Genomic DNA, 72089 nt, shown 5'->3' on the forward strand with positions numbered 1-72089 from the left:
AGAATTTCTATATGAAGAAGAGGGGAATATCTACCTTTTTTTCTCATACTACTCCATCCAGTCTTAAGGAAATTTATGCAGAAAGATGTCTTCTTTTTCCCTCCTTGGAAAGTCAAGTGATGATTTTAATGATTTGATTATTTGACTTTGGATGGTGGGCACACAATGCAATATACAGATTCTATATCATAGAAATGTACACTTGAAACTTATATGACCCTATTAACTAATGTCACCCCAACAAATTTAATAAAAAAGAAAGTCAGATGACAAAAACGTTGCAATTAAGGCTTTTAATTCCTTGTTCAAAAGCAATAATTAATTTCAAAAGATCAAATATGACCCTTGTATCAAACTTCTCAGTGGCATAATAATACATCACTTTTATCTCTCAGGACTATCACACTTCTTCTGACAGAATCTCTTACTCCTTTAAAAAAAAGTACTTTGGGACATCAAAGTACTGGTTAGTTAATTATCATTAGTTAATTATCATTTTGACTATTTTTCTCTTTTAGTCCCACCTCCATTCACTTATAAAATATCATTTGGTTAACATCCAAAATGTCTCTCATTCATCTCCCAGTGACTCTCCTTCCTTGCAGAAACTCTGGGGGGCCACAGTAGCCTCCCTCTCACTGTCCTCTCTATCTCCAATTTTTCCTGTTCTGTGTTCCCAGAGCTGGCTGCCAGATTAATTTCCTGAAGAGCACGACTTATTATACCACTTTCTTGTTCGAAAATATTTAATGTCTCCCCATTGCCTATAGAATGATGCCCATATATATTAGTCATTCTTGTGTGCTGTACTCTGAACCCCAAAACCCATTTAAATGGTTTTCTCATTATTTGCACTTCTACAGCACAGACACTGGTCCTACTGGACTATAAGCTATTTAGAATTGAAAGTAAAATTTTCCTGTCTGTGTGCTTTTACTCCTGCTGTTCTTTTTGTCTGGGGTATCTGTTTTTCTTTTTCTTAAACTGTAATGCAAACTCTTCCTTCTCTCTAGCTCAAATGTCACATTAAACATGAACTTTAATTTACATTTCTAAACTGAAAATACAGTCTCCTCCTTTGCATTCCCCTGTGCCGCAATCCTGACTCTCTCTAGTGCATAGATCTAGCATTATAAGTAGTCTCTATTTCTGTATACATTATTCAGACGTGTATTGTAATTTCTTTTGTTCATATATTATAACCTGAGAGCTTGAAGAAAATGCCATTTACATATCTTCTTTATTCCTTAGAATCCCAAGCAACATTTCTTGTGCATGTAATCAGTTAGTGTTTGGTGAGAAAGTGGATTAATCAAGCAGGTGAATACGCTTTCTTGTAACTACACAGTATACCAAATAGTTTAATTGATGCAAAGAAAACCAGTTTGCACCAGTTTTTATACAAAAGACAAAACCAAAAAGTCTACATTTCCATTATCACTCTACTAGGTTTTCTTTCTTTCTTTTTTTTTTTTTTTTTGTCTTCACTTGAGGATATGTTTTTATTTTTTTAAATTTTTTATTCTTTTAGAGAGAGGAAGGGAGAGACAGAGACACACAGACAGAGAAAGAGCGAAATCAGATATGAGAGAGAATCATCAATTGGTTGCCTCCTGAATGTTCCTTGACTGGGGATCGAACCCACAACTCTTCGATGTACAGGACAGGAAGATGCTCCAACCAACTGAGCCACCGGCCAGGGCTTTACTAGTTTTTCTGATCATTGGTCCTGGGAGAAAATCACATCAAACTGGACCTAAGAGCTCTTACCTCAGCCCTTTGCTTCCACAGCTGATTGGATGAAGTCCCAGACCACATTCTGGGGTGACTGAAATCACTGCTAACAGAACGGCCACCCCACACTGGTGGCTCTCACGAGTGTGACATTTGATGTTCTTGAGTCCAGTCCATTATTTCATTATGGCTTAATCAAATTTGTGTCTTACACACATACCACATTCCTGCCTTGGTTTGGAATCTGTAGGCCTGATTTCTATTTCTGTTTTTGCTTTTAGTTTGATTTTTTTAAAAATAGGAATAGAAGTGATTATCATTGAGCGAGGACATTTCCCTCATTTGGAACTAGAGAGCTGGGTGAGAATTTGCTTTGGAATTTACTTTACTCCTTTGCACCATCACTTCTCTGAATCTAGGGTCCTGGTGAGGAGAGAAATAAATGTAAATAAAGGAGATAGAGAGTTGGAAGATGAGTTTGAAGAATAGGGAGCTGCAGGTATATGTGGGGCTGGATCCTGGCAGAACCATTTTTTTACTAAATAGCTTAGTTTCTTTTTTCAGTCAATGGGGGTGCTTACTGGCCCTGATCTTTGTCTTCTGCGTCATGGGAGACTGAAGAAAATTCTGGAATTATTGGAAACATCCCAGGTATTGTTATTCTTCCTCAAGGTTGGCTTTTATCCTAGTCCAGCAATTACTGAACATTTCTCTCGTGTACCTCAGACAAGAGCAAAAGATCTCCTGAAGCCTTCTGTCCTGCATCTATCTTTCCCTCCTTTCTCTCTCCCTCCCTTTTTCTACCCATTTAAATTTGTGTACCCAGTACTTTTGCTGCTCACATGGCACATAAAATGAAAGCGATACCCTTTGATTTTAAAAATTACAGCCTGGAAGGGAAAAATAACCTGCCAGCTCATTACCTGGTAAAAATAAGTTACAGTTAGGCCATGGCATCTCAGTTGAAGGTGTTGTCTAAGAAACAATCCCGAGAGGCTTGAGCTCATTTACCAATTGAGAACAATGGGAGAATGTAAGAGCCCATGGTTTCTCCCCAGCTGAGATTACAGCAAGATCACTTGGGATATATATATATATATATATATATATATATATATATATATATGATATTTATATTTATATATATGATATTTGTATATATATTGGGAATATATACTAGTGGCCTGGTGCATGAAATTCATGCAGGGGGTCGGGGGGCGTCCCTCAGCCCGGTCTGCACCCTCTCCAATCTGGGACCCCTGGGGGATGTCCGATTATAGGTAAACTGGCAGTTGACATCCCTCCTGCAATCTGGGACTGCTAGCTCCTAACTGCTCACCTGCCTGCCTGCCTGATTGCCCCTAACCACTCTGCCTGCCAGCCTGCTTGCCCCAAACTGCCCCTCCTGCTGGCCTGCTTGCCCCCAACTGCCCCCCTTGCCAGCCTGCTTGGCCCCAACTGACATGCCCCTGGTGGCCTGCTCACCCCCAACTGTCCCCCCTGGCCAGCCTGATTACCCCCAACTGCCCCCCCCCACTGGCCTGCTCACCCCCAACTGCCCTCCCCTCCTGTCCTGATCACCCGTAACTGCCTCTGCCTCGGCCCTGCCACTATGGCTTTGTCTAGGTGGTGGCCACAGAGCCGCCTGGGGCGACCAAGGAAGCCAAGCCTCCTGCGCCCGCTCTCCACCAGCTTGGCTCCGTGGCTCTGGCCAGCGCCGCCATCTTTGCCACATCCATTTGCATATTCCCTCCTTATTGGCTTTGGGCATCACCATCTTTATTGCGAAGTGATGGTTAATTTGCATATTAATCTTTTATTAGATAGGATATGGATAGATGTGGAATCATATACTTTTATATGTACATGCACTTTCATATGTATGTGTGTGTGTGTGTACAAGATAAGTAGCAGATCTGGGCCAATAATACCATCAGACAAGAGTTGCATTTGCAATTGATACTCTCATAGTAAACCATTTTAAAATGTCATATTTGTGCAAAGTCTGTTATTATAACAAATCAGCTGTGGTGATAAGTGTTTAAAAAGGTGAGTTGCCATTGAAGATAGAAATTCCCTTGCTCTGTTTCAAATTACAGAGGATCCTGGGAGGAAATGTGCCATTAAAAATGTATGCTAGAACCCTGTGTTTTGATTTCCAAAAATAGATACTGACACTGTTATTGAGTTAGGAGAAATTTTATACTACAATGAATAAGACTTCTAAACAGAGACTTCTTTGTTAGTTTCATTTATTTTTTATAGTTTGATTAATTATGTGATGACTCTTAATCTTTCTGTACATAATGAAATATATTTTCTTCCTCCTATTTTAATTCAACTTTCTTTTTTTGTCCTTGGTGAAAAATACTCCCAGAACTCACACTTCAGAGGGACTTGAGACTATGCTGCCTGCATCTTTTGTCACCCGCTTATTGTTAGCAATGATTAGACCACAGGGATAGGTCTTTCTTCATTGTCACCCACAGGCTCCTTACAAGCTGGGATATATATGAAATAAAATGACCTCAATCAGAGAAGGACTGCTGTTTAATATATGTCATATCACTGCATTATCCATATTCAATTTGATTTTTTACCTCATTCTTATTTATATGTAATTCATAAATTTATGACCTCCTACAATGAGTGATACTTTACCATGTTATTCATATTAATACATTTTCTTATATTTTCTTTAAGCTTTGTACTATTCTTATAAAATACCAATTACACTGAAGTTCTTAATTTAGTTAATTTCCATTCCCAATCCTTTTCTAGTTCTGCATAGCATAAGCAAGGAGATTCTGAACCCAACGTATGTAACCAAAACATGCTATGACTTGCCAAAATGAATACATAATCAGGCTGGAATTCAGCTGCTGTGGCCAAGATCTGTACTCTGTTTATATGACATAATTTCCTTTTGTGATTTCATATTCACTCTTCTGTTTTTTTTCTTAAATCATGCAAGTAGGTTGTTTTTTATTAATTTTCAGGAAAAGGAATTTAATTCTTCTTCTAATTGAGTTTAGGGTTTGACATATTGCTTTCCAAATAGACATCTGCTTAATTAATTCAGCTTACATTTTGTATTTTATAGGACAGGTGTTCCGTGACTATTGAAAGAGAGAAGAAAATCTCTACCAAAAAGGTAAATTATTTAATTTGTTTTCATATTTCTTAGTGGAATCTTAGCAAAATTTTGTTTCATGAAGCCCAACATATATTTACTTATCTCACTATAAAATGTTGCTAACATTTTTGAATACAAAGAACTTATGACATTTATATTGTCTAAGTTGAACTATTACTATACATTTATTTTTTTAAGTATATACACACATTTTACAATAAATTTTATATTTGAAACAATTTTTCTCTTGGTATAACATAATGATTGTTAAAGTAATTATTATACTTAAAAATGTTATCAAAACCAAAATAGTGGTCTTTTGAACATAAGCCCCTTTTTTAAATATAATAATGAATATGAGTGTGGCTTTAAAGCCAGTTAAATTTGAAACATGCTTCTCCCATATTAATCTCTCTGATTAGTTTTCCTCATTATTCATTGTGGGGCAAAAGTAGGTTTTACAGTCATTCATATGGAAAATAATGCAATGATGAATAAATAATAATACAAGAATAAACTCTGTGTTTAGCATACCCACAACTATAAATGTACTTTTCCTCCACCCTGTATTTTTATTGTAATCATTTTGCAATAATACTGAAATTTTGCAAATACTCAGAGAAAAATCATAATTTGTTTGACCTAGATAACTTTTCAAAAGTATTTGACCAAGAATCATGTAACTACTATTTGTTTTAATCCCCAAGTGGAATTAAATATCACTAAAATCATGTTACTGTGTTCCTTAGGGTGTTAAAAACTGTACTCATTTTTGTATATATGTGCATATATGTATATCCTATATAATAAAGAGGTAATATGCAAATTGATTGCCACACCCTCGCACAAGATGGCCGCCCCCATGTGGTCAAAGATGGCCACCCCCATGTGGCCACAAGATGGCCGGCAGGGGAGGGCAGTTGGGGACAATCAAGCCTGCAGGGGAGGGCAGTTGGGGGGCACCAGGCCTTCAGGGGAGGGCAGTTGGGGGCAACTGGGCCAGCAGGGGAGCAGTTAGGCATCGATCCCGCTGGCAGGGGAGTGGTTAGGGGGTGATCAGGCTGGCAGGCAGAAGTGGTTAGGGGCAATCAGGCAGGCAGGCAGGCGAGCGTTTGGGAGGCAGCAATCCCAGATTGTGAGAGGGAAGTCCGACTGCCGGGATAGGGCCTAAACCGGCAGTCGGACATCCCCTGAGGGGTCCCAGGCTTCGAGAGGGTGCAGGCTGGGCTGAGGGACACCCCCCCCCCAGTGCACAAATTTCATGCACCGGGCCTCTAGAAAATCTATACTAATAAAAGAGAAAAATGGTAATTGGTGTACGACGATACCCTTTTCATTGGCTAATCAGGGCTATATGCAAATTAACTGCCAACAAGATGGTGGTTAATTTGCATATGTAGGCACAATGCAGGGAGGCGAAAGGGAAAGCAGGAAGAAGCCCCCTGCCACTGACAGTGATCGGAAACCCAGGGGGGAGCTAAGAGCTGGGGGGCAGGGCAAAGGCGGCCCTGGGGCCGCCTTTGCCCTGACCCCCAGCCATGATCGGAGAATCAGGTGCCTTTTCCGCCCTGGCCAGTGATAGCAGGAAGTAGGGGTGGATCCAGCGATGGGAGCTGAGCACGGTCGAAGCTGGCAGTCCCAGGAGCTAGGGGTCCCTTGCCTGGGCCTAAAGCGGAGCCCACGATCGCAAGGCCGCTGCAGCTGTGGGTCCCCGCTGCCCGGGCCGGACACCTCAGCCAGAGGCTTCCTGCAGGGGCAGGGGCGGAGCCCGTGCGATCGCAGCACCCCCCGCTGCCACTGCAGGTCCCCACTGCCTGGGCCGGATGCCTAGGCCAGAGGCGTCAGGCCTGGGCAAGGGGCCGATCCTGTGATTGGAGGGTGATGGGGGTCAACGCCTGAGGGCTTCCCAGTATGTGAGAGGGGGCAGGCTAGGCTGAGAGACACCCCCCCCCCCACACACACACACCCAGTGCACGAATTTCGTGCACCGGGCCCCTAGTGTATATATATTTACTTATTTTACTGTTTAAATTAATATATGTGATAGGATAAGCAACAAAACATTAAAAATAGATTACCATGATTTCAATTAGATTCTTTGAGATATGCCAGATATTCAAATTACTTAGTTCCTTATTGAGGACAAATCCAAATGCTCTATTTAGGACTGTGTATTGTAAAATCTAAATTTTTAAGTGCTGCTGTGACAACTTTGAGCCTCACAGAGCCCAAAAGACTTAGCCAAGATTCCCCTGCTCTCACCTGATCTGCTCCCCACTCAGCAGGAAGGTCTCTCCATCAGTTAGTTACCCAGCAGCTGGACCACCTGCATCCCACCCAGTCCTCAACCAAATGGGTTTCACTCCCCTTTTTTCTCACAAGATTATTTAAACCAACCAATTTTATCCTCCAGAGGGAACCAAAGGCCACCACCTTTTCTTGTTACTACAAAGCCTGACTCCCCAGCCTATGCTGATTCATTTTACTCCCAAGTATAACCCCCCGTGGCCTTGGATAGCAGGTGGTGCCCTCCTCTCCTGGGCTGTGAGGCTGTGTGATGAATAAGCCACTACCAATCCCATCTGTCCAAAGTCAAATGTTGTATGTTTGTCTACCTCATGTTATTTAGGTTCAGGATCACTCCTTCACCGATGGGGTGGATAGAAGATGATCAGAACAGACTGGTAATTAAGCCTCTGCATATTTTTGAAAACTTACGCCTGAATAGAGGGCCACCTTACCTGTACAAGGAAGTGAAGCAAAGGCTCACAGATAATCCTAAGATTGCCCCCGCCCCACCCCCCGCATCTGGCATGACTACCCATACAATACAGTCTCAGTACAGACTGGATGGGTCAAAGTCTTGAATTCCTATACTTTGAAACATAAACACAAAATATTTTATTCGAAAAAGTGTAACGTAGGTTGATATTAATTACCTGTCATCACCATAAAAGTGATCTCATTGAAGTACTCATTGACTATTTAAATTAGAGCCAATCAGATAGTCTGAGAACTCTCTCAAGGCAGTCCAGGCGCACAGACAAGCTCTCTGTGATTAAATATGATCACTTGATTTACAGGGTTGCTGGCTATGCCAGCTAAATTTTGGAAGATGTACAAAATGATGATTTATTCATTTTGGAATAATTGATCAGGAGCCATTTTCATTTCCTACAACAATTTTTATTATGGGTGTTGGGGAACATAAATAAAAAGAAACCTGCCAACCCAGTGAATCCTGTCTACAAAGGTAAAAATTAATTAAGCCATTTTATTATTGAATAACCGTTAAACTAGACTGTGATGCACACAACAGGAACTCTGATAAAGTGATTGCAAAGACAGAAAGTAATTTCATCCTTTTATATAGCCAGACAGGTACAACCCATTACAAACCTGTTCTCAAGATAAATGATGTTATCATCAAGTATGATGAATGGACAACATCACTAGGTAGTTAATTCTGGATTCACCTGGCAATTGGGGTTGCTACCCGTGTTACCTACTTGTTTTTACCCAAAGCAAAAAATGAAATGTCTCCCATATCTATGTAAAGCAAGTCCTTGGGACTTGGAACCAGGTGCCTAGTTGAATCCCCACAGAGACAGGCAGAACAGGGCTATGTCTTCCTTGATGTTTACATTTCAAAGAGATGGCTCTAAGGCCCATAAAGAAAAGCATTCCTGGGTTATAAAACAAGCAAGAGGCTTATTTTGCTTTCTGAAAAAGGTGACATGCACCTTCAAGGGATGGAGAAAGAATTTACAATTACACATTTTTCTAAAGAAAATTCTCTGAGCGAATGGAGAGGGTTGGAAAGTCCCTTTCCCTTTTGTCACCAGGGAAAATTCTATGCTTTAAAAATGTATTAACCTTTGTACAGGGCAAAACAATGAAATGGTTTCTTTTTACCATGTCTTGAGTATAATAGAGGGGAGTGCTTTATCTTTTTTATAGTAGATGGCAGAGGGGGGTCACACAATTAAAGTGCTATCCAATCAGATAAGATAGGTGACAGATCCCCCTTGCCATCTGGGAATTGTTATCTGCTTTCCCAAGATATTATTTCTTCCAACTCTGAACTTGGTAAAAGCCTTTAGGTATAGTTTCAGTCTAATTATAAATATCACCAGATAATCCTGATCCCATACAATTCACTGTGTAACTGAACTTTGGCTGTTGTTAGGAAGGTTGGTCTAGTAGATCATACCAGTGCTGAAATCCCAGTAGCTGAAAACCACTTAGTTTCTTCTAGTTCATGTTCCATTTCCATTGCAGGTCAGCTCCGGGGATCAGTTCTACATGGGCACTGGGGAACTCAAGATCACGGGGACCGCACAATACTGTAAGTGCTCTGTTTGGAATACATGGTCTCCTTATTTGTGGGTCAGAAGAGATAGGGAAAGGATCACCTGTCTGCTCTGAAACTATCTGGATTAGATGTGAGCACATGATTCTGGCCACAGGCCATTGGCCGGCACTTGCTCTGGGGCCTCACCTGATGCCTGGCCGGGCAGTGGGGTAGCCTGGATGTTGGATCTGCTCAGCCCCCTCTCTGTTGCCTTTCTAAGAGCTGCTTAGCCTTGTCCAGCATCCAGCATCCTTCCCTACAGCAGCCTGTATACAGTGACTGCTTGATGAGGGTGAGGGGAAAAGGTCCCAGCTGTTTGATCATTCCAATTCTGCCATCTCTGAAGAACCATCACAGCTCCAGAGCCTCACAGGGTGGCTGAGGCCTTGAGCATGTTCTCTGTGGACCCTCTCACCCTTTCACTACAGGAACCGATCCTGAGATACATTTCCCAACAAATTTTGTGCCAGCCAATCTTTGAGGCAGAGTCTGCTCCCCAGGGAGCTCGACCCCATCTATATTACAATCATCAGAGTGCTTCTTAAAAATGCAAATGACTGGCCTTGATCCCAGGCCTGCAGAATTAATATCGAGGGGCGGAGGCTGGAATCCGCATTATTAAAAATCACCCCAGAAAATTATTTTCCTCATTCAAGTGACACTAGCAATGACAGTTGTAATTACTTTGATTATATACAAAATTGAAGAGTTGAAGGGGGTAGGGAGGTGCTCAGAGAATTAAAAAAACCTCTTGCAGGCTCTTCTGTCAAAATCATTTATGTTAAAATAGAAAATGTCTACAAGTGAACTCAGTGAATAATAAACAAGCTACTTGCAGAAATAAAGATTTAAAATCTACAGACATGAAATGCAGGGCTGTTATCAATTCTATAAGCCAAATTAGCATATGTGAAAAGTTTTATATCTCACACCCCTAGTGCCTGAATGTCTCCCGGTAGCCACTTCCCTTCCTCAGTGAGCTTCGGAAACTGTGAACCTGAATGGCCAAATGGCCACTGCTGAGCTGAGTCAAATCAGCTTTTGAAGCCATTACTTGACCCTGAGACTGACATTATCAAAGTGGATATGTAACTAAACTCTTTCTTTCACATTAGAGATAAATTAGTTTTTTCAGCTTTCTTCTTGTTCAGATCTCAATGGGAACTCCAACTGTTCTTTCTTCTTTTATCAAGAATGAACCCCTTGCCCTAGCCAGTTTGGCTCAATGGATAGAGCATTGGCCTGCAGACTGAAGAGTCCCGGATTCGATTCTAGTCAAGGGCATGTGCCTCAGTTGCTGGCTCCTCCCCAGTCCGGGCCCTGGCAAGGGCTCGTGCAGGAGGCAAACAATTTATGTGTTTCTCTCACATGGATGTTTCTCCCTGTCTTTCCCTCTCTCTTCCACTCTCTCTAAAAATCAATGAGAAAAAAACATATTCTTGGGTGAAGATTTTTAATGAAAGAACCTCTTAATATAGTCAATAATACTGCCATAACTATATATGGGGCCAGGTGGGTACTGGAAATATCAGGGGGAACACTTTGTAAAATGTATGATTGTCGAAACGCTATACTGTACACCTGAAACCAAAACAAAATAATTCTGAAAGTAAACGGTAATTGAAAAAATAAAAATAGAAAGAATTTTTTTTAAATATATTTTATTGATTTTTTTACAGAGAGGAAGGGAGAGGGATAGAGAGTTAGAAACATCGATGAGAGAGAAACATCGATCAGCTGCCTCCTGCACACTCCCCACTGGGGATGTGCCCGCAACCAAGGTACATGCCCTTGACCGGAATCGAACCTGGGACCCTTGAGTCCGCAAGCCGATGCTCTATCCACTGAGCCAAACCGGTCAGGGCAAGAATTTTTTTAATTAACCTCTTATTGACACACACAAGAAAATTAGAAAATGATAGAACAGAGAATTAAAGATGTGGAGGGAAGAAGGATTAACCCCTTAGGCGCTGCCTTGCTAAGACGTGTAATATGAAGCAAAAGGAAAAAATGTATGTCTCCTAAGCATTTATCAATCCTCCCATATTTTAAAGTTAGTAAAAAAAGATCACATGACGCCTGCAATTAACAGACACACCTACATAAAGACCCACAGTGCTTGTGCAATCTGTTTGCACCCCATTGGTGATGCTATAACCCTGCCTGGCCTGCTCCAGGGACCATGGCAGATTTGAACTGTTCCCCTTGAACACTTGCACAAGCTCAAGTGACTTCCATTGCACCATCACTCTAGTTCAATGGTTCTCAACCTTCTGGCTCTTTAAATACAGCTCCACATGTTGTGACCTAACCATACAATTATTTTCGTTGCTACTTCATAACTGTAATGTTGCTACTGTTATGAATCATAATGTAAATATCTGATATGCAGGATGGTCTTAGGCGACCCCTGTGAAAGGGTCGTTCAACCGCCAAAGGGGTCGCGACCCACAGGTTGAGAACCGCTGCTCTAGTTATTGAAAACCAACAAATGACCCATTTTAATTCAAAATTGGTATATTTTCTCATTGATTTTTGCATTAATTTTGAGTTTAAATGTTATATGACATTATTATTTTCTGATTACTGTGTTTTCTGGCAGCCCCTAAAAGTATGTGTCTGGGAGGAGTGACTCTCCCCCTCTTCTCATCCTGATCTCAGCTTTTCCACAAGGGATCATTGCTTTTATACACCGGTACTCTCTGAGTTCTACATGTGAGCACCCTCTAATTTCTGGTGTTTGCCTTATTTACAAACCACAGTGAAGTCGTAGAAAGGACACTGAACTAGGAGTGAGAAAACCTGGGTAATGTGTTAGCTCTGGAACTTTTTCTCTGTGTGAACTTAGAAAGCCATACACTCATTTACATTTAGTTTTTTTAAAAATTTATAGAATGGGAATAATTATAGTTCATTTATTACACTCAGAGTATTGTTGGAGAATTAGGTTAGTTAAAGTGTAAAAGCATTCACAATAATGACATTGATGTGTGCTTGTTAGATTTATATTTGTTGGGAACATGTTTGAGGAAGGTGTACATGGAAGAAATGCATCCCTATTACATGGCCAGTGGTTGCTAACTGAAATGTCTTTCTCCTCATCTTCATTATTTCTTCCTCCTTTAAATCCATATGTTCCTAATTCTTGTGTCCGCGGACCAATAAAAGCTAAGATTTGTGTGTCAGTACTGGAGGCAAGTTTCTGAGAGCACGCTTTCCTAACCAAATATGTCGCCACCTGGAAACTTGTTAGAAATGCAGACTCCCAGACAGCATGGCTTGGGCCAGCAATGTGCGTTTCAGAAGCGCTCCCGTGATTCAGATGTGTCCCTGTGTTTGGGAACCACTGGGCTCGAAAGGAAGGAGGAGACTCCCACTGCCACTCTGTCTTCAGAGCTAGAACTTGGATTTCGTTGTTCAGAAGTCTCACAAAATTATTCTCTGCCTTTACATTTAATCATTCACTTCCAGGCCACATCTTGCTTCTTTTATTTTTTTCCAGCTTTATTGAGATATAATTAACAATTAAAATTGTATGATAGTGAAGATGTGCAACATAATGATTTGATGGATGGATGTGTTATAAAAGGATTCCCCTTGTTTTATTTTTACTATCCTGTCATTTAATGGTCTTCTTTTTTCCTGTGAAAATGAGTGTTACACAGCAATCACCCAGAGCACTTGGGGAAAAGTAATGACTCCTGGCTTCTGCCTGGAAATAGGACCCTTTGGCAGGAACACCTAAACTGGTTTCAATGAAGTCATTTCCGCACTGCCATTTGAATCATGCAGTTAATAGAGTGAGATTTTAAAAAGTACACAACTACAGCTGTACACAGCTACAACTTAATTAGCTGTTACTCATCAATGCTTAATCAATGCCTGGTTTTGCTTAATGTGCTTATTCCATAAGAATTTAAATTCTCAGTTGACAGGATTAGCAGGTTAAACATGGGAGATTAAACACAAGCTATTATGTTTCCTTCCTCCCCACAAATCCACTGAAACTAAATAAGTGAACAACAGAGACATAATCCCATAGAAAAAGGGAAATGAAGACGTGGAAACTTTGGATTTTGGAGTATCGATGATAAGCTTTTCTTCATAACTGCAGTTCAGAATCATGAGAGTCAGTAATAGGATGGGGATCAGCTTTTTAATGGAGATAAAAAGAAAAAAGTTGTGTTGGAAAAGAGGTGTTAGGAGTGCAATGAAAACAGCTAGCTCAGTGTCCTTTGAGCAGATGCAGCTCTGGGACCCTCACCAGGTCCCCCAGCCAGCAAACAGAAGTGGGTCCTCTCTACGGTCAGGAAGAAGGGCTGGGCCAAGCACTCCCATCAGATAAGTCACATCCTCTTCCGAGGGAGAAGTGAGGTGGTCCACAAGGGAACTGTTGTAGCGCTAATGGGGAGGGCCCACTGAGGAAACACTTACCCCAGTGATATGTTGTCTTGGCTCTAAACCATTGGGTTTAACTTTGATCTGATGTCTTCAGAAGGTGACTTTGTCCCTCATGATAGGAAATGGGTGGTGGGTCAAAACAGTTCTGCTTCTACCTTTCACGAGGTGGGTCCATCCAAACTGATCTTCCTGAGATAATGGGTGAATGACTAGATTTTGCTCACAAAAGGCTCAGAAATAGGTGGGGAGAGCACGTTAAATACACAAAATGCACATGAATTCCAAGGCCACTTCATCTTCAGGCTGAAATTTCACTCACTGTTCTGTTTCCAAATGACATCCACCCATATGGCCAATAGCGTCAGAGTAGTGAAGGTGTTTCTAGAATAAAAAGCCAACAGCATAAAAATGTCCCATGTTTGAACATAAACTCCCTCTGTGATCAGATTCTAAAGTTGTGGTTTAAGTCCAAAAATCAAATTCCCATGTATGAACCATTTTTTTCCTGACAGGCCATGGTCCTGAATTGCACTGCAGAAGATAAAGAAATTGGGATTTTCATCTTTTACATATTGTTAAAACCAGTGGGATGTTAGTGTGGGCTTCTAGCACATTCTATGTTCAATGACATCACATCGATGAAATCTTCCAAAGTGGGAATGTTGACTGGATGGAAATCATCAAATGTTATAAATTAGACATTTTTGTTTGTTTTTCCTCTACAACAGCAAGTTGACCGGCACACAATTAATTAATACAACTATGTTATTATCCACACATAAATTTCCTTGCTGGAAAGGGGGTGGACTGCATGGTAGTCTATTCATTGTAAAAGCAATAGACAGATGCAAGGTTTTAAAAAGACATTTTTATAGCTGTTTCCTGTTGTTACTAGCTACAAGTGAGGAAAGAGATGAAATTCTCTTCCACAGTGGGGTAGCGGAATGTCTTTCTCAAGCAATAGTTGTAGGCCAGGAAAAGGGCAGCTGGCAGGGATCCCCACAGACATTGCAGGAGAATGAAGGCAGGAACAGGAGAGTGGCCAAAGTGAGTGTCTTATTCCCAGTAGCCTGACATTTTTACAAGCTACTAGAGTTCAACTCATCTCCTCCCCTGAATTGGTCCTTCATCTCTTTCATTTCCCACATGCTGAAACATTTCAGACTATGGGAAAGTCACAATAATAGGGATTTCTTATGCTGCCTTAAGAAATGTGTCCTGAACCCAGCAGGCTCCAGCATGTGCACTGGTGGCCTCCTTGAGAGCTTTACCCAACTGTAATATTGCCTCTTATGAGAAAAGATTTTCAAATCAAATCTGACAATTAGGAGATTAAAATATTGGGAACTTTTAGGACCCTGTGAAAAAATACCAAGTACAATCCTCACGGGCTATGGCCCACAGAGTATTAGTTTTGAGAAGCATTGAAAGGAAGAGGGAGGTGCTGAGTGAAACTATGTTAATTCTTCTAGCGGGTGTTACACAGGGTGGGACAAAAGTTGCCTTACAGTTGTGAATATGTGAAACGCAGTGCTTATTCTTGAATTATCATTTATTAATTATTTTCCATATAAACAACAGTAAACCTACTTTTGCCCCACCTTGTATATTGTAAAAAACCCACAACAAATAAAACTTGGCAACATAAGTTAAAGTTGAGGACTTCACGAACTGCACCACCCTTCTGTATATTATGTAAATAAGAGTTGTATTTTATCAGGATCTGGGAAAACAATGTTTCCCCATCACTCAGCTGCCGCCACTGTGCAGAATGTTACGTTGCTTTTAGTGTAGTGGGAAAAGATGTGTTTAAAACACCCTGTAGACAGAAAGCAGCTCCTATGGATCTGCGCCCAATTTTTAGATTAATGGTGGGCACACCCTGGTGTATGTGGGCATGTGCATTTGTCGATTTACAGGTTGGGAATAGGTAGGTATTATGTAACTACTGCTTTCATACTACATATATGATTGGAAATGGTCCATGCCTTCATGGGTTGTGTATGACCATAGTACACACATATGGGGCTATCTCTATAAAGAAGAAAGTACTAATTATCCTTATTAGTTCTTTGATTTTTTTTATCTTTGAATGTTCTGAAATCTAAGGTAGTTTGGAGACTTCTAGTGGGTCCTACTTCGAAGACATGAAATATTATTTATCTAGTGATTATCACACTTTATCTTGTAAGAAAATCCTCTTCCCTATTTTTACTTCTTAAGCAGAAGTTCATTTTGTGCAACTGATAAACAGAACTTTCCTCCGTGAAGCAAAACGAGGACTCTGTGGATTTAGCCACCCACCACCCAGCTTCCCTAGGAATCCTGGGCAGCTCCTTTTCCTTCCACTCCTCATGACCCTCTCTGGGGTCTCAAGATTTGTGACTTCCAATCTATAGATCTAGGAAAATCTGTTTAAGAATGGAGAAACTGAAACTTAATGAAGCAAGGGGATAAATAGGGAATTTAAAAATATTTTTTCTTTGCTCACTGCTTTTTCTGGTATTGATTCTCATATATTTTGAGGGTACAGGATACAGGGGACAAAGTTATTTGACTCAGATCACTGCCTAGTGTAGCCTTACCAATCCCCTCAGCTGCACTAAACTTTATACAGACTTCTTTCTGACTAAAACTTATCATTGCAAATTCTTTCTCTGCCCCCCCTAGAGATGTAAATCTGTTTAAAAGCCTCCTCCTGCCAGTTTTCAATTCAGAAATATCTTTCCTAAAGACCGGGAGAGCCATCCCTTTGAAGAGCTGAACTTCAGAGGGCTTCTTGCTCTTAAGTTGTAAAAGGACCTCTTGTCATAAAGATATTTAAAAAGTTGACTTTCTCTTTGGGAAAAGCCAGTTAGCAAACACACTGGCCTAGGATAACCCTCCAGCCCATCTGTTTTAGTGGAATTGAATTTGGACTCAGCATTGACCTCTCCCCTCTATTGCAATAGCCTTGAATAGTTTACTTGTTCAACTTTGGTGCAAATTTAAAGCTTGATTCTGCTATTTTACTTAAAATTCTTTTATCTATTTATCTATCTGTTTATTATTTACTTATATTTATTATGTATTGGTCTTGGGTGTACAGCTTAGTGGTTAGATAATCATATACTTTGCAGTGTTCCCCTGATATTTCCAGTACCCTCATCTGGCACCATACATATTTATCACCATATTATTGACTATATTGCCTATACTTTACTTATTTCCCTGTGACTATTTTGTAACCACTAATTTGTGATTCTTAGTCCCTTCACCAATGCCCCAACCCCTCTCCCCTCTGGCAATCACCATTCTCTCTCTGTATCTATGAATCTGCATCAATTTTTGTCCTTTAGATTCTAATCTTACAGCTATATAAAATTAGGTCTATAAAATGGGGGTTCTAATAGTGTCTAATTTCAGAGGTGTTGTGATAACCAAATGAAATAACACATGAAATGTCTTTAGCACAGTGCCTGGCTCATAGAAAGTACTAGCAATTATCATAAGATAGTGTCCCAAAATAATTGGATTATCAGAATTCTTTCTCTTTTCATTGCTGTGCTAACATCTCAGGTTCATTATGCAATTAAGCACATTCTTCACTATTTAGGGACATTTAGCTACATTGTGAATTAATCTTTTCACCTCTCATGTTAGACTTTGCCCACACATGGCTCTTTCACGGACAATTAGCGCTTCTGTTTGGGTTGCCGTTGCCAGCTTATTAACACCTCCCCAAAGGAGACCAAGGGATGAGAAAGAGATAAAACCCTAAAATAAGATTGCCTGCATGGCTCTTGAGAAAAATGATTCTGAGAAATGTAATGTTGAGGATTCTGTCTCTTGATACATTTCTAGCTTCTTGCCCTGATAGCTCCTGACTAGTTTAGTGGTTTGTTGGCTCTAGATCAGAGGTTCTCAACCTGTGGGTCGCGACCCCTTTGGGGGTCAAATGACCCTTTCACAGGGGTTGCCTAAGACCATCGGAAAACACATATATAATTACATATTGTTTTTGTGATTAATCACTATGCTTTAATTATGTTCAATTTGTAACAATGAAAATACATCCTGCATATCAGATATTTACATGACGATTCATAACAGTAGCAAAATTACAGTTATGAAGTAGCAATGAAAATAATTTTATGGTTGGGAGTCACCACAACATGAGGAACTGTATTAAAGGGTCGCAGCATTAGGAAGGTTGAAACCACTGCTCTAGATAGATAACAGATAAGTTATTACTTTTTTTTTTTTACTTTCTTTTAGTTGGGAGGTGAGAGTTTTGTTTTGTTTTGGACTCCCACTCACTTGAGAAATTTAATTCAATACTGAAACCTTTTCCGAATTGTAGAATTCATCTCTAAAATAAACCAAGAAGTTGAATAAATAAATATGTCTGTTTAATGAGTTCATTTCAACTGGGCCTAATGGAACACAAATAGAGAGCTATTTTTTTTTTTTAACATTGCCGAAGTTCAAATTCTTTGCTTGCAGGTTTGAAAAGCCATAGTAATCCACAGATAGACTTTATGAGGTTTTATTAAAACTGCATTTTAGTGATAACATTTTATATTTGTTGACATTTTCAAAAATAGTAGCTTAAAAATCCATTTACACTTTGATGTTTTTTATTGTTTCAAGACCTGCTAGAAATACTGTTACCCAACACCTATTGAGTATAGGCTAATTAGGTCTTCTGGCATCAATAGGGAGATTAAGATACTGCAAATTATCAAAATGCTCTCTGCATCCCATCTTTAACTCCTTTTTTGAGTTCTAATGGAAAAGACTGCCTGTCAGAGATTTGAACTGAAGAATAAGTAGTCTGTTTTACCTTCACTATTTTTTTTTTTTTTTTTTTGCTTTCAGAAATATAAAAAATACATCAAAGAAATGTTTTTTGGTCACTGTTTTGCCTTTTGATCCTTTCTAGTCAAAGATTTATATTAAAGTACATTTCAGTGGTTATGATGGTAAGATTTAAAAAAAAAACACATGATATACAGGATAAAGGGGGAAGGGGGAATGGCATTGAAAAATAATATATTTCCTGACACATTAAATACCGTTTAGAAGAGCAGCTGATTCTTCAGTCTACCTGGTGGGCCCTCAGATGGTGTCTCAGTGATGAGATTTAGACCCTCCAGGAGCTTGGATAGGAGTGTAGAAGTGTCCCCTCCATTTCTGGGAGTTCTTAAAACTGATCCTTCAGTTCTTGAAGCCAAATAGGACTTAATCATGTTTGTTAGGCCATGTCTTTTCTGGAGACCCTTAATGTCCTTAGGTTGTCTTAGGAAAACGCTGTGATGACTAAATTCCAGTTGTTTATTAGCATGGGAATAATACAGTGGGAAAATATGGGTATAGTGAGCCAAAGACTCTTTTGCTTAAAAATAAACCAAAAATGTGCCTATTACAACATGGTTCACAAAAGCCTCATTGGTCTCTGTGAAGCCTAAGCAAGTCTTTGTGGGAGGAAAGAATGTATTCTTCTTGAGCTGTGGTTATAAAACCACTCAGGCTTGGAGGGTATAATGAAAGGTTTTTCCTCTCACTGGTGTCAGTCAGAGCTGGGCTCCTAATGGAACATAGGCTTGAATTCTCTATGGAGGTAGAATAGTGACTGGCTAAAATGTGTAACATGATCAACTTATTTTACATGAAAAAATGCTCAACATCAGTAATCATCAGAGAGATGCAACTGAAAACCATAATGAGATATTACTTCGCACCTGTCAGAATGACTCCTGTCAATAAAACTACAAACAAGTGTTGTCAAAGATGTGGAGGAAAAGGAACCCTCATGAACTGTCTGGGGAAGGCAGATTGGTACAGCCACTGTGGGAAGCAGTATGGAATCCTATCTAATAACAGACAAACATGGTAATTGACCGTACCTTCGCTATGCTTCCCACTGGCTAATCAGCATGATATGCAAATTAACCATCAACAAAGATGGCGGCTAATTTGCATACTGCAGGCAGGGTGGGACAGCGCAGCCGCCAGCGTGAGAGCCACCATCCAGGCCCCCGTGTGTGACCCCAGAAGCCACCTGCCTGCCACCCATGATCAGATATGATAACGGGCTGAAGGCCGGCCCCAGAAGCCCCAGAAGCCGCCCAGAAGCTGGTGATAGGGGAGAGATGGGGGTCCCCTGCCCAGGCCTGACACCTCTGGCAGAAGCGTTAGGCCTGGGCAAGGGGCTGATCCGGCGATTGGAGGGTGATGGGTGTGGACGCCTCTGGCTGAGGCATCAGGCCTGGGCTAGGGCAGAGACGGCGATGGGAGGGAGATGGGGATCAAGCCTCTGGCTGAGGCAACAGGCCTGGGCAAGTGCGGAGCCGGTGATCGGGGGGAGATGGGGGTCCCCTGCCCAGGGGATTGGTGTGAACTACAGAGGAAACACCTTTTCTGACCACTCATTGGCTAAGCTCCCTCTATGCCACTGGTAATATTCTTAGTAACTTGGGTAATAAGAATCCAAAAAGGTGATCTAGGGTTTTTCACCACATCCTGGTGAAAAAAACGAAGGTCCGCTGCTGGAGGGCTAAGAAATGTCATATCCTGCCCTAGCCAGTTTGGCTCAGTGGATAATGCCTTGGCCTGCCGATGGCAGGGTCTGGGTTCAGTTCTGATCAAGGGCATGTACCTAGGTTGCAGGCTCCTCCCTGGCCAGGGCCCAGGTCAGGGCTCATGCAGGAGGCAACCAATCAAAGCTTTCCTCTCACATTGAGGTTTCTCTCTATCTTTCCCTTTCTCTTCTACATTCTCTAAAAATCAATGGAAACATATCCTCAGGTGAGGATAAAAAAAAATAATAAAGAAATTATTATATGAAAGGCATATCTTGAAAATGCCTGAAGAAAGTTGTCTTTTTTTCCATGGTGAAGGGACTGGAGTCCGTGTTAATGAAAAAAACCTTGCTGGTTGGGATGACTGGAAGTGGCTGCAGCAGCGGGAAGATGGGGCTGGTGCCTTCCCCTGATCAGCCCCGTCACCTTCCACAAAGGGAGGCCACACTGCAGCATAGGCCCACTCCCCAAGGGGAGCAGGGAGGGGGCTTAAGCCATCACTAGGACATCCCCTGAGGGCTCCCAGTATGTGAGAGGGGGCAGGCTGGGCTGAGGGACACCCCCCAGTGCACAAATTTCATGCACTGGGCCCCTAGTTATTTTAGAAAATTAAAAAGGGAACTGCCTTATAACCCAGTGATTCCACTTCTGGATGTGGAAAGACTAAATTGAAAGAATATATGCACCCTTATGTTCATTGCAGCAGTATTTACAATAGCCATGATTTGGAAGCAGCCAAAGTGCCCATCAGTAAATGAGTGAATAAAAAAGCTGTGGTACATTTACACAATGAAATACTACTCGGCTCTAAAATAAGAAGGAAATCTTACCTTTTGTAACAGCATGGATGAACCTGGAGAATATTATGCTAAGTGAAATAAGCCAGTCAGAGAAAGACACATACCATATGATCTCACTCATATATGGACTATAATGAACAAAATGAACTAACAAGCAAAATAGAGACAGACTCATAGATAGACATCTATTGGAGTGGGGGAGGGGGAAGCAGGGCTGGGTTTGGGGGTGGTGGTAGAGAGATTGAACAACAACAACAACAAAAACAGAAAAAACTCATATGGCATGAAGAGCAGTGTGGTGATTGCTGGGAGGGAGGAGGTTGGGAATGGAGGTGGGTGGAAGAAGGTATAGTGGGGATAAATGGTGATAGAGAGAGACTTGACTTGGGGTGGTGAACACACAATGCAATCTACAGATGATGTGTTGTAGAATTGTGCACATGAAACCTGTATAATTTTGTTAACCAGTGTCACCCCAATAAGTTCAATAAAAAGAAAAAGACTGAAGTTGCTAAAGGAAAATGACATCCTAATTAATTAAATTTGATTGAGCTTCAACAATTAAAAAAAAGACTTGTTAGAGGTTACCATAATGAAAAACCATGATTGGTCACTTCTGATCTGACAATCAGCTGATGTTTTTAGGTCACAGACACATATTTTTAATATAACTATAAATATCAATGCATTATGTGATATACAGGAGTGTCATAATATCCCTTTGCAATCTCATTTTTGTGATTGCATATATTACTTATAAATAACAATATCTAGTATTCTGTTTACAAATTTGATAGCATAATTTCTGTATTACTGAACGTATTTAAAATCACATCCATTGATACATTTATTTAAAATAATCTATATACTTTCTCCAACATTTTTAATTGTTTATTTTGTTCCTAGAATTATACTTATAATAAATTATCTAATAGTCCAAAGATACAGAAGTGAATGAAATAAAGAAAAAGGTAGATGACCAGTCTTATTAAAAATATCATTTGTCTTTCTAAAAACACTATTAAAAATGTCTTCATTCTGTTATAGTTATATTTCCCTATTTTATTATCTCATTTGTTCAGCAAATGTCTTGAAAAACAAGACTCTACAGCCCTCTTTCTTCTGCTATGTTCTTACTACATGGATGTATTCACTGTTTGTTTTATTTGATCAACATTTATTGTTTGCCAAACTTTATAGTAGATATTATCTAACTGAAGTATGGAACTTCCTCAGGGTTTTTTATTTTACCTGATACTATAACTTCTCCTTTGTCAAAAAAGTAATTCATGTTCAGGCTTTCAGAAATCATTTTTATGAGCCTAATTCTTAAGTGTATAGGTTGTCCCCAAAAAAATGTATACACATACATTTTTTCATAGCTCAATTAATGGTTTCTTTATTTTCAGATTTAACCCATTGGAATTAATAATTATTCAAAGTGTCCATACATTGTTTTGGGACACCCTGTATATTCTTCATCTTAATCTCTATCAAATTCCAAAATATATATTTATAAGAATTAACACAAAGTTCTACAAATGTGAAGGGTACTACAAAGTAAGTTTTATTCAAATTTAATTTGTAATCTCACCCAGGACTTTTCTTCTATTATTTTAAACTAGAGGCCCGGTGCACAAAAATTTGTGCACTCGAGGGTAGGGGGTCCCTCAGCCCTGCCTGTGCCCTCTCACAGTCTGGGACCCCTCGGGGGTGACCACTTACTGGCTTAGGCCCGCTCCCTGGGGTATTGGGCCTAAGATGGCAATCAGACATCCCTCTGGCAACCCAGGAGCCCTCGGGGGATGTCCACTTGCCAGCGGGGAGCAGACCTAAGCTGCAGTCAGACATCTTTAGTGCTGCTGAGGAGGCAGGAGAGGCTCCCACCACCACGGCTGTACTGGCAGCCATCAGCCTGGCTTGTGGTTGAGCAGAGCTCCCCCCTGTGAGAGCGCCCTGACCACCAGAGGGCAGCTCCTGCATTGAGCATCTGCTCCCTGGTGGTCAGTGTGTGTCATAGTGACCAGTCATTCCAAGTCTTTCTGCTGTTAGGGTCAGTTTGCATATTACCCTTTTACTATATAGGATAGAGGCCTGGTGCATGGGAGGGGGCCAGCTGGTTTGCTCTGAAGGTTGTCCCGGATCAGGGTGGGGGTCCTGCTTGTGTGCCTGGTCAGCCTGGGTGAGGGGCTGATGGCTGTTTGCAGCCGGTCACACCCCCTTCAGGGTGGGGGTCCCCACTGGGATGCCTGGCCAGCATGGATGATGGGCTGATGGCTGTTTGCAGCTGGTCACACCCCCTTCAGGGTGGGGGTCCCCACTGGGGTGCCTGGCCAGACTGGATGTCGGGCTGATGGCTGTTTGCAGCTGGTCACACCCCCTTCAGGGTGGGGGTCCCCACTGGGGTGCCTGGCCAGTCTGGGTGAGGGGCTGAGGGCCGTTTTCAGAATGGCTGGTGACTGAAGCTCCCAGCCTCATTTTTTTTCTTCTTTTTTTTTTTATTCTGGGATTTATTTACCTTCTATAGCTGTCACTGGAGCTGAGAGCCGGCTCCAGCTCTGAGGCCATGCTGGCTGAAAGCAGGTACCAGGGGTTTGTTTAGCTTCTATAATTGAAACATTGTTTCTTAGAGTGTAGCTTAGAGCCGGGCTGCGGCAGGTGGGGAACCTTGGCTTCCTCCATCACTGGAGTAAGCAAGCCTCATGTTCGCTTCAGCTGCGTGGCTGCCGGCCACCATCTTTGTTGGCAGTTAATTTGCATATCCTGCTGATTAGCCAATGGGAAGCATAGTGGTGGTATGGTTAATTACCATGTTTGTCTATTATTAGATAGGATAAAGGGTCCACCATTCTTTTATCACAGACAGCCTTGGAGGGATCTTCGTTTCCCCTTCTCCATCATCCTCAAAATCAACTTTGTAAGTGATTAGATTCCTTGCTACATTATTAACTCTTTTGTCTCATTTGTTATTTGACCTGAGCTATGGTGACAATCCTCTGTGTAATTCATAGTCTGGACCATACTGGCCCTTAGTGCTGACTGCCAATGCACCACTATTTCCTATCCCCTTCACATTTACTATCTTCTAGATACTGAATCACTTCTCCTTTCCTCTTACATCCCCAAACCATTTACCCCATCCTCACTTCTAAGTCCTGAGTGGGTTTCCTGTTTCAGCTAATAAATTTTCTCTGCCTTCTCTCTCTTTGCTAAAGGTCAGTAGTGCTTCTGGATAAGGCTAACACCAGATCCTTTCTCCACCAAAAGACAGTGCTCCAGAGTTATCTCTTATTTCTGCCATGCAATCAGATTTTCCTTTATGAACATATCTGTCCATAAAACACTTCAGTAAATTCTACCTCCGTAAGAAAACAAATAAAAGATTCCCTCTTGACACAAGTCCTCTCTAGCTAGTTCCTTACTCTCCTCTGCAAAACTTTAAGTTTGTGTTTGCTGTCTCCAAAATATTTCCTTCCACCTTTATTTAAGGTGATGACTTAATTCATTGGGTAATCATTATATTAGTGAGAATAAAAATAACAGGAAATACAATTAATAATTATTGAAGTTTTGTGTAAACTTGGACTTTCTCATGAAAATGAATCTTCTTTAAAATCTACTTTAATGATGCTTAATCCCCATTATTCTCCCAAACTGCTCTTGTCCAAGTCAACAGAAACCTCTATTTTGCTAAGTTCAATGATTCATTCTCAGTTGTCTTCTCACTCGACCCTCAGCAGAATTTGACACACTGGATCACTCTTTTCTCCTGGAAGCATTTTCTTCACTGTGCTCCCAGGACACCAGCTCACTTGGGTGGTCATTGCTTCACCGCTCTGCCTGTTCTTTACCTCCCTGACCACATTAGGAGTACTCCTAGACACCGTTCTTCAGCCTTCTCTCATTTCTGTCTACCTTCACTCCCCTGGTGAGCTCTTCTGGTCCCATGGCTTTAATCGACATATTTAGGTTAATTAATCCTAAATTTAAATCTCTAGCTTGTCCTTCTTCTCTGAAGTCCAGACGCCTTAAACTACTTACCCAACATCTCATCTTGGATTTTTGGTAAACATATAAAACAAATGGCCCAAATCAGTTTCTGATCTTTGTATCCCAAATCTGCTCTCACTGTAGACTTCCCAACTTTAGTTCCTGACAATTCCATCCTTCCAATTTTTCAGGCCAAATCATAGATTTGTCTCTGGCATCACTCTTTCTTATATACCCTGTATCTGCCCACTCCATCCCAAAACTCAATTTTTTTCCTTAATTTACTCTTTTAACCATTGTGCTTATAACATTCTAATGTATCTCTTTTATTATGATTATTTTATTAATTTTGTTATACTTACATATTATATGTTCTTATGTTATTATTATATAAGTTACTATTGTATAATTGATCAGTTAGTATTATTATACTGACTATCTAGCTCCACCAATATATGAGATCTCTGAGGATATTTTAGATTTGTTCATTGCCCTATTTTTTAGGGTTAGAACACTCCCTGACATATAGTTGCCACTCAATAAATAATTGTTCAAAATGTGTAGATGGATTAATAAAATTATTCCCATCACTATTATTCATAAAACTTAATTTATCCTTTTCCTCATATAATACATGTGTTTAAATAAAAAATCTGATCAAATTTTTCTCCTACTAGCAGCTAAAAATAAGGCACACTCTTCAGCCTACAAAAAGAATTAGTTTTTAAATATGTAAGCACCCATTTACAATTCTGATCTTACCTCTGTTTCTCTATTCAGCACACACACATTTCTATACATCTGACCACAAATATATCTGGCCTTTTTTTGGCTTTTGCTCATGTTGTGTTCTTTGTTCTTCTATATAATGACTTACCTCTATTTTTTCTTATTGTCGGACCATCTCCAAATTTCCTAATATTTTCTCTAACCAAGTGTTCTTTAGACATAGACTCACCTTCCCTTTTATTTCCATAGTAAGGCTTTTGCATCCATTATATAACACATGTGACAGCACCCTTTGAATTAGAATCATTTTTATACATGCTCGTCTCTGCATTAGATTGCCTAGATCTATCATTGAATTTAATTGTCTCTACCTTTATTCTAAATCTCCCACTTTGCCTACTGCACTGTTTCACACAAAATGCTCCAGAAACATTTGTGACATGTAAATATATCATGATCTGACGGATTTAATTAATATCTATTCAAAGCTCTTTTTTTTTTTTTTTGAGTCCCAGTGACAGTGAATTACAGGTTGTGAGGCATAAAACTGGAATAGTCTTACATTTTTAATCTCAGAAGAATGTGTTTCCCATAAATAATTTTAAAAGTATAGTATTTTCAAATCCAAGTTACATAAAAAGGACCTTGCTTTTTTTTTAAAGAGTTAGATGCCCTAGCCAGTTTGGCTCAGTGGATAGAGCATCGGCCTGTGGACCAAAGGGCCCCGGGTTCAATTCCAGTCCAGAGCACATAACTCAGTTGCAGACTCTTCCCCTGCCTGGGCCCTGGAAGGGGCTCCTGCAGGAGGCAACCAGTCAATGTGTTTTTCTCTCATGGATGTTTCCTCTTTCTTCCACTCCCTCTAAAAATCAAACGAAAAATATCCTCCGACAAGGATTTTTAAAAAAAGTATTAGATACTTGGGTCCACAAAATTATTTTGAAAATATTTTCTTACGAAAGGGCACAAAATAGATGGTGTTATGGAGTGTCATTTGCCACTTCTCAGGACAGAAATGTAGTGGTGCTCCAAAGCTTTGCAGCATTCACCAGGAAATAGTGCCACACCAAGCACAAATGCTTTCAGGTAGCGATTTTAAACTTTTTTTATTTATTTCCTGGCACACATGTACTAATTGATATCCTAGGTTCTAAGTTTGGTTCTAATGCTTCTCTCTCTGCTGTATAAAGCAAGTCATTCCCCTTCTTGACCTCCACTTCTTTACATGTAGAGTAATGGCATAGGGTAGATGAACCTATGACTTCTGCTAGACTCTAAAATACCAACATTTTCTGATAAAGATAACCTTCCTTATTTTATTGAAATAAAACCCCTGGATCAGTCTGTAATTAGAAACTGGACGGTCTTATAATTCATTGCTTTGACATTGAAAATCTTTGTGCAAGGTATCTATAAAACAAATGTTCAATTCTCCTCTGGTACAAATTTAGCAGAGAGCAAATCTTTTATTAGTTTGCCTCATAAATTTTCTTTGTGAATTTCACCCCTTTTTATTCTGGGTATTTAGTGAAAGTCAGATTTCAGCAGATAAGCTCATGGCCCCCTCAGCGGTTTCTCATTTGTGGATCTGTGATGGAATAAGCACCTGACCTATGTTTCTCTCTGTAGGTAGCTCAGCTTCCATATGGGCTACACAATCATTCCCGACTCCCAGATCTCCCATGTCTAACTACTGGCACGTCTTCCAACTGGTAGGGAAACTTGCCTGAGCGCCTTCATCAGGAGCATGGTTCAGATGTCCTCAGGTGTCTGGCTCATGGAGCACAGTCCCCATTACACTTTGATGTGAGATGAATGGACATTACTTTCTGAAAACTTTGCAATGAAAAAAAAATCTGTACATTCTGCAACTTGCCAGAATGTCTAACATTTATAAAAGATAACACAGTTAATTTATTATTTATAACAGAAAGTGAATGGTGTCATAAAGTAATAATCCAAATTACACAGCACCATCATAGCCACACATTTTTATGAAACAAGTGTGAGTTGGGATTCCCCCTTTCCAATGCTATAGTCTGTGCATGTTGAGGAGGGGCACTGGGTTACCAGCTACCACATCAATCTTGCTTCTATCTGACCAGAGTATTAAGTGCTGAGCGTCCGTAAACTTGCTGAGGAATGCCCAAAATGTCTTATCTTCCATTTCCGAATTAAACGGTTTGTACTACAAGGCATTAAAATATGTAAAAAGCAGTAATAAGCTTTTGACTGTTGTATTTTATACATTTAGGATAAAAAAATTTTTGATGTCTTTAGCCACCAGACCAACCAGATATATAGATATGTCTGATGTCTTTAGCCACCAGACCACAGCGATATGTAGAGGAAGGCTGAATGCGATCATTTGAGATTTGAAAACCTTAGAGAAGTGCAGTTGGGACATGAACATCACAGGGTTCTTTTTATCTCAGTGACAGCATCGGGTGGAAGAGGGTGGCAGTATAGTGTGACGGGGCACAGACGACCCTTTTTCCCACCTCTCCTCACTCCAAAACACAAGTGACCTACCTCCTGACTCAAGAGCCAAATATGGGTATTAGTCAGGCATGTCTGGTTATGTGAGGTATGTTAGTTGTAATTTCCTTGGCAGAGAAGGGATTTATTTCTACACTCCTCTCCTTAAAAGTTATTAATTAATTAAATGTTAGAGTCCTTAAGGCCAAATTCAAAGAGCAATTCTAAGACTTACTGCAAACAGCATGAAATTTAGCTCATGGCCTTCTCAAACAGCTTACATGAAAGCCTCTTTTCCTTTTGACACTGTTTTCCATTAAAATTCATGTGTGGAGAAAGGCATTAAAATGTTTGTGGTTTTTCTAAATGGAAATACGACTAGGGAATGATCTCAGTTCTGGAAGAAACGACTCTAAAATTCTGGAAAAGTCATAAAAGCTAATTCTCCTTGCTTCTTTCCTCTAGTAAAGAAAGGAGGGGCAGACAAAATTTTCAAAAGCAGTAACAAAAAGCCTTTTCATTCTTAGTGAATTTTAAAATTATCCTTTTCTTCTGTAAAAATATTTCTATAAAGGTGGCTCAACCATATACCTCTAAAGTTTAAAAAAATCCCAAGATATTTTTTTAAGCCTCTGGTGAAATCCCCACTATTTAACCATGCTCACATCACTTTCAAAGCTCTTCCATAAACAATTCTTGATGAGTAATAATTCCCAAGAAAAGTGAATGTGTTTCTTAGTGATTCCTCAGTGTAAAAATATCATTCACTTTGTTGGCATATCAGTTCACTCCATGTCTCTGATTATCTATGTATAGCATTTACTAGTGAACTTACAGGCTAGCTGTGTGTGTGTGTGTGTGTGTGTGTGTGTGTGTGTGTGTGTGTGTTTTGTGTGTTTATGCTCCCCGATGTTTACAGATGATAGTAAACAATTTTACATAAATTAGTGGCTGGGGGCCAGGTGGAATGTAATAATGGATCGCTAAAGGAACCACTCCAGAAGAGGCAACTGGAGGTTTGCTGAAAGATAAATACCTATTAATGCACCCTTCAAAGTATCTTACTCCGGGAGCATTCACAAAACTGTTTTCTGCTACAGCGGTTTGATGGTGCTGTGACTTGTAGCTAACTGCACAGTCACTTAGTGCTGAGGACAGCTGTTCTTTCTTTGTGAAAATGTTTGGATCCCCAGGAGAAGCTCAAATTGAAAAGTTTATTTACATTACTGAGATAAACCCTTTATAAAGTAAACAGAAAAGAATCCACAATCTACGGAATTATTGCATTTACTACCAGGCCTTATTTATTTTAACATGGGGATTCCCTGCAATTATTATTGTTTGCCATTCTCAAATAATGCCCGTTTTTCTTTAATTGGGAAGCACATGTCATATTGATTTATTACAGGGAAATGTCTGCCTGGAATCTTAAAGTGCCTTAATAGTTATGTTTTTAGTAGAAAACAGAGCTTCTACATATCTATCTGCTAACGATTCCCAGAAACTTGGAAAATTAGTAAGAGAAAGTCTAAGTTAGAAATGAATATTTTATAGACTGGCAGCCAAGTTAAGAGTAATGACAAATGAGATAATTTTGCTATTTTTCTTCCTTCTTTGGAAATCATTGAACTCAAAATGTACTAACACTAAAGACTTCTGCTCTAATTTTATTTTAGCTTTCAATCACATTATCTTAGCTTATATTTCACTTCAATACATTTTTATCAGAGTGCAACATTTTGGTTAGATATATAACCTTGCATTTTAAGAATTACAGACAAAATGGAGAAGGGAAAATGCCTCTAAGCTACACAGTCTTTGCTTTTGTTGGATGTAACACAATTTGCAAGCAATCCAAATGACTCATATTTAGACTGCTGAAACACTAAAAATCTCTCTCTCAACACACACACATTCTCTCTCATTATCTTCCCATCTTTCCTTTTCTTTTCCTTCTTTATAAGTACTTTCATACTCATAAATTATTTTCACCCCCAAAATACACACAGATATGTGACAAGAGAGTCAAGGAGTCAATCAGAGAGAATAAGAAGCACTATAAATCTTAGAAGAGTTACACTTATAAGATTATTACATTATCCTTTAAAACTATTTTTGTCAGACTGTTTTTATGAAGTCTTAATTTTTTTATTTTGTTTCTAATTCTTTTGGAAACAATTCTTCAATTTCTATATATGAACTTCAGCTTCCCAAGTTATTTTTTTTAAAATATATTTTATTGATATTTTACAGAGAGGAAGGGAGAGAGCTAGAGAGTTAGAAACATCGATGAGAGAGAAACATCGATCAGCTGCCTCCTGCACATCTCCCACTGGGGATATGCCCGCAACCCAAGTACATGCCCTTGACCGGAATCGAACCTGGGACCTTTCAGTCCGCAGGCCAACGCTCTATCCACTGAGCCAAACCGGTTTCGGCCCCAAGTTATTTTTGTATAAAGTTGAAGACAGTTGTTAAAATTCAAATAAGTTTTGATAAAATATTATGCTTAAAATTTTATTCTTTCCTTAATTGATCTGCTAATTCCACTACATTTAATTACTATTATGTCCACTCCAGGCCTGGGATGGCCAACTCTGCTAAACCTACTTATAGTCAATTCAGCTATAGCCAATCCCCCTCCTCCTCCTCCCCCTCTTCCCCCTCCTCCCCCTTCTCCTCCTCCTCCTCCTCCTCCTCCTCCTCCTCCTCCTCCTCCTCCTCCTCCTCCTCCTCCTCCTCCTCCTCTTCTTCTTCTTCTTCTTCTTCTTCTTCTTCTTCTTCTTCTTCTTCTTCTTCTTCTTCTTCTTCTTCTCTCCATATAAATCCCACATTGGCTCCTTGTCACAAAATACTAATTACAACTGTGGTTACAGAAAATCTTTCACAGGCCATTTTGAGTCTGGTAAAATTTATTTTTGGAATCCTAAGACTGCCTATAAAACCAATTAAGTGCTTATTTTCACCTGTTACTTTTATAATGTACTAAGTCCAGAAGTTTTAAACTAAAATTTTAAGCATTTGTCTTTAGATTGGCAGTACTAGTCAACTTTTCTAGGTGAGGAGCAAAGTAAGAAGAATATGAAATGGTTTAGAACCGTAATTAAGAATTTGGTAAAATGGGAAATTCCTTAACCTTCTCAATAGTAACAATTTTAGACTCAGATTAATAAAATATGGGATCAACCAAAAGATATTTTGATTTTACTTTCTACATTTAATTAAACAAACAGAGATCTTGTGTTCTAGGATCTCTGCTAAAAATAAGGGACCTTATTTAAAGGGACCTTATTTAAAAGGACCTTATTTAAAGACCTTTGATAGATTAAAAAAACATGCATACAAGCATTACTGGTGGAATAAGCATCCTGGAGAAACTCTAAGTTAAAATGTGTTCCTAAAGACAGAAAGAATGAGAGTATAAAAGAATAGAAGGGATCTCATGGCCAGGGAATATTAATGAAAGATGAATAATGGAGCACACTTTCATAAACATGGTCTGGAAGGGAAAGCTTGCCAGGCAGAAGAAATCAGTATAAATTTGGAGCGATGTGATATTAATGTGATTTTATATTCTTTTCTTTTTTAGTATCTATAAAAAAAATCTGAACTACTAACAGTAGGTACCATTGATGATGGGATAATTAGAGTAGCATTATCAGTAATTGTGGTCATTATTATATCCAGAAAAAAAACCACTATTATCTTTCCATGGCTGCTTTAAATTATTTTTTTAAACTTTTTTAGTAATAGCTAAGTGAGTCTGGGAGCTTTTTATAAGCCAAATTATAGTAAAAATAACAGTTGTGTCTATTGGGTCAAAATAGCACTTATGTCAAAATAGAGTTTGATGTTCATGGAAACCAAATAGAAAACTATGATCTTTTGACTTGCTGAGAGACAGGTAGTTCTCTTTACCTGGAAAAATACTTGACTGTAAGCTTTGAACTCAGGCTCTACTCTCCTCATTTGAAAAACAAATGTGTGTCATTTTATTTTTTATTCTTTTTAACTAATCCAGCATTATTCAAAAAGAAGAGAAGAAACTCTGTAGAACAGTGGTTCTCAACCTTCCTAATGCCACGACCCTTTAATACAGTTTCTCATGTTGTGGTGACCCCCAACCATAAAATTATTTTCATTGCTACTTCATAACTGTAATTTTGCTACTGTTATGAATCATAATGTAAATATCTGATATGCAGGATGTATTTTCATTGTTACAAATTGAACATAATTAAAGCATAGTGATTAATCACAAAAACAATATGTAATTATATATGTGTTTTCCGATGGTCTTAGGCGACCCCTGTGAAAGGGTCGTTCAACCCTAAAGGGGTCGCGACCCACAGGTTGAGAACCGCTGCTGTAGAAGGTGCTGGTAGGCAAAGACTCCCCTCCCCTGCAAAGATGTCCACATTCTAACGCCCAAAGAGAATGAAGGCTGTAGATGGAATTAAGATCGCTAATCAGCTGACAGTGAGATGGGAACTTTATCCTGGATGATCCCTGCAGGCCCAATTTTATCATGAATCCTTAAAGTTCAAGAGGAGGCAACAGCGTGGATGAGAGATGGAGTGTGAGCAGCAGAGGGGCCGAACAAGGGGATGTGTCAGCATTTCAAGCTAGTCCTGTTTGTACAGGTTTTTCGTGTTGTGATTACACCATCTGTGTTCACTAATTGTGCCCATTGACAGGATCCTGCCTTCCCACAGAGACTAGGAAAAAGGGGCTGTCTTCCTTGATGGTCACATTTAATGAGATAATCCCGGGTCCTTCAGGAAGACATTTCTAGGGTATAAAGGGGTCAAGAGCCATTAAAAATAGGAACAAAGAAAATGTATAATATTTGTAAAGTAAATGCTTAGATTTAGGATCCCCTAATAGTCTGGTCAACCTGAGACAAACATAGTGGCCTTCTGATCCACTGTCAGTAGATTCTCCAGATTCTGTGCAGCACATGAAATGCAAGCAATGTCCACTAATAGGTCCTCATGTAGAATCCAATGCCTTTCTTTACCCACAATATTTATCTTCACATCTTAAGCTTGAAGGTAAAATGAAAAAGAAAGTGAGAGTTCTGGGTTTCTATATTGTTCAAGATATTTCAAAATAGTAGAAGTGCTGGCGATCTCACAGACAGAAACTGCACACAGTCTATGCTTCATATGAAATGAAGTTTAAATTCATCTGTGAAACAATGTGCTGAGGTAAGAAAAATAGATGAGACAAAATGCAGAGCAATCACCAACCTCTGACTGCCCACAGTGATCACAAATAGTGGAGTTATTGTTCTTTCTGATTTTGAAATATGTCATATGACTCGTACAAGAGAAGGCATTACTTAAAAAGATGCCTATGTTGGTGGAATTCTATGATATTTTATTTGGCATGTGGAGAAGAGAATAAAGACTCCAATTCTTGAATTATGTGGAAATCATAGAGCAAAGCACTAAAGAAATTGAATTTCAGTGTTATAAATCCAAGGTCTGAGTCCCACCTGTATCTGATACAATTCTGTGAAATTGGGCAAATGAATTAAACCCACTGTTTCTCATTTTTTATCTGTAAAATGTAGATAATTTTGATTCCATCTGGTCACTTTGATTTATTCCCAGTGAACTCCTTGCAGCAATGCAAAAAATTCTGACTTGCATATTAGGGCCTTTGCATTTGCTATTCTCTGTCTAATCTCTCTTACCCGACACCCACGTGTTCACTCCCTAAGTTCCTAAATGCCTTTATTAAAATGTTGTTGCTCAGAGACACCTCTTCTTATGGCATAAAATGTAAACCATACTCCTCAACTTCCTGTTCTCTTTGGCCGATTTGTTTGTTTTTGCCAGGTAAGGGAGAAAAAAATAATTTTCACTCTACCCTTTTAGGTTCCTGGCTGAAATCCCTCCTGTAATAAAAGACAAATCAACAGGAGAAAAGCAATCAGAAATTTAATAACATGTATACTTTCTGTATACATGGGGCATAACCAGGAAAACTGAGTAAATGCCCCAAATGACCCAATCTACCACCTTAAATACCATCCCTAGATAAAGACACACACACAAAATGATGTTGGTGGTGGAGGGAGACAGTTATGGGAGGTGATCAGAGAAAGCACAGTAAACCAAAATAAGGTTGCCATGTAGCTTGAGGTCAATGCCTTCTCCATTGATATCAGTTTCTGGATTTGATGCCTTCTCCATTGATATCAGTTTCTAGAGTTGTCTTCCTACTCTACCTTATATTGAGAAAGAGTCACCCTTACAAATTAGGATTTCTCTAATAAATGTAAACATCTCTTTCAGAAGGGTAATTCCTACTCAGTTTTCAGAGCTTCTCCTCCGTCTGCTCTTTCTTAAAATAACCATCTCAAGATAATCCTCGTGCCAAAGAGGCATATTTTGGGGTGGTATAATCTGCTTCCCTTCAACCATCTAACATACAATGTGTTTTATATATTTATTCTGTTAATTGTCTGTTTCTTCCCACTAGAACATAAATTTCCTGTTGAAAGGATTTTTGTTAATTTGTTCTCTGTAGTGTCCTCAGCATTTGGAACAGTGCCTGATAATTATAGGTGATAATCCAATAATTGCTAAATGAATACATCCTTCAAGAGTTATACTTGTCATTAATTGCTCTCTCAGTAACCAGACATCCAGGGCTTGTTAATGTTGTCCTGTCTGAGTATTTTATTTTTCTGTTGCAAGATCAGTTGGAATAAATTGATAGTTTAACTTGAAAGGTGATTTGTCTGAAAGCTAACGGAAAATCACTATAGTTCTTGCAAAACATGCCTTGCCCACTTGGCTGAGTCTTCATTATTATCATGATATCCATCACCTCATACTTCTTATACTGTTTTTATTACCTGTCTGACCCTAAGAGACAGTTAAGTGTCAGACACTGGAGCCTATCTATTACCATGTGTCAATAAAATTCCTGAAATCCTTCTATTTCAAACTGATGGCAATTCCATCAACATACTCATAGATAATGGGACTCTATAAAATACCACTATGACCTACAGCAACAATAACACAAAAAGATGAAGTATTAATCATTATATTCAATTGCATTATTTGTTGGACATCAATACCAACAGGAAACCAGTAGATCTAACACCATATTGGAGCTAACTTAAGCCCGCATTCCAGTTAAATTGCTCAAGGAATACCCATTCCTGTCTTCATCCTATATACATACAGGTCGTCTTACCCTCATGTCTTCTCATTTTATTCTCCTCACTTCTGCTCCATTTTAAATTTATCCAATGTGGACAGAAGGAGAGACAGTGAATAGTAATTTCAGCTCTTGGCTTTTTATCTTCTATATTTCTCTTGAATCCATTTGCATAGTCTGGCCCATGATAGAAACTTGAATATTTCTCAGGCACTGCTCCAACTTAATTTTATTTTCATTCCAATCAGGATTTTTAAAGGTGTGTAGCAGACACGGACATTTAATTCTGCAGCAAGAGACAAAGTTTGCCAACTTGCTGATCAAGGGAAGACTAAGGAAGTTAACCAGGTAGAAGAGAAAGTTGGTTTCTTCTTATGGAACGGGTCTGAAATAAACAAGGGCTCCAGGACCTCTGAACGAAGGTTAGAGAAGAATCTGACTACAGCTAGGATCATTTTTTTTTTGCCAGAATATAACACTATGTTCACATGAACAAAAGAAAAAAGTGAATAATCAAGTTCTTACATAACCTCACCATAAAATATGGCAATGTAGGGGAGGCAGATTTTACCTCTACCTTCTTAGGATATTTTGTTTGTGCCTGAAAATGAAAAGAACATAAGACAGATCAATAGGAGGAAAGCATAAAAATTTATGTAAGTTTTACCTGACACAGGAGGCCTTATAAGGAAATGAAGACCCAAAGAAGTGACAAGCCCTAAATGTTTATACTAGGTTGAACAGAGACAATTATGGGAAAGACAATTTTTGTCTCTTATCTGGAGAGCTATTTAATATAAATATACCAGGAAGCTAAAGGGAGATAAAAATTAACAAGGTTTGTTTGTACAAAATTCTTTTGGCTTAGACTCTCTGTAGAAGAATGTTTTGTTTTGTTTTCCTGATGCAGGAGGGTATCTTCACATGAGAGTGTTTATCTCCTGTTTCAGGAAGAAAAGGTGAGATTAGAGCACTCTTCTTGCATCTGCTGTTTTTTAAGTGCCTTTAGCTCAGTCATCCTTATGCCAAATTGGCACATTTTGGGGGTGGTATATTCTACTACCCTTCATCAACAATAATATTCATATATAAAACTTTTAAATCAAGAGTTATCAAGTGCCTCCTACATCCATATAAAATCTTGTTGATGTGTACTCTTGAAATCTTTTATTTGAAATCTGTAGATTCTACATGCCCTAACCAAAAACAAAACAATACAAAAATAGTTTTTAAATACCTTGAGTGAATTTTACTATTGATTAAACCTCAATTAATTTAATTTTAAAGCAAAGTTAATGAAATAACAATCTTACAGTAGGGTGAGATAAATGAAAATAAAATATACCTGTTTTCAAGTACATCATGAGGTTGGAAGAAAGCCAGATTATATTTTTTAAAAGTCTGTAGAATAGTTGATTCTAAAGCAGTGGTTTTCAAATGAAGAAAAGCTAGATTCCCTCCCTGATTAAATCCTACATTAGCCCTAATCTAAGAAACATGAAAGCCTAGCAGCTCTGAGAGAAACATCTCCCCCAGTAAACACATGTACTCATCAGAAACATTGATATATAAATTTGAATTCCAAGGGCTTGATAGAACACCTGTTGAAAGCCATGGTTCTAAGCCAGTCTTCTTTTTTACTTGATGAAAAGAACTAATATTCTTTTGAAGCCACCACAAGATGGTGAGAATACCAAACAGTCTTCAGGAATATGTGCATAAGGAGTTGTAGAAGGTCAGTAGCCTTTTTCCATTTGCTTTGAGTGTGAGAGTCATACACCTGCTACAAAGAGCCCTTCTCAAGTGTCAGGTGTCAAGTTAAGAGGGCCAAGTTCTTCCTATAAACACATTCCAAAGCAACTGATTAGATGCCTGCCTGATCCTTGGGGCATAGTCTCTAAAAGTTGTACTTCTGAAGTTTGTCCTCTTTTTTGTTGGTATTATCACATTTCTGGTCCCTTAAAATTATGACATTTTAAGTCAAAGTGTGTACTAGTCATCTAAAGCTAGATATGCCATAAAAAAACTTGGCATCTCTCTAAGTTAACTGTAAACAATGAGCAGAGAATAGTGAAGGGAGTGGATGATGCCAACCCAAAATACACATCTTTGGCATAAAGATTTTTTTAGATGGTTATTTTTAAGAAATAGCAGACATAGCAAAAGCTCTGAAAACTGATTTGAAGTTACCCTTTTGGAAGAGACACTTACGTTTCTAAGGGAAATCTCCATTTGTAAGGGCATCGGAATTCAAAATAGTGTTCCCGTAATGGTAAAATGTGCAGAAGGTCCCTCAAACAGAACTGGAACACTTTGTTTTTTAATGTCAAATCTGAAATGACATTAATTGAAATATAGAGTGAACCCTGTAAAGTATACAAATGCCTTATCTCTGCAAACAAATTTTAATATTGATGTTTGTCTAAAATATAAATTTTTCTTTCTAATAGCACATAGCAGGGAGGGGGGCATGCAAATTCTGTACATGTACAGTGATTTAGTGTGCTGTCCAGTCCTCTATTGTGATCTTGGGAATTTTAAGAATTATTGACATTTTTTTATATCAAATTAAAATGACTCTCAGAAAAAATAAATCCATCAGAGCTCATTTCCTCCAAGATCCTTTTCCACCCTTGGTCCTGGTCTTGTGCTTTCAATCTTCCTGAGACAGGACCACAACACCCTAGAGCGGTTCTCAACCTGTGGGTCGTGACCCCTGAAAATACATCCTGCATATCAGATATTTACCTTACGATTCACAACAGTAGCAAAATTACAGTTATGAAGTAGCAACGAAAATAATTTTATGGTTGGGGGTCACCACAACATGAGGAACTGTATTAAAGGGTCGCGGCATTAGGAAGGTTGAGAACCACGCAGGTAATAGATAACTTTGATTATTTGTTTTTTATTTTTATTGATTTCAGAGAGGAAGGGAGAGGGAGAGGAAGAAGGGAAAGGAGAGAGAGGGAGACAAAGAGAGAGAGGGAAGGGGAGAGGGAGAGGGTGAAGGAGAGGGAGAGGGAAAGGGAGATGGAGAGGGAGAAGGAGAGGGAGAGGGAGAGAGAGAGGGAGAGGGAGAGGGAGAGGGAGAGGGAGAGGGAGAGGGAGAGGGAGAGGGAGAGGGGGAGGGAGAGGGAGAGGGAGAGGGAGAGGGAGAGGGAGAGGGAGAGGGAGAGGGAGAGGGAGAGGGAGAGGGAGAGGGAGAGGGAGAGGGAGAGGGAGAGGGAAATAGAAACATCAATGATGAGAAAAAATCATTTATCAGCTGCCTCCTACACACCTTTCACTGGGGATCTAGACCTCAACCCGGGCATGGGGCCTGACCAGGAATCAAACTGTGACCTCCTGATTCATAGGTCGACACTCAACCACTGAGCTACACCAGCTGGGCTGATTATTTGTGTATTTTGTTTTGTTTAATATTATTCCCCTCTTGAGTCAGAAATTTACCATAGTTATTCTTCTTTAGCAAGAAAAAATAAAACAAAATTCCCTTACCATGGTAGCCCTTCAGATATTCAGATAAGCATTCAGATATCTACCAATGTTTCAGCTATCACTCCGTGAAATACATCACCCTTTCTGCTTTGCTTCAGTATTTTAACGTTTTCTTTAATTCTGAGGTTCAAGTTTCAATATTGTGGATGACAGAATGTGCCACTTTGGCAGGTGGAGAGCTCTGAGCTGACGACCATGAAGGAAGACCCAGCAGACTCAAGGAAAGCTTCTTGTGTATGTAATATACATGACAGGGGGCCTTACCAGGAAGAGCTGGTGCCACTGGATGCTTTTTTTTTTAATCAGAAAGAGTCCTCTGCAAGGCCTGGCAAACATTTGTTCACCAAACATCTGCTCTTCTCATCTTCCTATGAATGGTCTTCCTCCCTTTGAAGCTCTAGGCCCCACCCCCAGTCTCAGCTCCACATGGCCTTGCTGGACAGCCTTGGAGTCTCAGATTTTATGGGGCTCACACACATTCCAAATTAGTTTTTCTCCTGTTAATTTGTTTTTTGTCAGTTTAATGATGAGGCCAGCCAAAGAACCTAGAAGGGAAGAAGGGAAAATTATTCTATGCTTTTCCAGGTGTGACAAGATCTATACACAATCCCTTTGGAAGACTATAAGTTCGATAGTTGCTGGCACAGGACACTCATCCAGACATGAAATGAATTTTAGCTTTCTCAAAGCCAGTTCAGCGTAACAGTTACTACTGTGAAATTGGTGTTCCCCATCCTGTGTTAGGACAGTTGACTTTTATATCAGATGCACCCTTATTACCTGTAATTTGTTGCTTTCTGGTCTTTGACCCATTGATTCACTCATTAACTTGACACACAGTTATTGATTACCTTCACTGAATGCGCTCAGATCATAGGAGCCAGGCCATAGCAGCGAGCAAGAAAATCACCGCCCTTGCTCTTGTAGCAATGCATTTTTATTGGGTGGGAATGACTTTCAATAAATTTACATGATGCAAATTCAATTCAAATATCACTGCCACAGTGGCATGCAGGATGGGGTAAGGACCTCTGACAGGGAGAGCAGGAAGTTCTAGGTCTTGAAGTGATATTGGAGGAAATGTATTCCAGCAGCCGTGAGAATTCCAATCAGAGGCCCTGAGGCCATAAACAGCACAGTGACTTGGAGTAATTGAAAGGAGGCTATTGTGACTTATGTTCCGAAAGCCTGTGAAGCTGGCAGGCTAGGCTCCTGTTGAGTTTTGTGACTGTAATTAGAGCAGAGGAAGACCTAGCCTAAAAGCAATGGAGGGGTGGGGGCGGGGGGGGCACGAATGAGTTGAAGCTGAAGAGTAAAAATGTCTGATTTGCATTTTACACACACACACACCTCTGGCCTATACCACAGGCTGACATGGGTCTATTAGTCCAGGCCGGCTCTTGCCCCTGGTGAAATTTCACACTGTTCCCATGCATGCTTACTGTATTTCTGTGCTGGAAGAGGTTTTATCAGTCTCTGTTTTGCTGTAATGAATTTTTGAGCCTAAACAGAAGCTCACAATTTTTAGTTCCCTCCTATTTTGTCAATTTAAAGAGTTGATGGCATCTTGGGTTAGGGCTAAATTATTTTCCGTGTTTTCATGGAAGCTAATGAAAAACTTCTGCATGTTTATTGTTTTGTCTTTCTGACTTATTATTAACTATTTCAGGTTATGACCCATAGAGTAAGGCAGATGTTTGGAAGGGCTAGCTCCTACCAGCCAGAATTTGTGTTTTGATGTCTTTAGTACTTCTGCCTCTTTCAAAAGAAGGACATACCTAGTCTAGCTCTCTGGTTCCAGAAAGAGGATGAGGTACACGTGGAGCACAGCTGCCCTAGGAGAGACCACCAGGATTAGAGACCCTATGTGACCATCAGACAAATGAGTAGGCCCTTCAGAGATGAGCAGAGACACCAGCACCAACCTTCAAGTGCCTGAGAGTGAATGTTTATTAGTTTCCTCTACTGAATTTTGTAACAGTTCCTTTTTACAGCAACAGTTACCTGATACTTAGTGGGTGAGGACCATGTATTCCAAATGATGAAGAATTACCCCATCTATGCACCAGTAACACCCATGAAAGATATTGCCTCCCACCTATGAAAGAGGGGTAAGGAAGAGTATAAGGTTTCCCTGATAATTAGTAGTTCAGACTGGAATTCCATAAGATATATAATTTGCGGTTTGCATATATGATCTTTGCTTAGGAATTTGTTACTGAGATTTTTCAAAACAAAAAGCACCTAATTCAAGAATCTAAACACTCAGGCCAACCTCCAAAGAGAAAAAAAATCATACACATGTCTCTGTTGTTCCCAGTTACTAACTCACTTGCCAGTAATCATTTGAGCTTAAGAAGACACATAGGCTTAATGTTGTGCAACTGTAATGCCATAAAGAAATTGCTATGAGTTTGATCAGGGTGAAGTTCCTGGCAGCCAAGTCTTGCTATGGGTATTCTGTGCTCTCAGAAAAGTTAAGGACCCAGGAAGGGACTGTATTTTGCCCAACAGAAGGTCAGTGGTAGAGTCAGACTCGTTGCAGAACTGGCCCCCATCTTGCTTATTGTGTGTCTTTGGTCTTAAAGAGTCTTTTGAAGAGAGTGTTAACTAAGACCTCTGAAGTGTTTTTAATAATAAGATAATAAAAAGAATATGAGATCCTCACAATTGAAAAGAGAGGAGCAATATGCACCTTATTATTCTTGCCACTTAAGAGGCCACATCTTACAGGTTGCTTCTGCCTAGCTGAGGGGAATCTGGTTTTCCAGCTCTGCAGGGTCGGCAATTTCATGTAGCACAGATTGATTTTGTTTCCTCAAGTGCCCTGTTATTCCATTCATACTAAACAGATATATGCCAGAGGAGTAAATGGATTAAAAGACGATGGAGAGACATAGCTGCCAAGCCAACTGGAATTAATCACATCAATGGTCCATTCATTTTTGTTCATTTTGGAAATAATATGTGGGAAACCAAAGCAAGACAAAAAGATGGTTTGATTAATATAAAATAGAGCTAATACAGTTAATGCTTACTAGTGCCATTCAGTGTTTTAATGCTCAATCTATATTTATCTAACTAATCCCCATACCAAAGCTATGATAGAGAGATCACTATTATCCCTAAAAATGAGGAAGTTAAGGTCCAGTCTTATTAAATATTTGTTCTTTGTCACAGGGCTAGCAAGTGTCAGAGCTAGGATTTGAACCAATGAGACAGATTTCAGAATCCACCCTTTATTAAGAGTTAGTTGATGCAGAGAGTTGTTGAATCAGGTTAGGCCAACTATATTTAGTAGGTCTTTATCTCCACCAAGGTGATTTATGCTGTGACAATAACTGCTAGCTCCTTACTCACTACCCATTCTGACATTAAGAAAACCGAGTTTGCTTGGGGGGTAACCATGTGCCTCGCTGCAACACTCTGTCCCCAGATTTCTTTGCAGCATGGAGGCCATGCGACACCTTTTGACCAATGAGAATTCAATCTATGTGCTGGGTGTTTTTCAGAAAATTTTGATTTCCTTCTTAGCTTCCTTTCTTTGCTCTACTTCTTTTCCCACCTGAAATATGAAGTAAAACTGCAGATGGAAAATACATCTTAAGAAAACTAGGATAAAAATCACAGAGTCAGAATGTCATAGATGGAGGACAGAGTGATCTGTGACATTAATGGCAGGATAGGGCTGATGGAGTTGTCTTTTCCAGTTTCTTCTTGACTGCTGTGTAAAAAAAAAAAAGTAGGCAACACTCAATTTAGTTATGTCTCTACAGGCAGATAATGTCGGCCCCCCTCACTTGACTGTGAGGAGTTCGAACTCTGCTTGTTTTATTATCTTTGTTCCCTCAGAGTCTAATACACAGCCAGGCAAATAGTAATTGCTCAGCAATATTTCCAATTTGTATTAAATGAATGGAGACTGCCACAACAAGAGAATACTCCCACCGATATGTGGTCACTGGGAAGGACATAGCTTCTGCAAATAGTTGGAGCTATTGCCAAGGTCACATACCGTCCACCTTGAAGGGCCATAGTCATTGAGAGAGCAACAAGGAAGGCCTGTTAGGAATAAGATGTGCGAAATGGAGGAGCTGCCCTTGGGGGTTTAAGTGGAAGTACCATTTTGTGTCCAGCTGGGCAGTGTTACTGTTCAGGATTTTCCAGGCAACTTCACAATGTCAAAAGCAGTCACATTTGTCATTTTGAGGGAGAGTGAAGATACTGAATCCTTCAAAATATTTCATACTGATGCAGAGTAAGGGGAACCACACTTGATTGTCTGTCTAACTTGCTTTAAGCACTTTTCTCACATCGTCTCATTGGATCCTCACAGGGCGCATTGTACGCATCTCAGTTTATTGACTGGGAGCTTGCGGCTCCAAGTGTCAAGGTCATATATACAGTTGGTAAGAAGGATCTCGATGCTACCACTGAGGCTTTATGGGAAGCCTGCAGCCTGCACCAGTTGGCCTCAGCCATCACAGTTTACCTCAGGATAAACTGGAGGCCCACAACCCCAGACATGGAGTCATGACAACGTAAAGACCCACCTGCAAGACATCCATCAATGCTCTGATGAAGTAGAGGCAAGAGACCCTGCACAGATGACTGTGTGTGCTCATCCCCTTGCTCTGACCACAGGTGTGACCAGCTACTTTAGAGACACTGCTGGATTGAAGGGAATCATATGTTTTATTCAACAAAAAATAGTCTTTTGTAACAGAGAGACTCATTGAGAGTAGTTGTAATTTTTACTCAGAGAAACTCTAGAATTATTTTCTGATATTTAATTTTTCCATCTTTTAATTTGACTACAGGTATCACTTATTCTGGTTTTTTTCCATAGTTTAAAGATGTCTCCAACTTTGCATTCATAAATAGAATATTTTTTCTCAAGCTATGCCCAGGTAAGCAGTTCTCCATCCTTTTCTGACCACATTTGGGACTTTTCTACTCACCTGAAGACTTAGACTGGCCCCAGACAGTAGGTCAATCCTGACCTTAGGGCAAGAGAAAATAATGGACACTATCGCTCAGAGGACTTCACTGTAAAGTTCCTATGGCCATGAACTATCAAAAATAGGGGACCCAAGTTCTTCATCTAGGAGACCCTCAGATTCTATAGGTCTCTTCTAACTTTTGTTCTTCTGCCGACTGGATTCTTGTCTAGTTTTGTTTGTTTATATATTTGATTCATTATTGTGCGTGTACCTTGCAGGACAATGGATCTTTTCTGTCTATTTTCCATCTCCTGACGGGTGCCCAGGGCCCTGTTATCTGCTGACAAAGTACCCAGTCACACCGTTTGCTCACCGGCTTGTCTCTCTCCGCCCACCTGCTCCGAGATTCTCCATTGCTCTGCTCTGTCTACCTGCCAAGTCCCCTCTTTCCTTGTATTAAACTTTTCAAGATAATTAAGCACCAAACCCAGAAATACAGCAAACATAGTAAAGGTTGGGACATGAAACCAAAGCAGGGTTCAGTAGCAGCAGTGTCTCAAAGTCTTGCTCTAACAGGAGTCTCTGCTTTTGTTTATTTCCTACTCCCTGTTTCCACCTCACAGAAAGACAGAAGCATAAAGTAAATTGAAAACTCCATTAAGGGAACACAGCACCTGAGGGAAACCACAGCTTTGAAGAACAAAGGAGAGGACATCGACGTCCATCCTGCTGACCCCTTTCGGATGATCGGTGCTGCACTTGATCCGAGGACTGCCTTGAGGATACAGAAGAAACATTCACTTTGCACGCTGATCTGGGGAGTTGGGGGTAGAAAATCAACCATAAAACCTAACAACAGTTTTACCCAAGGAGAGCATAAAGCTACACATAAAATGAGATATAATCCAACAGGGAGACCCAGGGAAGGAGCTTGGAACTAATTGAGGCTAAACTGAAAGGGGTAAAAATAATACCTCAAGAAGGACATTATGTTGATACAAATAAAACCCAATTAAAATTTAAAAATGAAAAATCACTAAATAGAATAAAATATGTTGGGGTTGTATAATAGCAGGTTAAATATATGTTATTGGGGGGTGTGGGTGGGGGTGAGGAGGGTACAGGCTCAGTTGAACTTTCCTAAAAAGGTCATTGCTAATTCGGCATTACATTCAATGCACAGAGAAGCACAGAATGTGAGAAAATCGAAAGTGTTTCAAGATGATAAAAGTTTGGAAATGGCTGCTAGAAAATCCCATTTTGTTTTTTTAATTATATATATATTCCTCTTCTAATCTTTTTTTTAAGTGAATATATATTGCTGGCTCAGTGGAAACCTAAGTTTCCTTAGAGATCAAATCGAAATTCTATATATGAAAAACACATTTTTGTGAATAGCACACATCTCTTTTCACGATATTCATGCCAGAATTCATCACAACATGAAAAAAAAAATTGGCTGACTTCTGTGTATTTTACAACAGGCTGCATTTGCAAGCACATTTTCATGGCCTCATTCTTGGAAGAACGGCATTTCTTTTCAACAGATATGATCTGGAAGAAATGTTCTTAGAATCTTAATTTAAGAGGTGTAGAAAAGAGGCACAGGCAGTCCGGTTAAGTGACAATAAGAAAACAATTCTGGCTAGATCGGGAAATGAAATCTCAAATTCTTGGCTTCTTGCCCAGGTTCTGAAGGCTCATGCATTTTAGAACAAAATTAAAGAAACATAATTTAAATAAGTGTTATACTAAAAACTATCTTTGGGCAGAGGATTAGGACTCTCTGGCTTCAATACTAACTAGGGGGTGTGCCCTTGGACAAGTTACCTGTCTTCTCTCCTCTGAGAGTTCATTCAGCAGGGTTACCTCTGAACACCTCGTGGGTTGAAAATGGTTCCTCGCCTTTCATTCCCACTGAAACTGTCAACTCCAAGTCTCAATTGCTATTAATATCCTTATTTAAATAGCTTTTCTTTGCAATTTATTTTCCCTCTATCCTTATTCCGATTTAATTTCTCTCTATCCCAAATAGTGGTGCCATATTCAACTCTTCCAGTACTGTTATTATTTTATAAGTTCTTTATTAATTAAACATTTAATAATGTCCTATTCCCAAGTGTTAAAATACAAAGGATATCAACCTTGCTTTTCAAAAGCACTCTCCCACTGTTCTTATATTTCATCATTCCTACATGTGAACAGTCTTACTGTCCAGTTCTCTTTACTCTTTGCTTCTTGGATATACAACCCTATTTGTTAGAATTCTTGATGAGGTATCTGAAATCTTCACCTCCTGTTGAGTTTTCCTTTTTAATTTGTCTATCCAAGTCTTCTTTGTCCTTCAGTACTTGGTTGGAAACTCTCCTAAGTGCCATTTTTCCATCACACAAATGCTTTCTGGGCTCCTTGAGCATTTTTTAATATATTTCATTCAAAGTTATAAATATGTTTTACCTTGTGGCATATTATTATTTTATTGTTATTCAGATACCTTCCTATTGAATAAAAGCTCTGCTTTTCAAAACTTTTGGGAAATAATTTATTCCATTAAGCTAAACTTTCTGGCTAACTGGAGATTCCCCCTTTTTTGCCTTAACCTTTTCTTATTTTAACCATTGTGGATTGAGAATAGATAATATACAGGGTGTCCCAAAATGTATACACACTTTGAATAATTATATAAAGACAATGCTTATTAAAATACATTTTATTTTCAAGATGTAATAGAATCAGCTGTTAAAGTGTGTATACATTTTTCTTATGTTTCCATGAATTTTAAAATAAAAAGTGATTATTAATTAGTTTTCTTGGTGGCTTCGTATAACAGCCATTGCTAAAAGTTTTCTAGTATTATAAAGTTGCTTAAAATTATGATATTTACTGATATTTGTCTGCCATGTAATTTTATTTTTTGTTTCCATTGCAAATTTTTATTGGTAGTATACGTTTTTATGGCAATCTTTCTTATCACCACTAATTTGCTAAGAACTTGATAATCAGGTATCCATACTTATTGTTTGCCTAAGCACCATGACTATAATGTATTCATGTCACCAGAACTAGGACACATGGTAAGCAAGGAATCTATATTTGTTGCGGCGGTGAGGAAGCAGACTGCAGAGAGAATAATGAGAATTGATTCTTAAAAATGAAATTCAAGGTGTATCATGGGCCTGATAAGTTGGAGTGTACATTGGAAAAACCATTTTGCTACTGAAAAAGAAAATGTACCATCCCTTTGGCTTTGGTTGGCTAAATGTGCGACTTTCACTTATAACCCCTCTGAGTTAGAGGGTTATTCTAACACCATCTGCTCTGTCTGCTTAACTCATGGGATGTTGTGATGAACAGATAAAATAATTCATGTGAATGTCCTCTGGAAAAGAAAACATTATATAAATGTAAGATATTTAGGCAGGGAGTCTGAACAGTTCATTGTATTGTCATAGGCTATGACATTTGATAACATAAATAGCACTTGTGCTATCAAACATTGTATATGAAAAGATCAGCAGTGCCACACAGGATTTTTCCCCCCCAAATTTGGAAACATTAGGTAACCTCACTGAACAAAACAGAAAACCTGACAAAATGCATATTTATTGTTCTGGTGATACATAATCCCGCTGTTGACAGAAAAGGACACACCGACTGGGAAGCTGACAGGACTCAGATATAAAGTATATGTTGCAACCATGTAAAACAAAAAGAGATGTATGCAAAAAAAATCTCATTCTCCTGACAAGACTGATAAGACGGAAGGAAAACCTGAACAAATAGATAAGGACTCTGGTTTGAAATAACCCAGCTAAGTCACAGTGACAGTCAAAATGGGAAGAGCATCGTCCCAAAAGATGATTTCAGCTGAATGATGATGTATTTTGCAGAGATTTGGCATTAATAGGAGCAAATGCAACAGTCTGAGTCATTTCTTGAAGAGAACAGTATCAGTTTGAAAATAGAATGCATGTCCTTTAAAATAAACCCAAATGCACGGAACAAAGCACGCCTGTGTCACTGACTACGTCTCAGCAACACTGAATACGTTCGTGCTGAAAATGCAGGTTTCTGAGAAGTCAATTTCAAGGAGCTGGATTAATACTTAATATGGTAGATTGAAAGTGCAAATGAGCTGGGCTCTGTTCCTGAGGTCACCTGGCTTCAGGTTTCCTTGCGTAATTGTCATGCAGGTTCTTCATCTGCACAATGAAAGAACTTAACTCAGATTACATGCGTGATCTTGTAAGCAGTCAGAAGGTTAAGAAGTTAAGGGATCCTGAGACCACTTTAATCTATAATGAGGATTAACGTATTAGTTATGTGGATACGTAACAGGCTAAGTGAGCTCCTAGAGCAGATGTAGGTTATCAGAGATAGGGGTGCTCTGCAAAGACTGCAGTGGGGTAAGGAGGAATGTTTGTGACAACAAGAACTCAAAATGCTTGTTAGCCCTGGTCAGCGTGGCTTAGTTGGTTGGGTGTTGTCCCATGCAAAGAAAGGTTTCCAGTTCACTTCCCCATCTGGGCACATGCCTGGGTTGAAGACTTGATCCCTGGTTGGGGGTGTGCAGGAGGCTGCCAATCAATGTTTTACTCTCACATGGTTGTTTCTCTTCCTTCCCATTCCTCTCTCTCTCTCTAAAATCAATAAAAACAAAACAAAAGGTAAATATCCCTGGAAACTTCAGGCAATGAGGGGGAAGAATGTGGAGAATAGTTTTCTACACATCTTGAAAGACTGGGTGACTTGAATAGTGTGCGCAGGTGAATGCGTAGGGGAGCAGCTGTATTTTTTCACCTCACCAACATAACTAGGAAGAGTACTAGAATTTTCTGCTGTTTTTTCTTGGTTGGTTGAGCCAATCTTTGCTAACTAGGCTCTCGGGAAAGAGTGTCGATAAAACCCGATGTGCAGAAAGAAAATACATAACAGACTTTCTCTACCTGTCCTCGTCATGGCAGCAGGTGTGCAATCGGTACATAATCCAGCGGCAGCCTCTCTCTTTTGATGGCAACCAAGCAGACATTTGTGGAAACTGCAGCCTGGAGTTTGATGAAACAAACCAATAAACACTTTCTGAAGGCATGACAAAACAAGGCAAACTTAACAGGACTGAAATCTTTATTTTGGGTATTTAAAATCCATGCCACAGCCTAGGATGGGTGCAGCAATAAGAGGATAGCATCCATACATGAATCAATTAACAGAGAAGGAGTTTTTGTTTTGTTTTGTTTTATTTATTTGTTTAAATGGAACTATTGGTTGGCCTCACCCAGGGAGTTTTTCTCACTTAAGACTTTCAGGGAGAAAGTAGGAGTTACTTTCCAATGTATGATGACCTCACTATTAAAGTTTCTTCCTACCATTCATAATTTTACTGAGACAGAGAGGTTGAGAGACAGACAGACAGATTCAGAGAGAGGTACCCTCCATAAGAAACTCACCTGAGAGAAAATGTCATAGAAACAATGGCACAATTTGTGTGCATTGTGAGGAAATATCTCAGCATAACACTAAGGATCTCAGAGAATGGCAGGTTGAAGGAGATTATAAGAGACTAGCAACAAACTCCGTTATAATCTCCAAGCCTGGAGTTCTTTTTATTCCAGAAGTCATTAATTTAGGGTGGTGGGTGTACATCACCAAATGAATGCTTATAAATCTCTCCCAGAAACAAATGTGTTTTGAGTATATATGAACTATGTCTATATCTCTATATTATTGTAGTTATACCTGTAGAGTAAACCTTGATTTTTCGGACCTCCATTTAATGGTCTTTGGATTTAACAAAGAAAATTTCTGGCCCATATGTCATATGTGAAAATTAACACCTGTTGATTTTAAAACGCTTTTAACCAAGATTTGCTTATAATTAGATTAGCAGGTTGTATTTTTGTTGTTGTTATTAATTCACTGTTATTTTTCACAAATTTTAGTGAATAGGTCTTTGGAAAAAAACATTGTAGTAATTTTGCCCACATAAGTAAATATTACATATCTACAACTATAGTCTAAATTTAAATCCAAGAGTCAGCACTCATAAACAGGCTTTCACAAGCCTCAGTAAAACGATGACTTATGGGTATATGACTATACTAATTCTACTCATCATTTCTCGATTCCCATTGTATTGACACTTTCCTTTCACCCCTATTTCATTGTGTTTTCATCAGGCATAACCCCACGATCTTTATTGCAGTCTGGCTCCTGATCCCTTGCTTCACAGAGGTGATTTGCTGCCCAGAGAATTCATGCAGAATGCTGAGGGTCAGCCTACTATGTATCTTTAATTGTACCCAAGGAATTTGGGTTTTATCTGGAGTTCATGTTCTGCAAAATAATCTTGCTTATTGACTGGAACGAATATAAACAGAGTAAAATAAACTTGGAGTTATTTCATTCATTCAAGTGCACTGTCCTTTTAAACACAGATAATGTTGTTTTCCATGTCTTTGAAGTTAATCAGCATTTCTCTTGTGTTTTGCTAATTTAATGGGATACAGAAAAGGAAAAGTTCTATTAAGAATGTATTTCTGTTGAGAGTAGCTGAATCCTACAAATAAACAATTTTTAAAGGTTTATTCTCAAACCTAAGGAAAACAACAGAAGTGGTTATTAGGGTTATTTTGCTTGATCATAATCTACATAATCTACACATTACCTTTATATTATACTATATGCTCTAGTAAAGGCTGAATAGGACATCTCTAGTTATTAGTTTTAAGGGAAATACATATATCACATGATCTCACTTATATGTGGAATCTAATGAACAAAATAAACTGACTAACAAAATAGACCCAGAGGTGTGAAGCATGCAACAGACTGATGAATCTCAGAGGGAAGGTAGAGGTGGGAGGCAGGAAGAGATTAACCAAAGAATTTATATGCATATATGCATAACCCCTGGACACAGACAATAGTATGGTGAAGGCCTGGGAAGGGGGCAGGAGTGGGGAGGAGGGGCCATTTGGGGGGGAAGGGGACATCTGTAATACTTCCAACAACAAAACAATACATTTCTTTATTAAAAATAAATAAATGACCCTAGCTGGTCTGGCTCAGTGGGTAGAGAGTCGGCCTGAGGACTGAAGGGTCTTGGGTTCGATTCTAGTCAAGGGTACAAGCCTGGGTTGTAGGCTTGATACCCAGTGAGGGCCAATCAATGATTATCATCATTGATATTTCTATAGCTCTCCCTCTCCCTTCCTCTCTGAAATCAACAAAAAAATATATTAAAAAATAAATGCATCTCTTGTAAACAAATAAAAAAAACAGAATTTATGATCTAGCCTTAAAAACTATTTCCTTGGAATGACATCCACTCTGAATAAAAAAACAAAACACATAATTGGTTTGACTCTTGTGGCTATTGACAGAGTTGATACTTTTCATTCAGCTGTTCAAATCGGCAAAACAGTGATTCTTTGGGCCTGTGCAATAATGCGGCATTTCTAGTAAAATACAAAATCCAGCAAAAACATGCTCTTTACCCTAGTAGTTCTCCAATGCCAATCTCTACACTTTTGCATCAGAATCTCTTTGGAAGCACATTAAGTGTATACACTTTCTCAACTGTCTTCAGTTACTAAATTAGAACCTTCCTGGGGTCGCCTTTGAGCCTGTACTGTTTACAAGATCCCCAAGTAATTCTGCTGAGTCATAGCTAAAAACCACCCATGCAAAATGAGTTTCCCTGTCTGTTCTCATCTTACAAATGAGCAAAGGGAGATCCGAGGGCAAAAATGATTTGTTCCAGGTCACCTAGCAATTAATGACAGAGTCATAACAACCCAATTCTCCAGGCCCTCAGTCCAGTTCTATTGCTAATACATTGTTATTTATACTGCTGTGTTGATTTGAATTAAAAATAAGATTTGCAAAACCAACTCCTGAGTGCATTAACATGGTGCTTGCACGTGAGCACAAAGGTTGGAAAAAAGTGAGTCCTCAATGGTTAACAAAATTTAAATTTCTGAAAAAAAAGAAAAAAAAAAGCAAAACAAAACAAGTAGTAGTGCTTTAGAGTTGCAAAGTAACAAATTCTTCTGAATCAGTCTTCAACTTCACTGGGTCTCTGAGAAAAATTTTGAAAAGACCAAATCACATCACTTTTTCTTCCTCTTATTTGCTGAACAATAATTCTCCGTAATATCTGGATTTGCCAGGTGCAGTGATAAGGTTACAATAAAGGCAGTTGAGATCTCCTTTTAGTGATCAAAAAAATAAAGTCTTTTGTTTCTTTAAGATCAGCCCATCACACACTGCAGCCAGCTCTGCTAGGAAGATTGACAGATTGCCTCATTCAGACAGGCTGTTCAAGAGATAGCCTAATAGCCAGTGTATATCAAATCATTTTCAGACAGCAAGAGAGAATGGAGGGTGATTGTTGGCACCTACTGCAATTTGCATTCATGTCACATCTGAAGGTGCATGGGAGTGAAGATCAGGACATTCAAGATCAGAAGTAATGTCTGGCTGAAGTGTTTGGGAAGGAAAGACCAGAAAATTTTAAGTTTATATATCATTTTACCCTATATCCTCTGCTAGACGAAGGATAATACATAGGGTGTCACCAAAAATGTACACACATACTTTGAATAACTAGAAAGGCAGTGCTTATTAAAATACATTTCATTTTCAAAATTGAGTTATCAGCTGTTAGCAGCGGTTCTCAAACTGTGGGTCGTGACCCCTTGGCGGTGGAATGACCCTTTCACAAGGGTCGCCTAAGACCATCCTGCATATCAGATATTTACATTATGATTCATAACACTAGCAACAGTACAGTTATGAAGTAGCAACAAAAATAATTTTATGGTTGGGTCACAATATGAGGAACTGTATTTAAAGGGCCAGAAGGTTGAGAACCACTGTGTTAGAGTGTGTACACATTTTTTTGGGACACCTTGTATTTAACTACCTTTAGGCTGCACCAGAGTTACTTGAACCAGTTTGTTCTCACAAAGAAATATGAGGAAGACACTTCTGTGTAAGAAGACAAACAAACAAAATCATCTCACCAGACAGAAGGAAAAATTAGAATTTCAGCCAAGTTTAATTCATTGCTTTGTCTAAATTACTGCTAGAGAGATGCCATTTAGAGATGTAAAGCCTGGACTAGAGAGCTCTAGGTTTACAAAGATGAACTCAGGGACCTTTTCTAGTATATACCGGCTTTCTCACAAAAAGATTGCAGACTTGGACTATATAATTATTTCACCTCAAAATAATTGTAATTGAGTATTTTTTGTTAATGACTGACTTATTTTTTACATTAATTATGAGAAGCTCAACTTACTTCACTTAGAAATATCTCAGTGCAATAGAGCGGTGTATTTAGACTTTAGGATAGACTTATTGAAACATGAAAGCATAAAATAAGCCAGTGTGTGACTTAAAGGCTTCATTCATAAAATAAATATAAAGAAACATATTTAGAAACTTGCATATATATGTAGGTACATGTATATTAATAGGCAGGAGGAAAAAGAAGGTGGTGAACTAAATATATATACCATTATTCTTAAATAATTAAGTTGGATTCATGAGGCAATTAATTAAAGGATAGAAAAATAAATTTAAAAACACACTTCTTTATTAAGCATGCCTAAAAGACTGCCATCTAAAAAGTGACATTATATTTTTCCTGGGAATTCTGTGTCACTGTTACTAGATCTGTCCCAGTGGTGAGGGAAGAGATAAACAAATTCAATTCTATAAACATATAAGATCTTGTATTACCCTCGTGCTGAGGTTTATCCTTGAAGCAGTAACAGTTATGAAATTGTAATGAGTTGAAAAAAAGCTTTTTCTACTTTTGACCCCACTATATTTTAGAATTGGAACTTAGGTACACAAAATAGAAGACAGAAGATTTCAATATTTTGATCCCCCCCCCCAAAAAAAAGTTTATCAATTTGTTTTGCCCAAGAACTGCTAATCATAAAACTTGTAAAATTTCATGAGACAAGGAAGAAATGGGCGCTATATTGAGATCATATTTCTGTTTTGACTGTTATTAAACTTTACTGTGTTAACAAAAATAACAAAGATTCCTCTTCTGGGATGGGATGGGGCTGGCTAGTCCTACCTCGCCACCCACACATCACACCCCAGGTGAAGGAGAAGCTCACTTTAGGAAGATTGTGCCAACTCTGCTGCTGTTCTCACCCTAAAGATCTGCATTCCTCCACTCTTTGCCTCTCTCCCTTAGAAGTCATTGCATATAGAGATGTTTTGGTAGGCATACCCATGTGAATTCAGTAGGGTAGAAAATGGTGAGTTTAACAGAATTTCTGATTCTTCCCAGAGACTTTGGGGTTTGAGAGCAATATTAAATTCAAGTGGGCAATAGAGTTCCAAAGCACTTCAATTTTATTAGTGCATTGCATCAAAATTCTGTGTGAAAAATCAAAGTTTATCAGGCAAAAATGCCATTAATCTTGGTACAGCAGCTCAGTGGAGGAAGATTATAAAATTTTCTTTAAATTAGCTTTTAAAATGACCATTTTGAGCCTGTAAGTGCAGACTCTATATTATAATTGGTCAAAATCTGCTTAAAGAAACAGAAAAACAGATAAATTAGCTGAGACTTGAAAGTAATTCCATATGTATTTTGTTACTGGGGTCTGGTAAAAAAAATTTCCATTGCAGAAGGTAAAAATCTGGAACTTTTGTAGTATCTGTCTCTAGATGTAAAATGCAGAAATCACCTTGGAAAAGCAGTAGGGTAGAGAATATATTACCTACAAGGTACAAGGCCAATAAAACATTTTAATGTATAGCAAGAGTATTTTAATATATGTTTAACACACATTGTCTCACTCTTTCTTTATTCTGCATTGATTATTGTCTCACTTTACTTATAAAATGAAAAACATAACATATGTTCTCAGATGTTCCTGTTAGGTGGTTCACATCCAATCCAATATCAAATGAACTCTTATCATCTCCTGTCCTTTCCCATATTGCCAATAAACAAAACAATATGCACCCAGACCTAGATATTAGCATTTCAATGCATTTGATGCTGATATTCTTCTAAATTATCTCTTTCCAGAAATTAGACCAGAGGGTACTTCCACATTTATGTACTAACTAGAGGCCCAGTGTATAAGATTTGTGTACTCAAGGGAGGTGGGGTCCCTCAGCCCCGCCTGCACCCTCTCACAGTCCTAGAGCTCTCGGAGGATGTCCCCTTAATGCTGCTGTGGAGGCAGGAGAGGCTCCTGCCACTGCTGCTGTGCTCGCCAGCCGAGAGCCCAGGTTCTGGCTGAGCTGCGCTCCCCCTGTGGGAGGGCACTGACCACCAGGGGCAGCTCCTGTGTTGAGTGTCTGCCCCCTGGTGGTCAGTGCGTGTCGTAGCGACTGGCTGTTCTGCCGTTCGGTCAATTTGCATATTAACCTTTTATTATATAGGATCATAGACCCATGTTAAGGAAACCTGCATTGTTGAAGACATATGGGATTGAAATATAAACAACCTTGCTTGGAATGCTAGTCCTGCCACTTACTGACTGGGACTTCTCACGCTCACTTTTTTTTCTTCCTTGAACTTTATTATTTTCAATGCTAATGGGAATTCTACCACTAACACACAAAAAATGTTTAGTGTGGCATGACTATGTTCCAGACAGAAAACTAAACTCTGGGGGGCATCAATGTGCAGGAGAGTTAAACGCTCCACCTGCACACATTTACGATTAGAGGAAGACTCAGACAACCACAGAAGTTTTATGAGGGGAATTTATAAATATGGGAGTTTAGAGTAGGCTCAAGTGACATTGTTTCTTGAGGGAAGGAAATAGTTCCACACAACAAAAAGTATATTAAAACTAAGATTTGAAAGAATGAAAAAAAGAAAATTAGGAGATTAGAAGTTTGAGTAGGAGATAATGTCTCCATCTGATGAAAATAAGTGTGGCAAATTCAAGGTTTAAGAAGGACTGAAAATATCCAGTTTAGTTTGTGTACAGAATTTTTAAAAAGATGGGAATATATTGGGATGAAGAGAAATACATTCCTTTTATAGTTCTTATGAGGATTAGATATAATGTCTAAAAAATATCTACCATGTAATAAGAATGCATAAGTTAATTAAGGTGGTCATTACACAATCTATTGCATGAAATCAGGATTTAAACTTGAATTTTAATATAATTTTGGAAAATCTATGTAACTAAAGACCATTTAAAACTTCTTTAATTTAGTACCGTGACTCTAAACCAATGTAAGTCTACTTAATATCCATATTAACTAAAATAGCAATGTAAACTCATTTCTAACTTGGACTCACATTCCTCTGGAAAAAAGGATTTTAAAAAAGGATGAATGAATTTAACTAATGTAAAACTGAAGAATTCAATTAACTCATTTTAATAATATGTGACTAAAATAATTTAATTTTTTCATGAATTTCTTGGAGCGAATGTCATTATAATGATCATTTATGTGAAAACGAGAGATTAGAGCTGTCAGTGGATGCCATGAGAGGGAACAAGCAAATAAACAAATACGCAATTGCCACTGGAACTAAATTACATAATAGAGCTAATCTGAAATTTTTAAGTGCCCATTTAAAAAAAATCCAATATAAATGAACAAAACTACAAGCTTCTGTAGACAATTGATTTGAGTTTCTAATCTATCTCTATCTCTGTGGCATAGTACAGGGAGAACATCTGTAGATTGATTTGCTGAGTTTCACGAAGTACTAGCACTGACTGTCATTGGAAACAAATTTAACAATTCCCTTTTGCATTGTAACATCCCTTCTGTTTTTCTCTTTCCCAGCCCAACTATTAAAAAACACTCCACACGGTTCTTGTAACATTTTGAAGGTGTTTATAAAGCTATTAACAATCCTTTCAGATTCCTCCCTCTAAAGTCATTCACTTTTATGCTTCCTTTGGAAAACAATATTTCACATTCAACTTTATTGCCAACAAAACATCAACACTAGCTTAGGCTTTTATAATAATTAGAACCAAAATTACTTTGAGTGTTATTAAATTGAAGAATTTTAGAAGAACTGGATTATTAAACCAGAATCTATTTTTAATTCCAAGCCCAAAAGAACATCATTAATCTAAGAAGGCATTGAAGATAAAATGGCTGTCGATGGATGATTCAACATTTTATAAATTTTAGTTGGCTTATTCTTCATTAAAAGTAGTATAAGAAAAAGAAGTGAAGTCGTTGAATAGATTGTTTTCTTATTTGCATTGTAAAATATTAAAATAACAAGCATTGAAAAGATTAAAGACAGGCAAAAATAATAGTGTTTCAGAAAAACTGTATCTTTTACACATGAGGAAACATGACTTTAAGAAATTAACCTACTTCCTATTTCTCTAAGACCAATACTGATTAAAATCTTAACTAAACCTGCTCAAAATATTGCCAGCAGTAAACAGAGCAAGCACTTTGATATCTAAGATGTTTTTAACCCCCAAAGTAAACCTAACCTTATATACACATCTATATACTCATATAGTCAATAATTTTGAAATCAGATAATGAATAATTTGAGTCAATAAAAATGGTTTGGGGTTGAGAGTATATAAATTTGTTCTTTCTTATCTTTTGTGTGTGAGACCTTTTAAAAACATTTTTCTTTGGAAATAATTTAAAACTTACTGAAAAATTGCAAATAATAAATATAGCTAAACACTGGAATTTGTGTGACTCAGAGGGAATAAGTAGATAGGAACTTCAAAGTAAGGAAAGGCAGACAAAAAAGTAGTGAGGAGGAGGAGAGAATGAGAATCCAGAGAAAATCATGGGGGCTATTTCTAAAAGTGCACAGTCCATGTTTTGTTTTGTTTTGTTGTTGTTGTTGTTGTTTTTTAACTAGAAAACTACTAAGTTAATGGAAATTTAACTTTTTAAATGTTTTATACTATACTTCACTTTTGAGGTTTGGTTGCCTCTTCAGTCAAGATTTTTATCTTGCTTTGGTTATACTTTGAATGGAGACAGTTGGTCCCTCATTGGCTCTCCTATTTAGGCTCCAGCTGCAGGAGCACTGATCCAGCTTGTTAATTTCAAACCTACTCCTTCTACCTGAGACAGAAAGTTCCCAGAGCCTCCTATTCACACTTTCCTATGGACAGCTGACCTTGGCATGTCCTTGGATTTTGCTGGAATGAAGTTATGCGACTCTTTCCTAGACCAGTGATGGCGAACCTATGACACGCATGTCAGAGGTGACACGTGAACTCATTTTTTTGGTCGATTTTTCTTTGTTAAACAGCATTTAAATATATAAAATAAATATCAAAAATATGTCTTTGTTTTACTGTGGTTGCAAATATCAAAACATTTCTATATGTGACACAGCACCAGAGTTAAGTTAGGGTTTTTCAAAATGCTGACACGCCGAGCTCAAAAGGTTCGCCATCACTGGAGACAAAGGGCATATGGATCAACACAGTTGACATGCACAATGAGCAAAGCTTAGATAATAGTCCCTCGAAGGGAATATGCAATTCTTTTCTAGTTCCTACATCTAATACGGCATCCTGTTGTGCTCCTGTGTTCAGTAATTCCAACTAGGCAATGGATTTCCTGAGGACAGAGACTGTGCCCTGTGTGGGTTTGTGCCCTTTCTATAGCAAGAGCCTTCTCTATAGCGTGTAGAACCTGGGGAAAATTTATACTGTATGCTTTCTGCCTTCACTGCTCCTGATATTTTGTTAAAGATTATAGTGAACTAAAACAGGTGTCAAAGATGGATTTGAAGACAAACAAAGCAAGGCAAAAACAACTGGGAAGGAGGGGATTATGGAAAGGCCAATTGTTAAGTGCATGGCCCCTTGCCATTGTCAACTGAGAGGATGGTATTTGTGGTGTAGAGCAGATTCAAGCTTAAAAAGAAGCAAAATCTATATGTAACTATTTCTTTTTCTTTCTCAAATGCCTGCAACTCAACATTCCACAGAACTCAGGGGATAGAGCAATAGACCTGATTTATCATCTGCCAGTGTCTTTAATACCTGCTGCCTTGTAGTGAATTATTGTGATGTGAAGAGTTTGTGTGTGTGTATGTGTGTTTAGCACTTTGAGTTGTTTATTTCTATTTAACATAATTTCTCTTAAGACAAAAAATTGGACAAAAAGAATTGACATAAATGTTCAGAATTGTGGATTTATGAAATAATTCTGAAATCTCCAAAGAGCAATTCAATATACTCATTTGTGCTAAAAGACAGGTAATTTTTCATTTGACATATTTGTTGGGATGCTGCATACTTGTACTCAGGGGGTACATTTATCATCAAAGATAGTGTGAATGGAAATCCCTGGGTTAGTACAACATGGCAGCCCTGGGGTTTTCAATGGAGCCAATAAACAGCACTTGTTTTTCCTGTCTGAGTTATGAACTAATTGCTAAATAAGAAGCAAACAAACTAAATAGTCAATAGATAGATAATGAAAATTATCGCTCTTGTAACTTTTGAAAGCTAAGATATAGAATGTAATTCAGGGCAGAGTTGATACTGAGAATATTTAACAATTCTAAGGCAAAGGCTTGGGTCACCTAAAATGGTAGTATCCAAGCATAGCAGCTGTATGGTCATATCAGGCATGCCTGTTGAACATCTGTTCTATGTCAGAATGACATTGCTCAGTCCTACCCACTAGAAAAGTCAAGTAAAGACAAGCCCCCAGCCCTGGTCAGCGTGCTCAGTGGTTAGAGTGTTGGCCTATGCACCAGAGGGTCATGGGTTCCATTCCCAGCCTAGGGCATGTACTTGGCTTGTAGGTTCGATCCCCAGTCCTGGCTGGGGTGCATGTGGGAGGCAACGGGTCAATGTGTCTCTCACATCTCTCTCTCTCTCCCTCCCTCCCTCTCCTTCCATCTTTTCTTCCCTCCCTCTCATTCTCTATAAAAACCAATGGAAAAAAAATATCCTCAGGTGAGGATAAAAAGAAAAAAAAAAGACAAGCCCCCTGAAGAAAGTTAACAAAACAGACACATCTTACCCAGTTACATGTTGGTCCTTGTGGAATCAGATGGAGAGAAAGATCAAATAATTCCTTCCTCTATATCCAGCCCCTCCCAGGCTGCTCAGGACTCTGGAGAAATTAACTCCACCCGCCAAGAAGGAGGACCACCGACTTTGATCAAACAACTACGATCAAGCCTTATCCATGAGAGGAATAAAGGCTGAGACATGAGCTTAGAAAGGCTTAAGAAACATCCCTCCTCTAGAAAGGAATGTCAGGAGAGGGCGGGGAAGTATTCCTTCCTAAAAATATCCACATTCTCATCTTTAATGCTATGACATATTACAGCCTGGATGAAAGAAACATGAAAGCTAGGGAAAAACTAAGTCAAAGGAATGGAACATTGACCCACAACTATACTTGGCATGTTATATTGCTTGGACATTGATTTAAAATGAACACAAATATTCTTTGAAAATGTTTGAATTCATTACCCCTGAAATATAGCAATTTTATCAATTACTAGAGTCCCTAAGATGTTGCATAGATATAGATATATATAGATGTATATATACAGGGTGTCCCAAAAAATGTGCATACACACTTTAACAGCTGATAGCTCAATTTTTAAAATGAAATTTATTTTAATAAACACTGCCTTTATAATTATTCAAAGTGTGTGCATAAATTTTGGGGGTACTATATATATAGTATATATGTGTGTGTATATATATGTACATACATATACACAATTTTATAACTAACATGTAGAATATATAATGTTATATAAATAAGCTCTTGCTTTCTTTCACATTAACTTTGAAGGCCATTTTATATTTTTCACATATTTAACATTAAAGATACTTTTATCTCTCAAATGTTTTAATGATTTAGTATACATACATCTTAATAATATTTAATAGTAAGAAAACAACAAATGCCAATAACTACAGGACACTTGAAATGTGGTAGGCACTGTATTGAGTAATTTACATATATTTATTCTTTAATATTTGTAATTATTGTATAAGGTAGATATGGCTGTTGTTCCATCTTACAGAGCAGGAAACTGTGGCATGAAGTACATTTCCATAGGTCCCTCAGTAATTTTAGGTGGAAAAGTTGTTTCCCAGTGGGGCATGGATAGCAATTCTTAAACCACTATCCCTGTATTCTGAAATTAAACAATTACGTAAAGGGATTGAGGATTATGGAAGCCAGCCTTCTCAGTGTTGGAATGGGAGCTGACACATAAACTGGGGAGGAGGTTGGAATGATCCCATGATTATGGATTAGAATTGGATGAATAACTATGACTTCATGCTTAGCTTAATACACATTTAGATGGCTACATATAGACACATTTCAAGATAATAGTACACACATAGGTCAGTTTAAACACATATATCACCCAGTTCTTGGTTTGTCATACTATTCTCTCAGAGTAGGAATTCGGACTCTTTGGAGACATGACTGACTCTAGGACTGGGTCAGGGAACATATGAGAAAACCTCTGTAGTCCCAAAGAGTGAGAAAATTCTCAAAAAAAATAAAATAAAATAAAACCCTGCAATAATATCAGCAGGGCACAGGACACAATGAAAGATTACCAATACTCAAAGCTGGAACCGTTTGAACACACAATAAATAAACTATAATTGGATTTTAACGGAAAGTGTATAATAAATATCCCAGCATCAAGACTGATCCTACAAAGGAAGGTTGAAACTGTGGGATGACAGGGGTCGTACTTCCCTTGAGTATAACTAGGAAGAACACAAAAACAGAACAGAACGCCCTCGCTCTCTCCTGTCCATGCTCCCTCTCACCCTGTTGATTTTAGTGTCTCAAATCAGCTTCTTTACAAAGCAGCGCTTCAGCATGCCAGGAGTTTTCACTTTTAATGACTATTTTCCTTGTGAAGTAAAAGCCACGGTCTCCTACTGAGAGAGAGGTGATTTAGGAAATATAAATGAATTAACAGGACTAAAATTAAGAAGAGCTGCTCTGGAGCAAATAATGGAGATGAGACTTTTGAACACTATTGAAGGTTGAGCCGAGAGTAGAGGCAGTTATTTATAACGAGACCCATTTTCAGTATCATGTTTGCAATTAGGTTTCTAAACTATTCAAAAGCAATCTCAAAAGTCTTATTTAAAAAGTAAGATACACCCTTTTCCCTCCATTCTGACATGCTTCCAACTGTAAAAGGCGCCATCATTTTAGCAACTGCTTTTCACCCATTCATTCAATGAATGTTCTGTGATCTCATGGAGCTTATGTTCTAGTGTTGTGGGGGAGTTGCTAATAAAGTAAATAAGTAATTATGATATATTTCAGGGGATGATCACTTCTATTGACAAATATGCAGCAGGAAGGAATACAGAAAGTGAGAAGGCTGTGTTTTCCCATTGTAAATAGGTTCATACATTAGATATTAAAATAGTTACTTGGGGGCAAAACCTGAAGAAGGTGAGACAGCAGGAATGCCCATTATCAGGGGGACAAATGCCAGGGCACAAAAGGAGCAAAGAATCCTGTGTAGCTGAAGCGGAGTGTGCAAAGGAAGGGAACAGATGAGTCAGAGAGATTATGAGGGTTCAAGTATGTAGGGCTTTAGGAGCTATCACAAAGACCTGACTTTTAGTCTTAATGAGTTGGAAAACCATGGGAGGGTTTTGAGCAGGCAGACAACATAGTTTGACATGTTTTTTAAAAAGATCACGCCAGCTTCTGTATTAAAAATAGACCGTAGGAAAGTAAAGAAGAAAGCAGGGATATTACCTAGAGCACTATTTTAAAAAATAGACAAGAAATATTTGTAGCTTGGTCCAGGGTGGTAGCAGCAGAGGGGATTGTTAGAGTTGGTTGATAGAGGAATGCAATTATCTTTGGTTTTGGACTAAGCATCTGGTATAGAGATGCAATTATCTGAGGAGACAGCGGATTGGGGTGATTAATTCAATTTAAAACAATTTTTTGAGATGCTTATTATACAAGTAGAGACACTGAGTTCACTCTTGCATATTTGAGCCTGAAGTGAAAGAATGAAACCCAGGCACTAGATATAAATTTGCAAATTGTTGGAATATAAATTAAAGCAATGAGATAGAGAAAGAAAACCAATAGAGTAAGTGTATATGGAAAGTAAGCAGACCTGGGGAATTCCAAAGGTAAGGATAAAAGAGTAGCAGGTAAAGAAGACTTAGATAGATCAGTGGAGATATAGGGGAAGATCCCAAGGGTGGGGTATTTTGGAACACAAGAAACGGTTTCTGAGAAGACTGAGAGCTCATGGCTTCAAACACTACTTATAGGTCAAATAACATGAGGAATCAATGGTTTAGCAAGGTGAAAGTCACAACATCTTTTTTGAGAAATTTTTGGTTGAATGGTTGGATGAAATTTTGGTTTAAGTGGATTAAGGTGAAAGTGGGATGAGTGGGATTGGAGACAGTGAGTCTAGTTCAGCCTTCTTAGAAGTTTTTCAGAATTGGGAAAGTTTCTGAAGGGAGATGTGGGGACCTCAGGAGGATGTTTATAGAGCAGAGATGTTATAACACATTTGCTGGTGAAGGTAATGATTCAATTGACTGGAAATCTGATGATGCATGAGATAATGAGGGAAAAATTCTGGAATTATATACTTGGAAACCTGAGAGGGAATGGTATGTAGTGCACAAGCTTAATTGTAGACACTGGCAGAAAAGACATCTGGAATCATAGGATTGGCAGCAGAATTCATGGCTGGAGAGCCTGCAGGTGGGAATTGTGCTGTGATGAGCCTACATAGGTTCTCTTCTGATTGTCCTGTTTTCTCAGTGAAGCAGGAAACAGTCACAGGAGAATAAGCTCAGGGGAGGAGGTATTAGGTATTTGAATAGAGAAGCAAAGCATCAGCTCATCATCCAGGAGACTGGAGAATGAATACGTTAGGAAAGGAGAAAATAATGATGGAGACGTTAGTAGCTTTTGGAAAAGAAAAATTCTCCCATGCTAAGTATGTGCCAAACATGAAACTTTAGAATCACACACAATAAAAGGAGGTAGACTCAGGTGAATATGGCAATGCTTACTCTCAGATATTCTGTGCTCTGCATCCTTCCAGACTTACAGCCTCTGCACTCTATTCTTCAATCAGAAGCTGATCGCAGCCTGTAAATCAAGCTCTCAAAAGTTTCAGTTTTGAGTCTTGTGTGTATTGGAGGACCCTGACACATTCTAGTTTGGTAGTATTGTTTTATTGATTGGTTCATATTTGTGATTTAAACATACATTCACGAGCTTACAAGATCTCTGGGTTCCAAAGGGGTGAGTTGCTATTGATTCCAGTTGGTGCCAGCAGAGGTCTTAGATACACACACGTGAACAGGGACATTCTAGTGAGGGTCCCAGGGAAGCTCAGTGGGCATGCGGCCATTTGGCAAATGGACAATGACCAGATTAAGGCAGAAGTGATGCAGGTTAATATTTGTGTTGCAAGCAAATTATTATAACTCCAAGAAAAAATATATAAAAAAGGAAGAGTTGGACTTGATTCTTTTTGCATTCTTCCTTCTACTGCTAACATCTTAGAATATTTTAGTGTCTACACATAACTGTGCTATTTATAAATGATTGCAAACTGTTCTAAAAGGAATATGTTCTTGAAGTCACTTTAAAGCATCTTTTAAACAAGTTATGCAAATTTATTATAGAATTTGTCTTCCTAGACATTTTAGTATTATTTTAGCAATTTCATATATGGTCTGCTTGAATAGGGACACATTCCTATGTCTCAACTGTGTTTTCTGATTGTGCAATGCAGTCATCACAATTTACTTTTCATTTGTGTTAACAGTGTTGGAAATTAAATAAATTGCTCAGCTTTTAACATTTAATTTTTAAATACATAATAATAAAGTGTAAACATAAAAAGCATATGGAATATATATGTCTTTATCCATTGGGGTTGCTAAGAGAAAAAAATGCCATAGGCCAGATGGCTTAAATAGCAAACATTTATTTCTCACAGTTCTGGAGACAGGGATGTCCAAGATCAAGGTGCTAGCAAATTTGATATCTGGTGAGGGTCTGCTTCCTGTTCCTGGTTCATAGATGACCAAACTTCTCTTCACTTGTGAAAATGTCCTCTTAATTTGTTCACATGAATTGAATGACCTTGTTTATAAGAAACCGCTCCCAGATCATCTGTGTCAGCTCCAAACTTTATCAGCTTGTTGCAGAACTTTGGCTGGAAATAATTTGCCTTTCTGTCTTCCAGTGTTAATATTTGAGAGATAGAGTCCTTTCAGATTCTTAAAACTTTCAATTAATCCTTTTTTATTTTCTCTTCTGGGGAAGCTTGCAAAACCCTTTCAGTGCTCACAGTATTCTAAAACTGCACCACATGACATGGTTCCCTTTAGAAACACGGGGCTGAATCCTCAGAGGCTCTGCTAGTGGAGACAATGCAGGACACCAACAGCCATGCAGTCATAGGCTTGCACATTCCAACGGGAGAAGAAACATTTCATCACTGCTCATTGTGGACATGCATCCACCAAAGCCACTCAGCATTTCTGGCATTTTTGAAAGTCATAACATCACAGCAATTATTAGTTGCAGTGGAGCGGTCAGAAAATCTCAGTATTTGTGTAGAGCAGACCAGAGTGCTAAGAGAAATCAGAGACAGGAAGTCGTTCTGTTAAGGTTTGGAAGGCAGCCATGAACAGCCGACTCCAGAAGGATTACTTCCAGACATACAGGGTCCTTCCCAGGGCCTTCTTTCCTGTAAGTGTCCTCAACTTGATTCATTCTGGGGGCCTGATTTACACAATTCTAATTCTCCACAGGAGGTTAGAGAACATGAGAGAGAATAACCTGATTGCATGTATCCAGAGCATTTCTTTCTTGCATAAGAATAACCAGAAAGCTTAATTAATAATAATAAGTTACTGTTATTAGCAGAATGAGGTCTGAGACAAGAATGGTGGGTAGCTTTCATAGGTAATAAAATGTAGAAAAAGATATACGTTGTCTGTACTGTTGAAACAAGTCAAGATGAAGTGAATGCAATGAATCACCTGTCCAGGTGAGAACTAGGTTGCCTTCAGGAAGTTTTCTCTGTAAGGCATGTCCTTCAGCTAGTGGGTTAGTGAGGATTCTTGATGGCCAGTATCACAAGCCAGGTCTCACCATTGTGAGGGAAGAAATGGAATTTGTTGTCAGGATTGTGCTTGGTTCAAAGAATTGGGGAGAGTAGGAGACCTAAGCCTGGAGGAAACAGAGTGAGAAACCAAGTCCGATGTCACGGCACTAAGTGTGTCTATTGATGCTGCTGTGACCAAATGACACACCGGGGCTGGCCTCATGCACTCTGGCAGCTTGAGAAGCTTGGGTAAAAAATGAATACTGAGAAGTTTAGATTGTGCTTTTCATTATATAAGCAAGGAATTATTAGGGAAGGGAAGCAAAGAAGAGGAGAGGAAAAGAGGGAAGTGGTAGAGTTTAAAATCCTCTACCTCTTGCAATTAGCTCGCTTGTCATCACACACCAACTTTATTGAGCCGGATCTTATGTAGAGGCTGTTTGAGGCCACAGGCATGTGCGTAGGGTAACATCTTGGTCTTCAGCACACTTACACTCCAGTGTGAGATAATGGTTCTATGAACATATGTACAGCTATGTGGCAAGTGCTATAACTGAGGCTTGAGAAATGTCATATAAGGACTTGGAAAATATTCCTAAGGCTTTTGAGAATTTATGAAAGAGGTGTATCTGTGACGCATACATTTAGCATTTGCTCATGCAATTGAAATTGGCAATAAGTAAAGTGAGTATTCAACTCAAGCGGGAAAGAAGAATGTAACAGTCCCATGAAGGAGGAATAATATGGATACAACATAATTTTTTGTTTAGTCTTTTGTTGCTTAAAAATAACCAGCTTAAAATAATTAATGTATTTTTAAGGCATATTTTGGGGTGGCAAACTCTGTTTTCCCTCACAACTTACAAAAGAAAAAGCATATCTCTCACATCATAAATGTTAGTAGAGCATAAAAACCTCTGGGAATCAACAAACTTACAGTTTAATGATTGGTCAGGAGAGCCCTACTTAATAAAGACAATGCATCTGTTAAAGACCATCTTATGAGTATTCCTATGAAAGGCAAGACACCGCTTTGAAAATTGAGCATTTTAGCCCACTTAAATAATCTGAGCTTAGTTTTATAGAATGGGGTGAAATGAGTGAACAAGTTTAGTTAGTTCCAACCTCCTTCATTGTCAAGGGTTGACATGGTTACTGGTGGCAAGTCCCAAGAGAATAACGAAGGATGGCCATGGCGCAGGAAGGTGGCAATGCCTCGGTTTCCCTAAACTCACAGCCAGGCATCAGGCTCTGCTTTCTATCTAAGAATGAGAACGTTTGAGAATCGCAAAATGATGTTGAGAAATATCAGTCTGTCGAAAAGTTCCTTTCTTGCAGCTCGGTAATGAGAAATAGCTTGGAAAGTATGTTCATTCAACTCATGATTAATTCCATGTCGCAACTGCACATATTTTATGGCTTAAAGAAAAGATGAAACATTCAGCCTTATTTCCGATAGCCAATGTTGCAATTTTGAAAATTTAATATGTGTTAGTCATGTCATTGTTTTATACTTTCTAGAAGATTTATTCAGATGTGAGAAGAAACAAGTTCCATTAATTTTTAAAAAGTTATTGGCCAGTGATTAGTTTATTGTATAGTGACGAGTACATGTAGGGCAATTGGAAAAGGTGGCTTGTAGTGGCCAGCCATGTGTATAGAAAGGAGCAAAAAATGGATATACAGGAAAATAATCAAGAAACCTCTGCTACCTGGTCTTTGCCCAACTTTACCTTTTGAGTGAGTCCTTTCCTGATCGCCTTTATTTAAAAGTAACCTTCTCTGCTGCTCTCTCAATTTATGTATTTGCTTGTCTGCCTTCTCCTACAACAGTGGTTCTCAACCTTCCTAACACCACGACCCTTTAATACAGTTCCTCATGTTGTGGTGACCCCAACCATAAAATTATTTTTGTTGCTACTTCATAACTGTAATGTTGCTACTGTTATGAATCGCAATGTAAATATCTGATATACAGGATGTATTTTCATTGTTACAAATTGAACATAATTAAAGCATAGTGATTAATCACAAAAACAATATGTAATTATATATGTGTTTTCCGATGGTCTTAGGCGACCCCTGTGAAAGGGTTGTTCAACCCCCAAAGGGGTCGTGACCCACAGGTTGAGAACCGCTGTCCTACAAGAATATGAGCTTTGTGAAGGCAGCAACTTTGTTTCTTTTGAGTCCCCCAAGACAGTGTCTAAAATGAACACAAATAGGTCATCAAAATAGATAAATCATTTTAAAATAAACAGGAAAAATACCAAAGTACTGCCTCAAAAAAAAGAGTTTAGTAGCCCCCAAATTTTTCTTGTTTTCCTATTTGTAACAGATAATTTTTATTTAAGTGGAAAATATTCTACAGTTTCAAAAATGGCAATTTAATAAAGTTACAAGAGTATGAATTACAAACCTAAGAAAAATAAGGCAACTTATACTACAGGCTATTTAAGTAATGAGTAACAAAGACATAAGCATACCCCTAAAAGACTCAGAGAAAAAAAATGATGAAACAGGAAGGAAGGCACCTTGGACCATTTGCACATCTCCAGTAATGTGGGATGTGAGTCACCTCGGAGTGCAGGATGGCAGCGGGCTGATGAGTGATAGGTGAATCATGGTAACTTTTAAAAAATATGGGGACTAAATGGATTTTCTGCCATCGTCACTCTGTATTTATAATTTTCTTGAATCCTGGATAATTGGTTCCTAGCGTCTCCTCAGAGATAACAGAATCTGATTCAATCTTACTTACCTTTGATCTTGCCTGAATATGTAGACAGTTCATCTGCTGAAAAGGTGAGTGGCTTATGAATTCATGCCAGAGGAATGTGATTAACTATGAACCAGCTCAAAGGCAGGTTTTCAGATAAAATTTTAACATATAATTCAGAGCACTTACCCATGTTGGAACTATGCCATTCATCTATGAGCATCTTCTGTTGCAGTTAGAATTAATTCAGCTATTAGCCTTCTCTTTAGTAATATAAGTATTTGGGGCCTGAAAATTTAACATCCTTGCCTTACAGGGGTAACCTTCGCCTTTTAACAGTATCACATATCAAGTTCAAAGAGTACCTATCAATAAATTAATTTTATGATCAAAGTGACATGAATAAATTGCAAAGCTTGAGTGAGAAAATTTAAAATAATATCTAATTTTTTTTCAGATAGGAACAATATTTTACAACCATAGTCTTAAATGATGTGGAACCTTCCCTAACCCTTTCAGCTGTTTCTAAAGAATTAATGGTTTTCCAGCCATCCCATTATATTCTCCGTTTAGCAATGCTAATGGAATTATAAATACTGTGAGGTAGTAAAATAATGAATAAAACATTAACCGTCAAAGAATACTTATTGTAGCCAATTTGACGGTGACTCACAATTCTCATCTATTGGAGCTGGGTGATGTTACTAGGAAGTATTTTAGAATATTTCAAAAGTCAGATGTTTAAGCCAAAAAGGAGCAAAATGTGGTCATGGAATCACCCTCCTCATCCTCCTCATTATTTCTCAAACTTTTGACAATCATCAGTGCTAAACCTGCGACACCCTGGGTTTGTGTGCATTCACAGATAGAAGTCCACATGCAAAGGTGACTACACATGTGCTGCATAAGGAAGTCGGTTTGTCCTTGGTGATTCTGAAGTTTGCCTATGCATGCAAACCATCTGGAGTTTTGTTTGCTGGTTGTATTATTATCGATTTCAGGCTCCGTATCCATATATTGGGAGTCAGGAAGCTTAAAAGGAGCTGGGAAATAAATATCTATTAAAAACTGGTGAGCCCTAGCCAGTTGGCTCAGCCGATAGAGCTTCAAACTGCAGACCAAAGGGTCCCAGGTTCGATTCCGGTCAAGGGGACGCACCTCGGTTGCAGGCTCCCCCCTGGCTGGGCCCTGGTTGGGACATATGCAGGAGGCAACCAATTGATGTGTCTCTCTCACATCGATGTTTCTCTCTGTCTTTCCCTCTCTCTTCCACTCTCCCTAAAAATCCATGGGAAAATATCCTCGGGTGAGGATTAACAAAACACACACACACACACACACACACACACACACACACACACAAACCCCACAAACAAACAAAAAACTTTGTGAGAAGATTCTGACGCAGTCAGTTTTGGGAACCACTCATCGACATGGCCTCTGCAACTCTCACCTGAGTTACTTCTGGGTGTGAATTACATCATGATCATTTGCACGTGTGGATTTGAGACAAACAGCAAGGAATGAGAGTATGTGGGCTTATCTCAAAACATTAAGGTTAGTAACTATGCAAGAACTACTTTCATTGACCAATGAGATATTAGATTCTTTGCTCATTTGATTCAATGGTGTCTGATTACTGCCTCTGAAATGATCCAAATTACCTTGGATGCTGCAAATCTGCAGATTTTACTCTTTCCCTGATTGCTAGTCTTCTAAATTATATAGGGGGAAGCCAAGAGGGGTCAACATATGCCTTCTTTAGAATTTCAAATTACTGTTTAATATTTTCTCAATGGCTGCTGTAGCCATAATTCTAGATAATTGCTTTGCCTTTAAATTGATACTAAATGAGCTTTCTTATTTGTGCCAAATTTATATCATATTGTACAATAGTGATGTTATGAAGGCTGCATGTTTTCTCAGCAGCTACAATGAAAATAGTTTCTCTCTGTAGTCATTGTCTTCACTGTCCTTTTCCCCCTCCCCCCACCAAATTTCAATTTTGAGATATGTATAACCTAAGAAAATAGAACAGCACGAATACCTGTACATTGATCAAGGCAGGGCTCAGGCTGCATCCAGGCCAGTCAAACTTGCCAGGTTTCTCTTTACTCCAAGCAAAATGTACGGTGAAAGCACTCCCACTTTTACCTGCTCTTCCCGGAATACCTGGCTGTGCTTTCAGGCAGTTAGGATCTCCTCAAATTGGGATACTTGCTTTGACTATTTTTTTCTTGGTTCTCCAGTTCATGAATCCGTTTCTCAGTTCCCCATTTTTTCTTACATAGTGTGATAGATGTGGTCTCGCTACTGTCAATGGTTTGACACTACCCACTTCCACACACACACCTCCCATTTGGAGTTTGTGAACATGCTTGGGAATGTCCTTTCATGGAATTTATTGGCTGTGGGTTAGGCCCTATATTGCTGTTCTGGTTGCTTTATATACATTTGTGGAAGGACTGGTTTGGATCGATTCAAAAGGATGCTGTGCTACCACTGCCATCTTATCGGATTTATAACTGGTGGCATTTCTCTCTGATGGTTACATGCTTGTTTCAAATCTCAGGCGATCAAAGAATAAGATCAAATATTTGTTTCATCTTTCTTTAACTCTTAGCTGAGGTTCAGTTTTAAGATAAAAGCTGAATCTTACATATATGAGATCACACACCAGAAAAAGAATACACAGAGACAGTCAAACACCATAAAATACATTTTATTCCTTATTTCTAGACAATTTTAGTTCTACGCTATTTCCAAAGCTTAAAAATTCAGGTCCACCTCATGGAAAAATAGCTTTGAATTTCATCAAATGTTATTTTTTTAAAATAATAGATTTTTTAAATAGCTCCCACTAATTTAACTAGTTGACAATAATGGAATATAGTACTATAGAGAAAACCTGTGCTTCAAAGGTGCTAATGTATTATCTTGAGTGTCTTGCATTTATTAGAAGATTTAAATGGTGGAAGGGGAACCTGAGTCAGCAGGCATATGTTACAGTCAATGTGAAGCAATGCTTACATTTCAGATCTGTCTCCAGGAAATGCAGAAAATTACTTAAAGTTAGCTGAGAAGAATAAATGAATCCTTGATGAAAGGGGCATTTCTAAGGAAAGTGAAATCCCAGAACAAATTACAGTGCAGGGAGCATAGCAGGGTGTTTCTCATTTCTCATTTCACTTACTCTTTCTTCCACATTTTTTTCTTTACCAAAGTAAAAGGATTTAGGGGGGGAAAAAGATAAAAACAACCTCAAAGAAAACCTTAAAAGTTACAACCTAAAGTGTAGATATCAAGAAGGGTTCTATGGAAAATATTTTCCAAGCTGGCCCTAATTATGTCTTTGCTGCTACCTGACCGCTCTTTCTTTCTTTTCTGTTTCAGACTGGAGTTCTCCTGATCGCTCAGAATTATATCCGAGAACTCTCTGCCTACGTGTAGGCTTTCCTTTTCTTTCCCACCT

The 72089-nt window shown here is 38.7% G+C and overlaps 1 long non-coding RNA gene across 1 annotated transcript; it reads left to right on the forward strand.

The window, feature by feature from the left end:
- The first annotated feature begins 4847 nt into the window (after positions 1 to 4847).
- Positions 4848 to 46541, forward strand: LOC132240298 (uncharacterized). Its single transcript, XR_009454236.1, has 3 exons — positions 4848 to 4888; positions 9152 to 9218; positions 44435 to 46541. It is a non-coding gene; the product is annotated as an uncharacterized LOC132240298 (long non-coding RNA).
- Positions 46542 to 72089: the final 25548 nt, after the last annotated feature.

The sequence above is a fragment of the Myotis daubentonii genome, chromosome 8, assembly GCF_963259705.1.
Source record: "Myotis daubentonii chromosome 8, mMyoDau2.1, whole genome shotgun sequence".
Lineage (NCBI taxonomy): Eukaryota > Metazoa > Chordata > Mammalia > Chiroptera > Vespertilionidae > Myotis > Myotis daubentonii.